General features: G+C 38.6%; 1 protein-coding gene across 1 annotated transcript; it reads right to left on the bottom strand.

Annotated features, from left to right (window-relative positions):
- Positions 1-206: 206 nt before the first annotated feature.
- On the bottom strand, positions 207-39,016 carry OTUB2 (OTU deubiquitinase, ubiquitin aldehyde binding 2). The gene is made up of 6 exons (XM_074235476.1): positions 38,825-39,016; positions 19,328-19,423; positions 14,092-14,210; positions 9,406-9,490; positions 5,442-5,636; positions 207-4,297 (listed from the first exon to the last, which is right to left on the bottom strand). The coding sequence occupies exons 1-6, from the start codon at positions 38,825-38,827 to the stop codon at positions 4,088-4,090; spliced, it is 708 nt and encodes a 235-aa protein (XP_074091577.1). The 5' UTR covers positions 38,828-39,016; the 3' UTR covers positions 207-4,087.
- Between the last annotated feature and the right edge of the window lie 21,932 nt (positions 39,017-60,948).

The raw sequence follows: 60,948 nt of genomic DNA, 5'->3' as shown, positions 1-60,948 counted from the left end.
TGAACTCAGGTCCTCTTGACTCCAGGGCTGGTGCTCTATCCAATGCATTACCTAACAGCCTAAAAAATATTTTATGTTGCTTATTATGTTCACCTTGGGAGGTGGGTGTTCACTCAGTTGTGTCTGACTCTGTGACCCCATTGGGGATTTTCTTGACAAAGATACTGGAGTGGTTTTGCCATTTCCTTCTTTGGCTCATTTTATAGATGAGAAACTGAAGCAAATAGGGTTAGTCGACTGAGGCCAGAATCACATAATTAGGTGGTACTTGAAGCTGGATTTGAACTTGTAAAGATGAGTCTGATTGCCCTGGGAGGTAGATGTAGTTTAATTCCCCTTTTATAGATGAAGAAACTGAAGTATGGGTTATGTGACTAGGTCAGGGTTGAACTCAGGTCTTCCTGACTCTAGGACCAGTGCTCTATAGTTGCCTAAATATTCTTTAAGGCCGTTAGTTTTTGCTTGCTCTCTCACTTAGAAACAGCCTTTTGACTTAGAAAAGAATTCTTAATTAGCAAGAGAAAAACATTGACAGACTAAAAATTTATTGGTTGTCTCCTCTGTGTCCTATTTTATTTTATTTTTATCCATTCATCACTATATTGAGATTGATATAGTATCTGGAATACAGTAAGTGATTAATTTACAGGTAGTTGGTTTGTTTCCTGTATTTTGGAGGAATGGAAAAAGAATCACATAGGTGAAATTACTCCTGTGGGCAAGTATCATTTAGCTATGATCCTGTCTGGGATAAAGTACATAAAAACAACTTTCCTTTTCTCTGTCTTGTGTCTGTATGTGTGACATATAGATTATTCCCCTAAATTTACAGCATAACTTCTAACAGAGAACTCATATCAAACAGTATTCTAACAGAATTCTAAAGAAATGGAAATGACACTGCTTTGAGATCTGATGAAGAGGACCAAGTGGAGAACCATAGACTATAATGTTCAGAGTTTCCAAGTACTTAAGCAAATGACATATTTGTCTAGATGAACCAGAATGTTTGGCTCTATCTGGCTGAGGTGGCTGTGAAATGCTCGTTTGTGGAATGAGCAGTGAAAAATAATGTTGGAAAATCTCATGAATATTTATTAGTGATAGTCAAAATCCCATCAATATTAGTGGATAACCCAAATTCCATCAATATTAGTGGATAGCCTAAATTCCCTCAATATTAGTGGATAGTCAATAAATATTTATTAAGCACCCTAATATGTGCTAGGCACTATGCATCCATCAAAGGATGTTGTCTCTGACTACAACAGTTTAACATACAGATCAGAACTGGTGTCCAGAAAACAGGGTACAGCAGTTAATAGATAATTCATGAATCAGAGTCCTGTCCATTGTGAAGAACAAATCATTCAAGTTCTTGTGCCATGACTTCACAAGCGTCAGCTGAATGTGGTGAGCTTCCCATGTAAAATTCAAACATATTTTCATTTTCTTAAGAAGCCTGATGTCTTTAATGAAAGTAAGACATTTTCAAACAAGTGTTCAAACATTGGCACTACACTTGTAAACAGTAAACCTTGTTTTTTAAGCAATAACAAACAGTAGCACCAAAAGATCCCCAAAATCCCTTTAGAATTGGAACCTGAGAGAGGAAGGCTTGTCAATTTAAGAATTAGTGTAGAATTATCTTTTGATATTGTGATCTGAAGTCTTCCTCTTTTGCTTCAGAAGAATGCAGAATTGTTAGCAGTGCCTAACAGAAGAGCTGGTGTTTTCTCTTAGTTGTTCCTTCCTACCTTGCTCCCCAATTTTCCCCTTCCTATACCCTCCCCCCTCCCCCAGCCTGGTTTTCTTCTTGGTTGTATAAAAAATGGGACAAGAAGAAAACTTGATAATTACCTATGAGTTCAAACAAACAAAACCTGTAAAAAGAAACAAAATCAAAAACAACTCTGGGATTCACAAATGAGGAAATGAGCCAAGAAGCAAAGGGATTTGCCTAAAGATATAAAAGAAGCCTTAGAATTTGAACTCGGTGCCTCTGACTTCATATTTTGTGTTCTTCCTACTATTGGATTTGGTTGTAAAACCAAATTAATGTTTTCCTAAAAGCTACCTGCAATTTATAGGAAACACAAGACCCATTGATTCATTGCGCTCTCTTCTGAGGGAACTTTAATGTGGAAATTTGGTTTATCCTATGTGGTTCCCTCCCCCCACTTTTTTTTAAACTAGCATATTTACCAGGCAGTCTGCTCAAGAACTTTATAGATACGTTCTCATTTGTACAATCTTGGGAGTTATTATGATAACCATTTTATAGATGAGGAAACTTAGGCAGGCAAAGAGGTTAAGTGACTTGCCTAAGGTCACACAGCTGGTAAGTGTCTGAGGCTAGATTTGAACTCAGGTTTTCTTGAGTTCAGGCTCAGAACTACAATCACTTATACCACCTGGCTGCCTCCTCACCATTTTTCATTGGTTTGCTTCAGTTTCCTAAGCCAGAAATGGTAAGGGGGTTAAGGGGGCTGGTCAGGAAGGCATATAGAACAAGTTAAAGAATGTCTAATTTTTCATCTTTTCTTAGAAGCCAAGTAGAGTTGGTCCTGGTTAGTATTTAAGAGAGAAGACTGCTTGGGAATAACAGCTGCTGAATTTTATTTTAGAGGTACCATAGTAAAGTATTGGACTGATTCACACATTAGCTGTGTGACTTTGGGCAAAGATCACTTAGCTTCTTTTTAGTTTCCTCATATGTAAAATGACAGCAATGGATGTAATGGTCTAAAGAACACTATAGGATCTATAATCCTATCTAATGTGTAAGATTTAGAAACAAAACAAATTATTTTTTGATGAGGCTATAAAAGTGGGGGCTCTTGACTCAACCGCCCCTGGAAATCTGGGTATCTTTGGGTCCACTGAGAGCATAGCTCTTCATTGTATTCCCAAGCTGATTTTTCAAATCAAAACATGTTCGTTGTTGAAGAGGTAAGGGAGTCTGGGTTGGCCGACTGCACCACAAGCCCAATTTCTTCTGTTTGTACAGTCAATGGTGTATGCTCTGTGGCTCCTCCTGATGGAACTGGCCATCCAGCTTAAATAAAAGGTAATGGCAGACCACTAATCATTCAGTAGGAAGAGCTCTGGCTTTGGTATTAGGAGACCTGGCTAGGTTTACATTCTGGCTCTGCCCTTTTTACCCTGGGCAAGTCATTTCACTTTTATGGCCCTCAGTTTTCTCATCTGTAAAATGAGACTTGGTCTAGTGCTGGAATTCTAAATCATTTTTTTGTCTAATGAGCAGTCTGTGGAACACACAGACCTATTCTCAGAATAAGTAATGAAGGATAGATTGAAGGAAATATGTTAAATTTCAGTGAGAAGTTAGTGAAAATAAAAGGGCAATATTTTTTCTCATTCAAATTTGTAACTCTTCCTGAAATCTATCCATGGTCCCCAAGCTAAGAACTCTTAGATCCTAGAGTATATGATTTCAGGTAGATGGCCCTTTTCAATATTAAATCTGATGATCCTTATCTGGTTTGGCTTTGATGGGGGCCCTAGTAATCAAGACATTGTATATAGGAACACTTTTCCCTTTCTCTTGGGCAGGATTACCTTTGGTGAACAGCTGTAGTCCACATAATACTAAGAAGTGGAACAATGACATCATCAGCATCTGCTTCCTCACTCCCCCTGCCCCATATTACAGATGCAGATACTGAGCTCCGGAAAGCCAATGATTTGTTAGATTGGGCATCCAGGGAGGGGTAGAGCCAGGATTCTCACCCAGGTCTCCTGATAGTTGGTCAAGTCCTCTTTTCTCATAATATTTACCCAATCAGAGTTGGAGAACATTTTGGTCCATAGCCAAAACACACTAGAAAGTTATCAGAAGTCAGTCAATGACAGGTGATCTAGATGAGGTAAAAAGCAGCCTTTCTGCTTGGTTAATTGGAATCACCCAACATAGAACCTGGGGACCACCTTGTAAGTGATGTGCCCCCAAAGGCTGTATTTTCTTCTAGCTAATGAAACATCTAAATCATTAAAAAAAAAAAACCAGAATGCTCTATTAGAATGTAGTCCTGTCGTTTGACATTCTGCACTGCAAGGCCTAAAATTAACCCACTTTATCGGCTGCATAAAGTATGTTGTAGTGTGATGTTTTATAAAGTAGATAAACTGAAGGGCAGGCAGCTTCAGAAAATACATGGTGGTTCAGTGCGGTGTCCATTTCATCCACATATTCAACTTGAAGGGGGATGCTCAGCGCCTGGGACAAAGCAGTGATCTGAACGTGGTCACATTCCATGGCCATGGGTTCCACTTCCTGTGGGGACCAATAAGAGAGCAATTTTCAGAAAGACAGGGCAAGAGACTTAAGGGATAGGGAAGTAAACTAATGAATACATGAATAATAAATAATATAAAAAAGTAACTCTTTGCTTTCTTCCATAGTCAGTACACTGTGGCTGATAATATATGGCTACCCACTCACAGGAAAGAATTAGTGCCATATGAGATATAAGAATGGATTGGCAATGTAAGAAAACCGGGGCACTGATGCATTGGTGGAATTGTGAACTGATTCAACCTTTCTGGAGAGCAATTTGGAATTACGCTCAAAGTGCAATAAAACTGTGCAGACCCTTTGAGTCACTACTAGGTCTGTATCCCAAAGAGATCATAAAAAAGGGGGAAAATGCACATGAACAAAAATATTCATAACAGCTTTTTTTGTGGTGGCAAAGAGTTGGAAATTGAGGGGGGTGCCCATCAAATGGGGAATGATTAAACAAATTGTGCCTAAATCATGAAGGGGAGTGGGACTTCAGAGAAGCCTGGAAAGACCTGCATGAGCTGCTGCAGAGGGAAGTGAGTAGAACCAGAACAGCAACATTAGGTGATGGTCAACTATGATGAACTTGCACATTAGTTCCAAAAGACTTGTGATGGAAAATAACATCCATATCCAGGGAAGGACCTATGCAGTTAAATGTAGACCAAAACTTGCTATCCTATTTTTAAAAGTTGTCTTATATATTATGTCTTTTTTTCCTCTCTAATGTTTTTTTCTCCATTTGGGTTAAATTCTTTCACAATATGATTAATATGGATCTATATCTAGCACATTATACACGTATAACTTATATTAGATTGCTTTCTAGAGGTGGGGCCAGGATAAAGGGAAAAAAATGTAAAACTCAAAACCTTGCAAAAAATGATTGTTGAAAACTATCATGGTATGGAGTTGGAAAAATAGATTAAAAATACAAAAAAAGAATGAATTGCCAAGACCCATTCAAGATAGGGAGAAATAATAACCCATGGGTTTTACTAGCCCCCAAAATAAAAATGAGGCAAAGGGGCAGACCTCAATATTCTCCCAGATCTACCTTTGGATACAAATAGTGAACATGGCTGTACCCCTCTACTAATAGCTTGAGTGCTATTAGAGGGTTAGATAAACCTACTTGAGCACAGAAGTCTTTAACATCCATCTCCTCATCAATGAAATGCCTGAAGAAATCTGCCCGATTCTTGATGAATGCAGAGGTGAGAAGCCTAAGGAACTGGACGATTCGATCTGAAAAACTCTGATCATTGAAAACCTTCAGCAAGTTGGAAACAGAGCCATCTTTCTCCACCATTTCAACCAAGCTGTAAAACTAAAGGAGGACAGTTAAGTAAAGAACACATAAGAACTCATTATCTCTGAGCCTAGGCCTCTCTTTTGCATAATCTTGAATTGATAAATTATAATAAATAACCTCCAAGTTGATATTACTATATATCATCACACATAAAACAGTACATTATTTTATTATATATTATTTAATAATAATAATTTAATATTATTTGTTATATATAATCAAATTATATAATGCTTTAATTATATATGGTATTATAGATGAAAATTATATTAATCATCATAACTTCTAAGCTGCTATTTTCCCTAAACAAAATAACTGATGAATTAGCAATACTTTTTTAGTATTTCAAGTCAGTTCAAGGTCACATAGTCCAAAACAACTCCATCCCCAAACTGTAAGTCAGTCCTGGGTTCTGGAGAAATTTGAACCAAGTCACATGCTTGTTCACTCATTATGAACTCATCAGCTTCCCAGAATGGGAAGGAAACTTTGAATATAGAAATGCTGGAACTGGAAGAGGCCTTAGAAACTGCAGCAACTATCACATGTTGCATTTAAGGAAACTGAGGCCCTGAGAGGTCTAGGAAGGTTTGGTGTTTGAAAATAATATTGTTAAGTCTTGGAATCAAGAGACCGGGTTCAAATCCTACTTTTGACACTGTGTGATCATGGGCAAGTCACTCAAATTCTCTGAGTCTGTTTTCTCTTCTATAAAATGAGAATGATAGTGCCTATCTTTACAAAGTTATTGTAAGAATTAAATGAGATTCTATGTGAAAAAAAAACCCAAATAAAACAACCAAAGACTTGTACATCTTTTTTTTAGGGTTTTTTTTTTTGCAAGGCAAATGGGGTTAAGTGGCTTGCTCGAGGTCACGCAGCTAGGTAATTATTAAGTGTCTGAGACTGGATTTGAACCCAGGTAGTCCTGACTCCAAGGCTGGTGCTTTATCCACTGCACCACCTAGCTGCCCCAGACGTGTACATCTTAAAGTTGTATATTAAAGCTATTATGTTCCTCAGAGCTTTTTGCTATTTAGTCATTTTCAATTGTGTCTTGAGAGTCTCTTGTGTTTTGAGAGTCTATTTGGGGTTTTCTTGGCAAAGATAGTGGAGTAGTTTGCCATTTCCTTCTGCAGTTCACTTTACAGATGAGGAAACTGAGGTAAACAGGACAAAATGACTTGCCAAGCTAGTAAATGTCTGAGGCCAGATTTGAATTCAGGAAGATGAACCTTTTTGACTCCAGGCCTAACACTTAATCCACTGCACCACCTAGCTGACCTTCCCAGATTCCAGCCTAGTATTCTTTCTACTATAAAATGATGACTCATTTCCCTTCCTCTCCTTCATCCCCCAAGAAGTAACAATCAGTTTAGAAAACTAGGTTATTGTGTATTTCTAAACTCATTTCCTTGTGCTTAAAAATGTTAAAACTTCAACAAACAGTTATTGTTTACTGCATGAAGCACGCTCTGATAGACTGCTTTGGAATACAATTTGAGGAAAAGCTCTCCTGTTGCATCCAGAGTCATCTCCAGTTGTCCTGATCTATATCTTGCTACTGGACCTGGATGGTTTTGGAGGAGAGAGTGAGGCTGGTGACTTTGCACAACTCTCCCTCACTTAAATCCAATTCACTTGCAAGTCACAGCCTCACCTTCCTGATGTCTTTGAGAATGAAGGACAAAACAGCATATACAAAACAATCCTGGGGTGCATAAAATGTCCACATTCTTTACTGGGTACTGTTCCACCCCCCATAACTGGTGAGGGGGTAATTCTGAAATTGGGGCCATGGCTTTGGGGGGGGGGCGGCTCAGAAATGAGTGTGGAGCAGGATACAGAGGAAAGGGTGATAATAGAGTAACTTTCATAGTGAATACTTTACAGATTTGTTCATTGCTGCCCTCTCATAGAAGGCATCGATCTATATACCATGTCTATCTTTGATCAGTTCTGGCCAACAAACAGACATACACATTTCAATTTCCTTTTGTTTAAAATAGAGAGAGAGGATTGCTTTCAGTTCTTCCTTTCTCACAATTCCCCTTGCACCTACAGTGAACCCAAGTCACAAGTAATGATTTTATTTATCCTAAGGTATGTTGTAGTGGTGATAGCCTGCTGTCATGGAATGAGCCCTGAACTTTTAACTGTATGACCTAGGCTGAGGCTTGGTTCTGTTGTTTGTCTATGAAGCCAGGAGAGTTATTTCAATTCTATGATCCTAAGTTTCCTTATATACAAAATGGGGCTAATATTACTGATATCTCATGCTAGCAAAATGCACTACCCTTTAAAAATGTGAGCTGTCTTTTTGTGGCGTCTAAGAACTGGAAATCAAAGGGATGCCTATCGGTTGGGGAATGACTAAGCAAGCTGTGGTATATGATTGTAATTGTTATTCCATTACATAGTAAAGTGAACAGATCCAAGAGAACTTTGTACACAGTAATAGCAATATTGTTCAAGGAAGAACTGTGAATGACTTAGCTATTCTCAGCAATACAATGATCCAAGACAATTCCAAAGGAGTAATGATGAAGTATTCTATCTACCTCCAGAGAAAAATATGGTAATTTTTGAATATAGAGTGAAATATGCTATTTTTCATTCTCTCTCATTTTTTTGAGTCTTCTTCTACAGAATGACTAATATAGGAAACACTTTACATAATTGCACATGTTAAACCTGTATCTGATTGCTTACCATAAAAATGTTAAAAATAAAATAAAAATGTGAGCTGTTATTGTCCACTTTAATACCATAGAATACATTATTCACTATTTTAAAAATAGATATGTGGGAGGGGAAAGAATGGGAGCCCCTCTGGCTTCCATAATCACTGAATTGAGGAGTTCAGGATTCTATGATATATGGAGATCTTCTCTCATGCCCACAAATTTGGCATAGGAACATAATAAATGCTCCCCTATTCCCTGGGTTCCTCCTTATAGCAGGAACAGTTTGGACGGGGGGGGGGAGGAGAATCAGGAAGAAATGGTAGGTAGGCAGGGCAGGCTAGCTTTTCTTCCCCTGTCATCGTCTACTCATAAATTAATTGTGCTAATTATTCCCCTGTCCTAACCAGCAAAATGATAGTACCTAGAGGTCAGGGTTTCTAATGGAATGTTTCAAGTAGAAGTATCCAGTTTCAGAATCCTACATCAGACATATGCCTGTCTAAGGAATAGGGGTCTTAGATGATACTATCAAAGTCATACTTGTAGCTAACCTGGTGATATAAAAATCTTCCAGTTTTTAGGTAGCTAAGACTTCAGGTAGCTCACAACATGATTTGATGATATAAAGACTTCCCTGGGGCACAAATACAGGGAAACAAAAAACCAAAAAACCCCCCAAAAATACATATATATGTGTGTGTGTGTGTGTGTGTGTGTGTGTGTGTGTGTGTATGTGTTTGCAGGGAAAGCCACACACACAGAGTGCCCCAATCTAATCTATTTGGACAGGAAGTGGTGTCATCTAGCTCCCTTGCTCCACTTTTCAACACAAAGGGGTTTTTAAGAGAAAGTTTAGAAAACAGCTCAGATACTCATGGTTATCAGCTTCATGTGGCCTCATAGTGAGAGAAAGGCTAATGCCCTTGTTAGGAATATTTCTAAGCCTTATCTCCATTTTGCAGGACACCAAGGCTCTGAAAATTTGACTTGACTGTGATCACACAGTCATTGCCTTCATGCTTTCTTACTACTACTGCCCTGCTTTCCTATTTGTATTTTGATCCAGATATTTGGGCTGTCAGTTCATGGCTACTTACAGCATTAAAGAAGTTTCTGAATTTGTGTTCTTCAAAGCCAGCAGCTAAAAGATCTTTTGGGGTCTGTAGAACACGTTCCTTAAACCTGAAAGGGATTTGAATCTTAAGATTAGAGGTCAGTGAACAATGTATCAGGCACACCATCTTCATGTAAGTTCTCCAGAATCTTGAGGTCCATTATCCACGGGATGTGTTGGAACTGGCTTTTACCAGCTATTGTTAAAGTTTTAGTGTGAATAATTTACCCGTCAGAAACCAAAAGATACAAATCAAGATTAAATTTATTGTTTTGTTGATTATTTAGACTTTAGAAAATGTTAATAATGTAAATGAAACTTGAGTTTTTTTTCTTCTGGAGAATTTGTTATTAACTCTTTATCAGCACATTCCTATATTGCTCTACAAATACTGTTTGATTTCAGCAGAAGTGAAGTAGAAGGTTCTGGGAATGAAATTATTGGAGATCAGGTGATTGTAGGCTGATGATGATAAATAATAAATAATAATAATGGCATTTATATACAGCTTTAAAGTTTACAATATGCTTTACCTCCATTATCATATTTGGGGTTCACAATGTCCCCATTGCTATTCCATCTCATATCTCAGTAAAGGGAAGACAGGTCTTTCACCAAAGGCAGCCCATGTTCCCAATTACAGAGACAGTCCCAACAGTAATTCATATTCATCTAAACTGTTTAAACTTTCTGATATACTTTCCTTACATATTTTAGAAGTAGGTAGCACAAAAATATTATTCCCATTTTTCAGATGATGGTACTGAAATGCAGAGAACTGCTGATGGTCCCTTAACCAGTTGTATGTCAGAAACATGTTTTCCCAATCTTTTCTCAATCCCAGTCTTTCCTCCTTCACAAAGAAATAAAAGGTATGTTGGAGGCAAGTTTATGGAGCATATGGAATATAACAGGTTATCCCTTCACCTCTAAGAACATCCAAAATACTTCCTAGGTTCTCTAATATAAAATCACTTCTAGTTAGGATTTTCTATCAGCTCTTTCCTTGGAAAAACTGAAACTTCATTGTACTCTCTTGAGATTTAAATAGGCTAATACTCAAAGGAGGCTCTTCAGTTGGTTTATAATCATTTTGAACAAGTTGTTTTGGATGTTTCATATTTTTCTTTTCTGAAGTCACAGGCTAGATAAATACCTCATTTTTTTCCCCAGGGTTGTCAAATATAGGGGAGGATCATGCCACCTAGTGGTCTCACTCTATTAGCTCTTCTTTCCATTCCTGGAGAAATTTGTCTTTAGCCCTGTTCTGGTTAAAGATTTTTATTAGACTTGGATTAAGGTGGTGAATACCAAATCTGCAGAAAAAACATAAATTCAGGAATGGAAACTAGTACAATGAACCACAAGCATGTTAATATGGTTGTTCAGTTGTGTCCAATTCTTCCATAACCCTATGGACTACAGCACTCCAAGCCCCTTCTTTTGAAGTCTATCCAAGTTCATGTTCATTGTTTTCATCAGCCACATGACTACAAGATGGGAGAACTTGAGGACATTTTATATGGACCGGATGACCTCTAAGGTCTTTTCCTTATGTAGCAATCTATGGTACTAACTCTAGTGACCTGTGGCCTTTTCTCCCCATGATTTAGCCATAGGTCTTTTACAAATGGCAATCCAAACAATCAAATGGGATTTTAGGTTGCATTAGTAAAGGCATAGTGTCTAGGATTTGGGAGATTACAGTATTATCATCCAAACTCCACCTGGAATCTTAGGTTCAGTTATTAGTGGCATGCTTTAGAAAGGACATTGAAACATTTAGAAAGGACATTGAAACACTATAGAGTATTCAGAGAGAGGTGAACAGGACATGAACAAGACTCTATTGAAGTATTTGGGAATATATATATATATATATATACATATATATATGTATATATATGTATGAGTATGGCGGAGAATAAGATTCAGTCTAACAAAATAGTGAAACAGGAAAAGTTCTTTCTTCTAGTGGTTGCCATTATTATTATTATTATTATTATTATTATTATTATTATTATTATTATTATTATTAGCTTTATTTAGGTTCCTCAGCCTCTCCTGGCACTGTCCTTCCTCAAAAAAATGTCCAGAAGCCTCTTAGTTTTTCCAGCCTTTCTCCCCTAGGAAAACTACTTTGGGGATGGAGAGGAACTAAAAAACTCACCTGTACAGTAGATGACAATTTTGAAGGCAGAATTAGAGCACTTTGGTACTAGTAAAGGTAATGCCATTAAACTACAGATGTGACCCTGGGCAAGTGATTTAACTTTCCTGGTCTGTTTCATTACATGTTAAAAAATAAGAGTGTTGGATTGGATGACCTTGAATGTCCCATCTATGATTCTATGAATATTTGGGGGGGAAGAAATAGATCTTCATTTAAACAAAGATAGAACTTCATTGAACAGAAACCTAATGGTAATACTTCAGTCATCTATGATAGCCCCACCCAGGTGGGTGAGGAAAGTGTGGCATAGTCAAAAGTCTTCTAGCTCTGGGATTCAATGGACTTGGGTTAAAATCCCACCTCTGATGTTTGTACCTTGTATAATCTTGCTCAACCTTCCTAGACTTCAGTTTCTTCATCTGTACAATGAGAGAGCTAGTTTCTAGATAGTTTCTTAGATCCCTTTCAGCTCTGCATCTATGATTATCATGCAGTGTTTTAGTGTAAAGGGATGTCCAAGTAGTCTTCAGGTCACATTGTTAGGTGGGCATCTATACCCATTATGTTTAATGCCAGGTCTGGTCAGATCCAGAAAACATAGATTAAATAAAGCTAATAATAATAATAATAATAATAATAATAATAATAGAAACTAGTAGAATTTCTATTATAGTTTTAGGTTTGAAAAGCTTACAAATTTTATTTTTAATAACACATTTTAATACTTTTAATAATAAAAATTTTAATAATCTTACAAATATTCATTTCAGTCTCACAACAAAGCTAGAAGGTAGATATTATTATTATTATTATGATTATTTTTTTTTTACAAATGAGGCAGAAAGAGGTTATATGATGTGGGTCTCATAGCTAGCAAATATTTGAGGTTGGATGTCAATGTGGGTCTTCCTGATCGCAGGCCTGGTACTCTTTTCCACTATATCAATAAAGAGAGATAGAATCTCTATAATCACCCAATAAATGCCAAACCTACTTTTGCTTCAATATTTCATATCATAGAAGTTTTTCTGGATCTTTTTTTGGCTTGAATTCTCTGGTTAACTGTCCTAAAACAGTCTATTTTTGCTAATTCGGATTTGGCCAGTGAATCAGTTGGGACACCTGGGAAAGATATTTATTCAGTCTTCCAGTCTCCGAGCAGCACCATACATCATAGTTTCGTGGCAGGGAGCAGATAATTACCTATTTCAAGGCCGCTAGGAAAGGTGACTCCATAGATTTATAAATCATAGTTTGTAAAAACAAAAAGAAAACTTAGAACACAGAATGTAAGAACTGGAAGTAGACAATACAATATGAAAAAGAATAAAGAATGTTCAAGATAGAATTTTCTTTAGTTTATCTTATAGATAAGGAAACTAAGGCCCAGCAAGGTGATGACTTGCCGAAAGAAACACAGGTAAATCAGTGACTGAGTATGGATGAGAACCCAGATTCTTTGGTCCCTGTTCCATTGTTCAGCATTCCTTGCTATTGGAAGACACCTTCAAAGATTTTAATCAGGAGTGTGTGCTAGTAAATGTTTAACAATCAATTCTCTGGGGGGAAAATGGATATTGGATACACTCAAATTTACTTACTCTTTATCATTAATATTTTCTCCATCATTTTTTAAGATCTAGTTGTTATTGTTGTTTAGTCATTTCAGTTTGTTTCTGACTTTTTGTGACCCCATTTGGGGGTTTTCTTGGCAATGATATTATAATGATTTACCATTTCTTTCTCCAGCTCATTTTACATATGAGGAAACTGAGGCAAACAAGGAGTGAGGCCAGATTTGAACTCCGGCAATCACCCTGACTTCAGGTCTAGCACTCCATCTACAACTGCCACCAAGTGGCCTTTAAAGTCTAGACGTAACAACATATCAACAAAATAATAAATCAAGCCTTGATCTGTAGCTTTTGATGGTTTCTGAGGCCTAAGTGTTCACAATGGAAATTTAACAATCAGCCGTCACAAATATTTAGCTATTTCCAACAAACCCCAAACATTGACCACTACTTTCTAAATAATGGGCTGAACCAAAGGGAAAACCACTGAAGCCACTGAAACAGCTGAGTTTAGAGTCAATCAAGTTTTGTATTTACCATTCCAACCCAATCCAATCTAATCCAATGTAATATTAATGCAACAACTTTGCACACAAAGTACCTAATGTTAGAAAGGATTGTATTAGGAGGAGACACAGACAAAACAAAAAGTAATCCTGCCCTCCACTCAAAAGAGCTTACTCTCTACACTAGGGACAGGAAACATCCAGGCCATGTAAGGTCCATGACATCATTTTTGTCTGGTGCTGCCAAGGTAACTGCTAGTGAGACTCGAGTTTTTTAGGGGTGAATTAATTAAATATTTGATAAAATATTGAAGGCTTATTTTTAGGTTGATGACTTTGGCAGAAAAAAAGATTCAACAGCTGTGCTCTATACAGAGGTTAAATGCAAACAGGGAAGAATCCACATCATAATTTACCTGAGAATTTCTCTGCTGTTTCCAATAAGTGATTCTAAGTAGGAGTAACCCAAGGCTCGGTAAAAGCAATTCCCATCCCCTTTTGTTTTCCGTAGAGCAGAAAATCTTTTGCTGAGTTCCTGGGGAAAGACAAAGTTTGAGATAAGAAAGTAATAATAATGATAATAATGATGATAATAATAACAACAATAATAATAACTTATTTTACATAGCATTTGGATATTGGTAGATTGTTTTATATACATTATCTTGTTTGATGCTTGGAAGAATCCTATGAGGCTATTATTGTCCCCAATTTATAGATGAAGCAACAGTCTTAGAAAGGTTAAGTAATGATTGAGAGGTTAAGTAATGATTGCCTAGGTCTCTTCAGAAACCAATTTTTGGACTCTTTCCACTAGACCAAAATTATATTAAATTATTGTCTTCCTATCAGTTCCCTCATCTGAAAATTCTGTCTCAGTCAAGAAGGTACCACATTTATTTCTTGGTTACACCATGATCTCTTGCCTCTTTACATATGCTTATCCTTCCAAGAATTTATTTATTCTTTCATTTGTTCAACAAATAGTAATTATTGAATGCTTCAGTGTTCAAGATTTTATGTTTACAAGTACTGACAAATGAGACAATCTGATCAGAAATAAGACATGGCAGCATATGATGAGCTCATGTAGGAGATATGAATAGTTAGATTGCTTTCTGCTTTAAGGGGGAAAAAGGAAGACAATTAAAGAAGGCTTTGAGAAAGAAGTAGCATTTGATGTGGATAGCTTTGATTTCTTCTTCTGAAAATTGCCTGTTCAAATCCTTTTACAATTTATCAATAGGGGAATAGCTTTAAGTTTTATAAGCTTGACTCAGTTCTTTCAGTAATTGAGAAATGAGGCCTTCAAAGAAATTTGCATGAAGATTTTTTCTGTTTTTCCTTCTAATTGTGGCTGCATTAGTTTTCTTTGTGCAAAAGCTTTTTAGTTTCATGTAATCATAATTATCCATTTTACATCCTATGAAAGAGGTGACATTTGAGCTGGTCCCTGAATGTAAATGTTCTACTAGCAAGTTGAGATGAGGGTAGAGTAGGTATTTCCAGGATAGGGGACAGAATGAAAAAACATTAGGTAGGAAGAGAGTGGGATGAAATCAAGGGATAGGAAGCATTCCCAGTTTGGCTAGAATGTTCATGCAGAAGAGGAATATAGGCAGGCTAAAGTATACTAATATAACTTTAAACTCTTCAGCCAAGATGTAGTAAACTGGAGATATGAAATAAAACATACATGAGTTCAATGTGTTGATTTTTTTTGAGGGAGGGTTTTCTTTGTGGGCTGTCAGCTGGAAGTGATAGTGATTTTTATAAAGGAATATCAACATCTAATATCAGTAAGACATAAAAAAAAAAGGAAAGAAAGTCTCCTAGAGTTTTGTAGTAGATGACCTTGAATGCTAGGAGAATGTTAGACTTTTATTCTGGTTGGAGGAGAAAGATAATAAAGACTGTGCCATTAGGAAGATTCATTGGATTATCTAACAATTTAACAAAAATCAAATGCAGCTAAGTGGTGCAGATACAGCACTGGTTCTAGAGTCAGGAAGACTCAACTTACTGGTTCAAATCTACCTCAGACAATTACTAGCTGTGTGACCCTGGGCAAGTCACTTGACTTGTCTATCTCAGTTTCTTCATCTACTAAAATGAGCTGGAAGAAATGACCAAGAAAATCCCAAATGGGGTCATGACTGAAACTGAACAACAAAAACAATAACATACTAAGTTATTGGCAGTTGCAATATAGAAAAGGCAATCAAAATTAAGTAAAAAAACATTTTGGATGGATTTGTAGGAGTTGGAAATGTGGTGGGTGAAAGATGAAATGACTAGGGAAAAAAGGTTCCATCTCCTGAGCATATCAATTTATTAATCAAAGCATAGCAATTGCTTAACAAACCAGGACCAGACTTTCTCAGTTTAGGCCTGGACTTCAAATACAGGGGGAGACAGACTTTTGTACATTAAAAGCAATTAGTCAAATAAGACCAATTAATTAAAAGAAAAATACAATATTAGGAAATCTCATTTCTAATTGGATAAAAGATTAGTACGTTTCAAGTTGAGAGAGGAAAAAATGAACCCTTACACCAAATGTTTGTAAACAGCTAAAGGAACATGAAGACAATAATTGATTGATCAGTATAAAGGAAATTTTCAAATAACATATATGGGTTATTTGTGATGTACAACTGTGAGAAAATTCCTTGCATCAGTTTTGTCTGTGACTGGGTTTCTGACCAACAAAACCTAAGTCCTTAGTTTAGGGTCTTAAACAGCAGGTAGAGATGGTCCAGTCACACAGGGCTAGGTTCAAGCAATTCAATAAAATTTTCTCTCAATTTTTACAATTCAGTAAGGACAAAAACTGGACTAGAACAATAATTGAATAGAAATGGAAGTGAGCTACCTCCAGAACTGAGTCACAAGATGGAGTCAGAGTGGTTCACTGAATTCTCAAAATTGAATCCTGATGTCCTATTCCCCTCAGTTCCCTCAGGTAATTGAAGTATGGCAGCTATATAGGGCCCATGGATGCAGCACTGAAAACATCAGAGTTCAAAATTCAGTCTCAGAAACTGGCTTTGAGACCTGGGCAAATTCCTCTGTTTGCCTCAGTTTCCTCATCTGTAAAATGGGGGTAACAATAGCATTTATGTTCCAGGATTCTTGTGAAGATCAAATGATATAATATTTGTAAGGAGCTCTATAAATGCTAGCTAGGGAAGTCAAAAGAGAGCGTACCAAAGCTTCATTCAAATGTGGCAGGGGCAAGGTTAATATAGTAATATCAATAGGGAAATAAGGAAGTCAGATGAAGGAGGTTAAAAGGGAAAGATAAAAAAAATTCTAGATAGTTCTAGAAAGACTGAGTTTGAAGTCCTTGTGAGAGACATTCAGTTGAGAAGAAAGGTCTAAAGTTCAGGAAAGATATTAAAAATAAAATCAGTTATTTAGAGTTTTCTGAAAAGAAGGTGACAGTCAAAGCCATAGTAATAGATTGAGAATGCCAAGGGAGAGAAAGGAGAGAGAGAAGAGGAAAAGAGTAAGGTAGAATCTTGGGAAACACTGAACTTGAGAGAAGGGACTAGTAATCACTGAAGAAGGCAGAGGAAGAGTAGTTAGAGAGGAAGAAGGAGAACCAGGATAGGATGGAGGTTCAGGGGTCACTTGAAACTTTAAGAACTGTGGCTATCAAACAGAGGTAGAGACTAAGTAAATATCTAAAAGAAAACCTTATTCTTTCTACAATAGACCAGAGTCACTGGCCTGGCAGTAGAGACTAGTCTTAAATGAGGTAATGATTTGCTGTTTTCACTTAAGAGATTACAGTGGTTCTGTGGCAATTTGAAATCTGAAGGCCTGGGCTTGAGTCCTGGCCTCTGCCACCCATTAACTATGTAAACTTGAATGAGATGTTATTAGCTTGCCTGAACCTGTTTCTTTACCTTTAAATTGGATGTCCTCCTGGTGAGGATCGAAAGAGATAGTTTTCTTAGAATCTATCTTTGGGAGTGGCTAGGTGGCCCAGTGGATAGAGTATTGGCCCTGGAGTCAGGAGTACCTGAGTTCAAATCTGACCTCAGACACTTAATAATTACCTGACTGTGTGGCCTTGGGCAAGCCACTTAACCCCATTGCCTTGCAAAAATCCTAAAAAAAAAAGAATCTATCTTTGTTTAGTACCAACAGTTTTTAAAGTTTCAGGTAACCTCTGAACACTGGTTCTCCTTGTCTGACTACCCTTCCTCTGCTTCCTTTAGGGTTGGTGTTCCTCAAGATTCTATTACTCATTTCTTTTTTTCTCTTTCTCTACTTTCTCCTTTGGGCATTTCATCCCTTATATGACTTGAATAACACCAAAAAATTTTGACTCTTTTTTGACCTCTCTTCTGAGTTCCAGATCTGCCTCCCCAACTGGATGTGTCTCACGGGAACTTGTCTAGAACTGTCTAGAATGCCTGTCTAGAACTAAGCTAAAGAAATACGATGTTTAAAATCCACCATTATGCATTTGGCAGAAATGTTACTGACAATTTTTCACTGGGCAGGCACAAAAAGAAAATCTGTCCAGTTTTGTATTAGGAACTTATTCTTACCTTTGGTTATTGTCTGTAACTTATCCTGGGAACTTTCCCCCTCATCCTACCCTAAACCACAAGCACTTGACAAAAGTGTGAGTGAGAGTAGGTCCTGCATTTGATGGGCAAGTTACTTAGTTTCCTACCTCAAGAGACTGACTTGCTACATGAATGAAATTACAGATCTAGTTAAAAAATACACATATATATCTTATATATGTATATGTATATAATATTTGTATCATTTGTATAAACATACTTGTAAATATTCAAATGAACCTAAATGTATGGTTGCATGTAAACATGTATACATAATACAAATATACAGAGATAAAGAATAAGAGAGTATGTGTATGTGTATGTGTGTGAGAGATTAAGTGGGTGTGTGTGTGTGTGTGTATTAGGGAGAGTGTGTGTGTGTGTGTGAGAGAGAGAGAGAGAGAGAGAGAGAGAGAGAGATAATGTGTTTTAGAGAGAAAGAATGAGTGTGTGTATGAAAGAAACAGAAGAGGAGAGACGGGAAGAGATAAAAGTGTGTAAGAGGAAGAGAGAGGGAGAGGAAGATAAAGAGAGAAGGAGGAGAGGAGACAGATAGAGACAGAGACAGACAGAGATAGAGACATAGACACACAGAGACATAGAAAGGGGCAGAGAAAGACAGAGAGACACAGAGGATAGTGATTTGAATGATGGCTTTGGAATCGAGAAGACCTAGTTGAAATTCTCTCTCTGATATATGATAAGTTTGATTCTATAGGCAAATCAATTAACTTCTCAACAACCCTAGCAACCCACTAAGAATGTAAGTGGTCAATCTGCATTTACAGAGGGAGTTTTCCACACTAGGAGTTCCTCATATGATGAAATCACAAGTCCTGACCAAAAAAGAAATGCACATAAACATTACTGTCTTTGTTTATTTTAGATTTTTTTTTTGCAGGGTAATGGTGTTAAGTGGCTTGCCCAAGGCCACACAGCTAGGTAATTATGAAATGTCTGAGGCTGGATTTGAACTCAGGTACCCCTGACTCCAGGGCCAGTGCTCTATCCACTGTGCCACCTAGCTACCCCCATTCTTGTTTGTTTTAAACACCCTTGACCTTACCTGAATTTTCCTCTGGTAAATCCTATTTTCTGGATGGTCACAAAGAATCGATAAGATGTCACATTTCTCAGATATTAAGTTAAAGGATGTTTCACTCTGAAAGATGAAGACAGAGAGGTAAATGGAACAATTCCAAAAAGAACTAATTATATGTTTTCATCATCTCTCACTGGGAAGTTAAATGCATTTCATTATTCCTTAGTCATAACTGTCAATAGAGAATATCCTTCATTTTATAGAAAAACAATTTTGAAAGTCCTCAGCTTGAAAAAACTAACAAAACATTGTCTCAATTCATTTTTCAGAACTGAAGACTCCAACTTCCTACTAAGAGACAGTGTGATATGGTGGGACAAAAGAGCTAGATTTGGAATCAGAGGACCTAGGTTTGAATTTGTGCTCTGTCACCTATTTACCTATGTGTCTGAGCAAGCTACTCCATTTTCCTAGGCATTATCTTACTTGAACTAGATGGTTTCTTCCAGTTCAAAATCTATAAACCTACACAGTGGATCAGAAAGCAGCCCCTACTTGTAACATGTGGCTTTGTGACCTAGCCCTACTAGACCTGAGATGTCAGACTCACAGTGCTATGAGTTCAGCAAAACTCCCAAGTGTATCCCATACCAGATTAAACCATATTGAAAAATATTTAACAAAATATATAAAAATATAATACAACATAGATAATACTAATTTGTGGTTTCTGCTCCTTTCTAGTCCTTCTAACTGCTGAATGAACATAAAGTTTACATTAACTTTCCTTATTCTAGTGCTCACTGGGATATATTTCTATTTGAATTTGACCCTGTTGTACAGATCCTGTCAAAACCAATACAAATAGAAAAATGAAATTTTAGGAATTATGCAATTTGAGTTGGAAGGGATCTTAGAAGTCATCTAATCCAACTCATATCAAAAAGGAATGCTCATTATAACATTACTTATCTAATAAATTTAGAACTAGAATGGATATCACAGGGGTATAATCAATCCCTCTCATGTTACAAAGGAGGAACCTGAAGCCAAGAAATTTTAAGTGACTCACTTAAAGTCTCACAGGTAGTAAATAGAGAAATCAGAATTTGAATCCATGTAGGGGGGTAGGCATTATTTTTTAGTTTTTTTTCAAGACAATGGGGTTAAGTGGCTTGCCCAAGGCCACACAGCTAGGTAATTATTAAGTATCTAAGGCTGAATTTGAACTCAGGTCCTCCCTACTCCGGGGTTGGTGCTCTACTCACTGTGGCACCTAGCCACCCCAGGAGGTAGGCATTCTATAGCCACCAAGGGTAGATTCAGTTAATGAGGCAGAGATGAAAGCTCCACTGTCCTGAAGAGATTAGCCCAGTGGATATTAGAGGAAGTATACAGAAGTATACATGGAGAATAAAGATGGTGCCAAAGGTGATAATCCCTTGTTATTTCAAACAGCCTTAGAAAAGCTAGGTCATTAACATAAGTAAAGTTAATATAAACTGATAGCATTTGTTAAGAGTTGAAGTGAAAAGATAAATGGGGGGCAGAAAGGTCAGGGCAAGCAGGGAAAGGATAAAATTCCTAAAAGAGATGGGTTTGGGATGCCCCATTCCCTAACCACACACAGACACCCTAGACCATTCATGCTCTATGACCAGCCTGCTTAGGGGAGGGAAAAGTAATTAGATCCTGCCTTATGGGTGGTGCTCAACCCTAATATGACAAGTTTTTAGTGAGACAGGCATAACCACAGTGGCTACCTGGGCAAATATAACTGCTGATGCAAACAGGAATTCTGAGTATAATTGAAGGTGGCAACATCTTCCATAACACACTTTGGGTATGTTTCCAGAAATATAGGGTTGATAATCACTCTACAGGTATGCTTGTAAAAGAGTCCAGTACTGGTATAGAAAAAGTCTCTCAGATCCATCTAAGCCTAAAGTTTCTTCAAAGCCCCATTCTGCCTCTACATGGAGTTGCTGGACACTGGCAGCCAGGTTACTATTAGGAAACCTTTTTTACATAGGGGCACCTTAGATCCCATTGGAAAGATTGGAGTTCAAACCACTGAGGGAAACCAGTAGAATACATTTTGGGGAATCAATATCTATATGGGTGCTTATAACAGCCTCTATGCCATTTATTAAAGGGTTAAGGCCAAGAAGAGGCACACTTAGATTTACTTGAGCCATTCTGTGTTAATACCAAATAATTCTGGGTCCTTGTGGGAGTGTGGAAACCATTTCTTCCCTTGTGATGGAGATGAAGGAGGCCAGAGTACCTTGATATACCACCTCTCTGTTATGATAGCCCTGAGTGTTTGAAGAAGGCAAATGGCACCTGTAGAGTGGACTACAAGGAGAGAGTTGGAAAAAACATTTTTAACATCAATTACTGACCTCATTAATATGGTAGGATCATGTAACCAAGACCCTACAGCAGGTTGTCAAAACTTGCTAACTAAAGCCTTTTTTCCTTAGTCAGGAGCAGTCCTCCTATACCTAGGAAGGATACCTTCAGTATCTTTAGGATTACCTGAAACTTTTCCTTTTACTGCTATGATATGACTGACAGAAAGAGATCCCACTTACCAAGGACTCTGATGCCCACTACTACATTTATGAAATAATGTTGACCAGGCCATATAAGGACATGGTGGCAGAAACTTTAGAGCTGATGGTGGCCCATATAAAAGACAATAGATGGTAGATAAACTGTAAGGATATTTAAGTTCTAGTGTGCTCAATCAAGTTATGAGGAATGTTATGGGTGGGAAGATTCCAGATGAATTTTTTTTTTTTTTGCTTTTTGAAAGGCATTGGGGTTAAGTAACTTGCCCAAGACCACACAGCTAGATAATTATTAAGTGTCTGAGGTCAGATTTGAACTCAGGTTCTCCTGACTCCAGGGCAGGTGCACTATCTACAGTACCACCTAACTGCCTCTATGTCCAGATGATTCTTGACACAATTCAGAACAAACTACTGATGCTCACTTTTTTACTGTCTAAAAAAAAGGAAGCTCAGAAGCTCAATGAACTCTTTGAATTTCACAGAATCCACATTTCCTATCTGAATATATTGATAGCTCCCATTTACTAAGTTACCTACAAGGCTGTCTACTTTGATTGATGATACCAAATTGGTTCCAGCACTGAAATACCTAAAACAGGGTTCCTCTTTTAAGATAAGTAGGGCACAGGAAGTCTCTATTATTAAATGGAAATGGAAAGTTCAAGATAATGCTCATATGACCCCTTGGGAATGAACACCCTTCATGAACAAGTTGCATTTCTTCCAGAGGCTGAGACCTCCAGTCCCATCCTTGATACCTTGTTTCTTCCACCGTGATCTATCTCCAGTATTATCCACTGTATCAAGATTGAATCTCAGGGGGCAGCTAGGTAGTCCAATGGATAGAAGAGCACCAGCCCTGGAGTCAGGAGTACCTGAGTTCAAAATCTGGCCTCAGACACTATCTCAATGGGCACCTAAGATGATTTGGCTTCTGAGGAATACCATTTTGCTTGGTTTGACAATCCTACAAGAAATATGTGAAAGTAGACATTTGTAGCCATTAATCCAGTAATGGAGGTTCTGCAAATTTCTCCCTATGGATTGAGTTAAGAACTGGATGGCTGATTGGTGGAAAGTGGCCAGGCATCTAATCAAGGGGTCTGTGATTTGGAAAGGAAAAGACTGAGCAATCAAAGATTTTTTCTAATAGGGTAAGGGTCAGTGGAGCAATTTTACAGTACCTTTACAATTAGGCAATACAATTTTACAAGGTTTATTGGGCACATTAATACCAGTTAGAGACATATATTCTCTGCTGAACAAAATAATCAGATTGGTGCTTTTATGAGAAAGGCAGAGGAGCAGGAGTGAGTCCATGGTCAGGATACACACAGGGACCATGATGTTATGCTCTAGAAGACTTAGGACAATATGATCCATCTAATTTTACGGATGAGGTGGGTACCTAGGTCTTTCCAAAGGGGCTTTTCATGCTAGTCTATTCTGAATGGTCATCAGCTTTTTTGGAAATTCATTTTCTTTCCTCATATCAAGGTAAGGATTGACCCTGAGAAATATTATCTTTGTGCCATATTCCTGACTGGGTTTCAAGTGTCCCACCGCTCAGAAATCATACCCTTGCCAAATCAGCATTACCCTAGGAAAGGAGTGGTCTTAGTTTTGACACCTAGTAGATAGACACTAGACAAAAGGTAATGCTACCTTAATACAGATGGTCCTAACCTGTGAAGATTAGTTACTATGCTGGAAGTATAATCATTTACTTTATTATCCTGATATTCCTGGCACTGCTTCTAATCATCACTGTTGCTTTTCATCGGGAGATCCACTGTGAACTATCTCCAGTATTATCCACTGTATCAAGACTGAACCTTGGGGGGCAGATAGGTGGCACAGTGGTTAGAAGAGCTCCAGCCCTGGAGTCAGGAGTACCTGAGTTCAAAATCCGGTCTCAGACACTTAGTAATTATCCAGCTGTGTGGCTTTGGGCAAGCCACTTAACCCCATTGCCTTGCAAAAAAACTTAAAAAAAAAGATTGAAACTTGGTCCTTCTAAAGCAGGGTAGTAAAGGTTGGAATTTCAGGCCTTTACTCTCAATATCCAGTTACCCTGGGACTACTATTCTCCTTTAGGACTTGGGTTGAGTAAGTTCTTTTTCTGGTACTGCCTAAAGTTATTTAGGAAGCCACAGGTTCTATGAAAAATCTTTAGGTCATCACCAGAAAAGGGTAGTAAGAACAATACCTATTAGGTTCCCTGCCATGTAAGCAGTTAGTTTTTTCCCTCTAAATGTTAGTTTTGGGGGGTTTTTCCCCTCTAAAAGACTGAGTGACTATTCATGAGACTTGGTTTAGTTTCTAGTAGGCTAGTACATAAAAAAAAATCAACCTATAAAGTTTTGTTGCCCTTCAGCTTGGCAGATAGATGCCCTATCACCCATCAGAAATCCACCTGATCTAATACAACTTACTGAATAGACACATTCCTATAGGGAGTCAAGTCGGGCTACATCAACCTAAACTGGTTCTGTAGCTTTATCATACATATTTTCTATCTAATGGCTAAGTAAACTTCCTTTTGTTAGCTATTTGCTGGTTCAAGAGTGTTCATTTCATTTCAATCCAGATAATTAACCATCAGACCAAACTGATCCAGGTCTGACCTTGAAAACAGTTAATTCAGATCACAAGCAAACGCTTTAAATCTGCAGAACTTTTAGCATAGGAAAACATGAATAATTTGTAGCATTTCTGCTCCCCCCCATTCAGATTTAGTGATAAACTACTTGGAACAGGTTTAAGTTTACCTTGTTATCTCTAAAGAAAAGATTTACTATACAAGGGAAGAGTATCAAAAAGATTAAAAGGGAGAATTTTAAACTAATTTTGAGAAGTTTTAAAGGAAATTTAGCATGTATTTGTTGCTATTCAATTCAATTCCACAATGCAAAGATTTCTGAGCACTTATAGGCCAGGTTGAGTAATGTAATTACTGGGATAAGTTTGGGGGGGATACAAAGACATGATCTAAACCTTGATTTCAAGGACTATACATTGTTGGGGCAGGGAACAACATGGGAGTATGTACATAGGGAATAAATACATAATGAGTATAAAGTTAATTGGTAAGGAGGGGAGCATCAATGGAAAGGTCAAACTTGATGAGATTACAGGGCATGGGGCATGGACTTTTTCATTTGGTGACATCTAAGAGGTATCCCGCCCAAAGTATGAGCATGCACTAGCATTTTGCTGATAGGATACAGGAGACTCAAGATGGCAGGCTGATAGAATTAGGGATAGCCTCTTAGCCCCTTGGACTTGAGATATAAACGAGCATATAATAGAGGAGACCTTTAATAGGGGGAAAGAGGAAAAAGGTCTGTTTCCTTGCATTGTTTCCTGTTACTAAGAGCAGCTGATGGTCTCATGGCAAAAGCACATGGCAGAAGTAGACATGCATTTAATACAGCAGAAGAGGAGGAATCCTGAAAGTCAAAGATTTTCCCAGTTTAATGGACCATAGCAATCAGGTATGGTCTGATTTTCTAAGGGAAATCCTCAGGGACAAATGATTCTCAAACTTTTTAGTCTCAGGACCCCTTTACATTTTTAGAAATTATTGAGCCTCTTCCAAAGAACTTTTGTTTATGTGGATTATGTCTATTGATATTTATCCTATTAGAAATCGAAATGACTAGTATTATTTTTGAAATAGTTTTGATTCCCCCAGCCCTTTCTTAGGATCCCTCTTGAGGTCCCTTGACTACTCTGAAAATCACTGCTCTAAAAACACATGACAGAAGTAAAAATGTGCATGCTCTCCTTGGTCCAAATTCAATAGTTCCTAAATTAGAAAGTTCAGGGATTAAACATTCTAGAGAAAGATTTCCAGATTCAGCATTCTCCTTGGAGAAAGATGATCAACTGCATGGCAAAGCAATGAGTTACTTGGATGGTACAAGCTATGGGAAGGGGATGGCTTGTACAGAAGCTTCAAAGTATTTCTGCCTTCCAGAGTAATCTAAATCACAGATTAGGATTATAACTCTATAGAACTATAATTTGGAGGAACTGAATTTGGAATTAGAAGGTCTGTGTTTAAAACCCAGCTTGTCCTTTTACTAGCTATGTTACCTTGAGCAAGTTTCTTCCCTTCAGTGGGGTGTCTTCTCAAATATAAAATGAGAGACTTTGACTTACTTGAGAGAGCAGAAAGGGCTCCAGGATAAACTGGCATGAAAGGTCCATTTAGGTAGAAGAAGCCTTCTGTTGCTTGGGTTTATAGTCTAATAGTTCTTAGTTCTTAATCCTATAATCCCATGAATTTCTTCAATAAACTCTGGACCCTAGAGTCTGGGGGAGCTAAGCAGCACAGAACTTGAAGTTAGGAAGACCCAAGTACAAATTCTGCCTCAGGTACTTAATACTTGATCTTGGGGGGAAGGGAAGGATTCATTTAATGCCTCTATGTCTCAGTTTCTGTTTGTAAAAATGGAGATACTAATAGCTACCTATCTTCTAAAGTTGTTGTGAAGCTCAAATGAGTTAATGTATGTAAAGCATTTTTTCAGAATTTAAAGTTCAATATAATAATTATAAATATAATTATGTAAGAGTAGAGACTAGTAACTGCTAATTACACTTCATGCTATTTATCAGGAAATACCACTTAACAGAAGAAGAGGCAAGGAGGAAAAAAAGCAAACAGGGCTTGCCTGCAAAGTACATGGAGATAAATAAATAGTAATAAATATTGTTTTATAATAGTTTTTAGAGTTTTTCAAAATGCTTTAAGCCACCCTTTGAGGTAGTTAGTGAAAATATTTTTATCTCCATTTAACAGATTAGACAACAGTGATGAAAAAGAGGTGAAGTGATTCCAGGGTTACTGTGCTAGTAAGTAAAAGGCCTGGGTTGAGTTTACACAGAACAACTATGAGGGAGTTTAGCTTTCTCTAGTACTAAAGTCCTTTGTTTTAACAGATGCCAGGAACAACCTGAGGAAGGTACCCAAACTTAGCTCAAATCCCACACTAAAAATATGCCTGCTTCACCTTGTTGAAGTCTGATCTCAGAGTCCAGTCAACAACATCTTTCCATGAGTATGATGCTTTGAGGGCAAACTTCTAGGAGGGGCTTCTCATCTCCAAATACCACACTGGCAGTCACATGGAGGGTAAGTTTTATTAAGAAATGAATCAAATTAAAATGAGACTGGAAATAGTTCTGTTCATAGATATTTTATCTATTCCTCTTACTAACTCTCCTACATACTTGGAAATCTGCTTTAGCATTGTGCTTGGACATAGTACAAAATAAATACAAACTGATTGATTGCCTAGTCACATGATGGTTCTATTAGCCTTGGAGATTATCTAGCTTAGCCTCCCAATTTTTATAGATTTGAAATCTGGTGAGTTGCTGCCCAAGGTCATGTGGAAAGAGAGTGGAGCCAGGATCAAATTCCAGGTTCTTTGATTTTAGGCCCATTATTCCTACCATGTTGTCACAGGTAAGGTCTGGTTTAAATGCTGCTGCTTCCATGAGGTCTAGCCAAGATTCCCTCAGAAAGGGTGTTGAGGGGAGTTTCAGGCAGGTGGTAATAAAAGTAAGGAAGGGGAAAGATTAGTAGGCAATGTCAATCTAGAAGGAGAAATGGAAGAGTTCCCTTAAAGCATTATGCTAAGTGGAAGGAAGGTTGATGTCTGTGGTGAAACCCCCTGGATTCTCAAACTTTATAATGGGTTTCAACCTGGGGTGAGTGGTCACAATAGGAGATGATCTCCAAGCAAAGACTATTAATTCCTGGGACTACATTCATCTATGAGAAGGTATAATGTGCTCATTGAAGACCATCAGCACTCTTAGACAGATCCAGAGATTGGTTTTAGGATAGTGAGAACATGGATAGACAGAATTGGGTCTTATAGGATATGCAAAGGCAATTTACAGATGAGGAGATCAAAGCGATCCATAGTCATATGAAAAATTGCTCTAAATCATGACTTATTAGAGAAAGCAAATTAATGCATCTCTGAGCTAATACCTCACACCTCTTAGACTGGTCAATATGACTAGAAAGGACAGTGATCATTGTTGGAAAGGTTGTGGGAAATCTGGGACACTAATACATTGTTGGTGGAGTTGTGAACTCATCCAACCTTTCTGGAGAACAGTCTGGAACTATGCCCAAAGGGCAACAAAAATGTGCATACCTTTGATCCAGCAATAGCAAGCACTATAGGGCCTATACCCTGAAGAGATGATGAAAAAGGGTAAAAACATCACCTGTACAAAAATATTCATAGCAGCCCTGTTTGTGGTGGCAAAGAATCGGAAATCAAGTAAATGTCCTTCAATTGGGGAATGGCTTAGTAAACTGTGGTATATATATGTTTCTATTAGAAACCAGGAGGGATGGGAATTCAGGGAAGCCTGGAGGGATTTGCATGAACTGATGCTGAGTGAGATGAGCAGAATCAGAAAAACACTGTACACCCTAACAGCAACATGGGGGTGATGATCAACCTTGAAGGACTCACTCATTCCATCAGTGTAACAATCAGGGACAATTTTGGGGTATCTGCGATGGAGAATACCATCTGTATCCGGAGAAAGAACTGTGGAGTTTGAACAAAGACCAAGGACTATTACCTTTAATTTAGGGGAAAAAACCTGATATCTTATTGTCTGATCTTATCTCTTTTTTCTTCCTTTTTTTTTTTAAAGGTTTTTGCAAGGCAATGGGATTAAGTGGCTTGCCCAAGGCCACAAAGCTAGGTAATTATTAAGTATCAGAGGTCATATTTGAACTCAGGTACTCCTGACTCCAGGGCCAGTGCTCTGGGATCTATCCACTGCCCCACTTAGCCACCACTTCTTGTTATCTCTTTTACTTTATGTTTCTTCCTTAAGGATATGATTTCTGTTTCATCACATTCAATTTGAATGAATGTATACATGGAAACAATGTAAAGACCGGCAAATTGCCTTCTGTGGGGGGGGGGGGGGTAGGGGGAGGGAAGTAAGATTAGGTGAAAAGTTGTAAAACTCAAAATAAAAAAAAATCTTAAAAAAAAAAGAATTGGGTCTTATGACCTGGGATACAAAACTACCTCTATCATTTGACATGGCTTTCTTCATAAATCAATATTTTAGGAATAAGGCATGGCAGAAGAAGTTCCCAACCAAACCAAAAAAAGTAAAAAATATACGAGGAAGGAAGTTGAGGCAGAAATGGGGCAGAGAAAGGAACTCTAATTTGATACTCACTAAGGGATAGAAAATCATCAGGTTAAAATTATATCCCTTGATATAGGAGTTTAGAATAGACTAGTTAAGGGATGAATGCTAGGAGGAGGGCCCAGTAAATGAAAACTGATTTGCCCAAAGTCACAAGATAGTAAAACAATAAATCCTTGCAAAATTATTAGTATTTTTGTGTAGTAATAATAAAATCCAAGAATAAAGGATAGAGACATTCCGTTAAAAACCCACAACTACAAAATGTATGAGGACAGAATATTAGAAGGGTAATAAACACAGATACTAAATGCTCTAATGATAATGGGAGTAGAAGGTTTGGTGAGCCAGATCTCAATATTAGGGACAGGGGAGGACATAACCCAAAGGTGTTGTGGTTAGGGAGGCGGTCAGCAGGGTTGGAGACAGAAAGTTTAAGCACCCAATTTGGATGACTGCCAATGAATATGATTGTTATGAACTTTCTCAACACAAAGTGCAATTTAGGTAATCTTTTTATAGTCTGATGACAATTTTTGAACAATCTACATAAACAGAGAGCCATTATCCACTTGTTTCTAACACCTCCCTGACCCCTTTTAATTCAAGTATTAACTGGAACAATTTCAGCAAAGTATCTGTTCCCCCTGGAAGCTATTGGAGATCTTGATCCTTCTTCCTTAGCCCCAGAGGCCAAGTCCAATCTTCCCTTAGCTTAGCTACTTCAGATATCCCATCAGATGTTCACAGTGGACTCTGAGAGAGCCAGGCCAATGAGGTCAAAAGGGACAAAGACACAGACAGAAGGAGACTTCTTTAATGGCTGATTTTTCCTGATAACATTCTTAGTACAGTGGGGTAACTTTCCTTCCCCACTGGGTTGCCTTAGGAGGCTCAGTTTTAGTACATACCACTTCTTGGAACCTCTCCTATAATAACCAGAGATCATGCTCTGGAGGACTGGGAATTCCATCTGGGAATTTATGGCCATGGAGCCCTCTGATGCTTGCTTCAAGTCTCCTATTATATCTGGGCCTATCTCTAGCCATGCTTCACTCTGCTCTTTCTACTTTCTTAATAGCTACCATACCTCCAGGAGTAACTACCTCTCCCCCCACTCCCTTTCCCAGAGGAAAGGGGTTCAAATCAACTTCAACATGGCTCCTGGAAAGGGTCAGCCTACTCTCTCGTGACTCTACTCAACATCTCTGTAACTTTCCAAAACAAAATATCCCTCCATGGCTACCATGATTTTTAAAATATTTTATCTTTTTCTAATGGGTGATTGTAAGTACCTTGAGGGCAGGTTCTGTCTTTATATCCTTAGAGTTTGACAAATTGCTTGGCACATAATACACATTTAACATTCATTCATTCATTCACTTAGTCTGGGTAAAATAGATTGTTGTGGGTTAACTTAGAAAACTAACTACTATATGTCACATTCATTTTTATGGGGTAATATTTCCTATATTACCAAATAATGAATGTATAGCTGTTTCTAATTCAACCAATGTATACTTTCTAATTATAGAATCATGAAGGGTCCTTAGAAATCTGTAGTACAACCTATAGCTAGAAGAGGAAAACTTTTTAGAATTGATTACGTACCCTCCCCTTGAAGTCCTCTAATGAGGGGATGCCTACTACTTCCTGAGATGCTCCATTCTACTTTTGTCAAATTCTAGTAGAAAGGTTATTTTTCCTCCAACAGAAACAAAAATATGTTTCTACCTTCTCCCATTGTTCTTAGTTTTGTCTTCTGGTACCAATCAGAATTCTTCTTTTATGTGATTTTTCTTTCATATACTTAAACACAGATCTCACATCTTAACTGAGTCTTCTCTTCTGGAGGCTAAATGGCACCACTCCTTTCATTCAATCCTCCTATGGCACAATCATTAGTTCACTTGTCATCTTGGGTACCTTTCTCTACGTCCATATCCGGATGTCATCATTGACAACTATTCAATGTCTTTCCCACTGTGACATTCAAACCTGAACACAGATGAGGTCTCACTAGGATAGATACCATCAAGACACTATGTCTCCCTTAATGTGATCCAAGGTCAAGTATGGTTTTTTTTAATGCTTTGTTACACAGATAACTTAAATAATATGTGACAACATTGTATATCTTGTAAGATTTTAAGCATTATGTTACTAGTATCCTCTTTTGTTGTTTGCATCTGGTATATTCCAGACAAGCTACATATCAAATTTTTTTTTGGTAGGTTGAATTATATTTTTCCATTGACACACAAAGTGTCCCAAAATTCTAAGTGCAGTTGAAGGCTTTAAAGCTTATGATAGCTTATGATAACTAAAAGCTGAAAAGTTCAATAGTTAAAAGCTTTAATAGCTTCAACATGCAGTAAGATTTTGGGGACAGTCTGTACAATACTCTCTAAGATGTTTTTCATTTTCCAATTAAGAGATCTCCAAATGGTAGCAATCATTAGCACTATCCATTTAAATTCTATAGGTTTTGAACCTTTGTTTACTTCATATTAAAGTCTCCTTGGATGAATCATGAGGCAGCAAAATGATTCCATGGATAGAGTGTTCTGAGTTCAAATTTTGCTTCAAACATTTGTTAACTGTGTAAACCTGGGCAAGACACAACCTCAAAAAATGTTTCCTACTCTGTAAAATGGGAATAATAACAGCATTTATGTCACAGAGCTTTTAGGAAGAGCAAATAAGATAAGATTATGTAAAGCATTTGTAAACTTTAAAGCTCTATATCAATGCTAGCTTTTATTAACTATTAAACTGAAGACTCTATTAATCATTTAAATAGCTCCTTCACTTCTTATCTCCTACATCTAATACTGTATATCTGTATTTTTTTTTTTTTGACCCACAGAACCACTTGCATTCTCTTTGGTCCAGCAGCAGGACCAGCAAGTCATCAAGTTTTTGAATCAGTCTTGTAAACTCAGTTCTAAAAGCTTTGTATTATCTACTCATCAGGAGTCATAACAAAGGCTGATTTCTGGTCCTGAATCTTTGCTGAACCTGAGTGATCTCATAGGTTTTCTCTATTAAGATATGGGTCTTTTCATCTATTCTTTCTGACTAGGTATCTAGCATGAAAGTGCAGAGCTTGGATTTGAGACAATTACCGTATATCTTTAAGTTTCAAAGGGACAAAGCCATTTCCTAAGATAGTTACTAAAAAACCTCTAAACTTGCTAGTCTATTTCCTAAGACAGGACAAGGGTGTGCTAGAAGGTGGAATCCTAGGTTTCCTTACCAGATGCCTAGCTAATGAGCTTTGTGACTCATGGAGAGAGCAGCTTCAGTTTCTGGGAATGTCAGGTTCTCTGTTAATTAAGGGGAACCCCAACTGGTTAGCCCAGTTGAGGGTTAACCAGTTGAGGTTAGCCCTCAGTCCTGAGGACATAGCCTGGAATAATAATAATGTCACACTCATTTAGTGTTTGAGGTTTACAAAATATTTTCCTAACAATCCTGTGAGGGAGGGAGTGTCAGTACTATTACCCAGGATTTTACAGATGAGTTAATTTGGAAGTTCAGAAAGGTCAAGTGATTTGCTTGAGGTCACAGAGCAAATTAAAATCAAAAGGTGGAAAGCCAACTCAGGTTCTTGTGACCCCAAATGCAGCATTTTTTTCCATGATACCATGCTACTAGACTAAGCCTATTATAACATAATGGGTGATTAAAAGGGGATTGAAGTATATCATAGCCATAGCTATCTCCCAGATGCAATTCTTAGTAATAATGTAATGAATAATAACAAGCCTAATATATGACAGCCTTTAAGTTTTAAATCTCATATTCTCCCTCTGCTACATCATCAGGGTGGAAATCCTCTCTACTAATGTCAATAACTTAGTCTTAAAATGTTGACCAGAGGCTTTGTTGTCCCACTGCCGAAATGTACCAAGGGAAGAATTTAAACCCAGGGGGTCTTTTTCTTATTCTAAAACTGGCTCATCTATCTAGCCCTTCTATCCATTGTACTGTTACTACTTCAGCCTTATTACTGAATTCTTTCAGTTTTCCAAAAGTATCAGATTTAATAAATTTATTTTGTTGCTGTTCAGCCATTTCAGTTGTATCTGACTCTTCATGATCCCCTTTGGGGGTTTCTTGACAAAGATACTGGAATAGTTTACGATTTCCTTCTCTAGCTAATTTTACAACTGAGGCTACTGAGGCCAATGGGGTTAAGTGACTTGCCTGGGGTCACAGAGCTAATGTCTGAAGCCATATTTAAATTTAGGAAGAGAAATCTTCTAGATTCTGGACATGGGACTCTATGCATTTTGCCACCAAGATGTACTTTAATAGGTTAAATTCCTCACCATTTCCCCTTGACATACACTAATACCTATTTTATTTATTTATTTATTTTTATTTTTATTTTTTCAAGGCAAATGGGGTTAAGTGGCTTGCCCAAACTAATACCTAATTTAGTAGGAAAGTGGTCACCCCCTGGGTTTATTCTCAGGTATTTTTTCCCCTATTTTACAACTGCACCCCTAACATGGGAGGAATGAGAGTATGAACAGATTGATGGAAACCAGAAATCAAATAAGAGAAAAAAATTCTATTACAATGATAGAATTTTAGAGTTAGAAAGGTTCTTAATCTCCTCATTTTCCTACGTGAAGAAAAAGTTTTTTGTTGAAGGTCATATAGTCAGTCAAGAAGCATTTATTAAAGTACTGTGCCAGACACTGGTCATCAAAAAGTCAAGTGACAAAATTGATGGCTTATTACACTTGGAGTCAGGAAAACCCGAGATTAAATTCTGTCTCATTTAACTAGCTGTGTGACCTCAGGTGAGTCAGTGAACTTCTTTCAGCTCTAGTTTCCTCATCTATAAAATGAGTATGGTGATAATAAGAGCATTTACCTCTCAGGATTGATATGTTAAGATAATTCATGTAAGGTGTTTATTTATACACTAAATATCATCAACATCATCATTATCATTATTATGTTATCTGACTCTAAGTACAGTGGTTTTCTCACCACAACACACTATCTCCAACTATATCATGCCAACTCTCTCCAAGGACATGTCCAACTGATAAGGAGTCAAAAGTCTTGTAATTTAGTCCTAGCAAGAGCCTTCTATGTGGGTGCTCTGTAAATGTATGTACAATTGAACAGATAGGCCAGCATCATCCTATCATTCTACTTTTCTCTCCACCTACAATCTCTGCCTTGGCAAGAAAATTCACTTTCAACTATCATGTCTAGGCGAATGACTCCTAAATCTTTGTTGTTGGTGTCCCTTCACAATTTTTTTTCACTTAATTTGATTACTTTTTCTCAATTGCAACGGCCATTACTTTTGTTGCTGTTCAGTTGTTTCTGTAGTGTCTAACTCTTTATGATCCCACTTGGGGTTTTCTTGGCAAATACTGGACTGATTTGCCATTTCCTTCTCCAGCTCATTTTGCAGATGAAGAAACTGAGACAAATAGTGTTGTGACTTTTCCAAGATCCCACAGTCGGTAAGTGTCTGAGCCAGATTTGAACTTAGATCTTTCTGATTCCAGAGCTAGTTGTCCCAAAGTCTAAACCTCCTCTATAATGCACTGACCTCTCCACAAGAGATTGGCCCTGTGTATTCAAGTATCGATACAGAATTTCCACCTTAGATGAATGAAATAGTGTTTATTAAGTTCTGACTATATATATGCCAAGCAGCATAAATTCTTCTATGTAAGAGCCCTTCAAATATTTGTTCTCCTTAAGTAATTTCTTTTCCATGTAATACATTGCCAAGTTCTTCAACCAATTTCTCTGACATAGTTTTGAGTTTTCTCATTCTGGTTGTTGTTTGCACAACACTTTGTCAAGGGATCTTCTACAACATAGCATTCAAAGCTTAATGAAATATTCCAGTTCCTCCTCTCATCTGACCAAAAATCTTCAGTAACTACCTCATGCTTAATGCATAAACTAGAAAATCCATTTCTGCCTCTGTTAAAGGTAAATGGTGGAGTAGTGGAGAGAGCACTGGCTCTCAAGCCATGAAGATTCAATTTCAAAACTGTTCTTAGACACTTAACTGTGTGATCCTGTACAGGCCACTCAACTTCTCTTTGTCTCAGTTTCCTCAACTGTAAAATAGGTATAATAATACTACCAAACTTGCAGGGCTGTTGTAAGGATCAAATGAAATAATATTCATAAAATACTTCGTACAGTGCCAGTGCATAGTAGATGTTGTAAAAATGTTTATTCCTTTCCTTCCCATTTCCCCTTCATTATCATAATTCAAGGACTTCCACAACCTGTTACCACCGGATTTCCAGCTTTTTCTCAAACTATATCAGTACCTAGCTATTGAGAGCTGCTTGAGAAGTCTAGAGAAGGTCAGCTATGACTAAATTCTGGGCTTACATGACCCTCAGCAAAAGGCTTTCCAGGAAACTCTGCTGTGATAACACAACTGTGTCAGCAAGCATGACTTCACTTGTGTGGTAGGCCTTATACCTGAACGTTCTGAACAATGTTACATCTTGCACAGGTCTGAGGAACGTCATTTACTTGTTTTTTCTTGTATGCTAATGTTGTTTTCTGCTATAAAAAACTGTCTGATACTGTGAATAAATGGCTTTGCTAGTTGTCCTGCTAGCAACACCACCCGTGTATATGCATCTCATTTCTCTCTTGGGCTGCATTAATCCCTACTGCTGGACAGGAGGCTTCAATACCTAGCAGAATGTCTTGAACTTAGTAAGAACTTAAGAGACAGAGTTCAGTCAAATTCGACTACTTCTCATCCTTGAGCAAATTCTGTGCTTTCCTGCTCCATGGCTTTGCCTTTCTTTGTTTCTCATGAAGGAAATATTCTCTCATTTCCTTTTTGCATCTTCAGTTCCTATTCATCTTTTAAAATTGAACTCAAATACAACCAAGGGCCATCACCAGACATCTTGACCTATGTCTTGACTCCATTGAGGCTGATGACTTGGCACAAACTCTGCCTCTCTTAAATTTAATTTACTTGTCAAGATATCACCCTCCTAATATCATTGATCTTGAGAAACAATGGATGAATTACCTCTTCCAGAAACTCCCCTGGATTCCCTCCTCTGAGAGACAGAAAGATCTGATGCCATTGCCCGGGGGTTAGGTGGAATATTAGCTTGTCTCTGTTCTATTTATCCTCTTTATTTGTAGCTGTGGCTGGCTGCTTCTGACTTGACTAAAGTTCCATAAGGACAAGGATTCTCTCTTAACTAAACTTATTTCATCCATCCTCATATATAGCTGACAGTTAATTGTTCAACTGAAAACCTATATACCTGGTCCCCACTTAATGGTTTTCACCATTTACTCATAGCTATCTGTATGGCAGAATGATTGACTTTGGAGATCTAAAGAACCCAGTTTAAATTCTGCAACTTAAGGGCTGTTTGGCTTAGGATAAGTCACTTAATTTCTCTGGGTCTCATTTCTTTAATTATATAATGAAGTTGGAATGGATGGCAGAAACAACCTTCCCAGTTCTTAAATTCTATGATTGTCTGGAATCTTGCCGCCTCCTGATCTGGACTATAGCAGAGACAGCACGTTCAGATTCCCTTTTGAAGATGAGGTGGATCTATCATTTCTCATTCCCTGTAATGCAGTCTTTGTTTATGCTTAAGCAAGTCCTTCTCCTGTATTTCTTGCGAACTTCTATTCTCCTTTCTAGTTCTCTTTATAGAGTCTCTGCCAGAGGCTATAATGTGGGATGCTGAAAAGAGGCTGCTGGGTCTTTTTCTGATGCTAACATTAGAAGAAGCTTCCTGGACCTGGAAGTCAAGAACACCCTGGGTTAAATCCCCATTTTGACTTTTAGTGGCTGTGTGACCCTGGGCAAGTCTTTTGAACTCCAATTTGGATCAAGCTGAAGTTCCCTACACCAGTGAAATCCCGGGTCTAGATCCCGTCCTACAGTCCACGGTTCAGAGAAACACTAGATGGTGCTAGAAGATAACCTGATGCCTTAATACACTTCTACACTTCTCTCCCAATGTCCCCGTTTTCCATTCAGGTGAATGGGGACTTAAAGGTTATCTTTTTGGGTGCCCCCTGGCACCCCCTAAATGCTCAGTAGCTCTGTAAACAAAAGAATTAGTGTTGAACGTCTGCCCTCAGATCCAAGTTGATCAAGGCACACCCACCAAAGTTCCTGGACTAGATCCCCTTCTGTCGCCACCCCCTCCCCCCCTAACCCCCCGGGCAGTGGCATCAGATCTCTCTGTCTCTCAGGAAACAGCCCGGGTGACCGACTCTCGGGGCACGCGATTACTCAGATCCACACCAGGGCAGGGCTTGGAATGTGTGACATGGCTGGAGTCTGGGCTCAGGCTTCCCGCGTCCCCCAGGGCTAGAGTCTGACTGGGGGCTGACCCATTCGGAGACTCAGGTTTAGGCTGGGAGCCGTCCTTCAGAAAGCATTCGGGTCTCCCCGTTTTTGCAGGGATGAAGAAAATGATTCTCATAGGGGGTAAAGTGACGGGCCCAGAGTCCCACAAGTAGTAAAAGAAGCCAGTCAGGATTGGAACCTGGCTCTTCTGATGAGAAGCGCAGTTAGGGAGGGCTCTTCTTCCTTTAGAAGCAAGCAGCGTGATCCAAACCCTTCTAGTCTCCGTTCTCCCCGCTCACCCCCAACCCTGCTATGGACACTGGAGATGTGCACCCCTCGAGTCCAGCCGAAGCAGCAGCCTCTCTCAGAGGAGTGGGGAGAAAAGTGAGGCTCGCGTCTCCCAAGTACGGGCAAGCAAAGATAAAGAAAAGCAGCTCCGGCTGGCCCGGACTGATAGGTGCCTTCTGGCGGGGGCTGTTGGGGTTAGAGGCTAATCCCTTCCCCAGCCTCCCATTTCCACCAACTCTGGAACTCGCCTCCCGCTGGGGAGAAGGAAGGGGTTGGCTCTTATCCCCGAAGAGCTGCTGGGGAAGGTGCCTGAACCCGAAACAAAAAAGGCATCAAGGCCAGCCCAGTTGGGCGAGGTCTGGTTGGAGGGTATTTTGTGGGATGGCACACAGTAGGGGCTTGGTAGATGCTTATTGATCCGATATTCTGAGGATCGGGTTTAGAGCTGAAAGATACCTTAGAGTTCCACTGCTTTTTTTTTAAATAGATGAGGAAACAGGTTGAGACCAAATGACTTGCCCAAGGTCACCAGGGGGTAACTAGGAGGGTGGCCCCTGAGCCCAGTTGTTCCAGTTTTCTGGCTGCCCCCGGACTGAGGGTTCTTCCCTAAGGGGGCTCTCGTGGGGTCAGCCAAATTTTCTGGGAGAGGATGGGGGGGCGGGGCACCGCGGGAAGCTGGCGTGGTAAGAGATGTAGGATTTCTTGGCCTGGGTCTTCTTCCCTTTCTCCCCCCTCCCCGCCCCCTACACCCTGCCACTCACTGCCCAAACCCATCCTCAGCGCCTCCAGCCAGCCCCTAGCGCCCCATTCGGATCACGGCCCGGGGACAGTCTGGGATCCCTGGACTCCCCCTCTCAGAGATTCCTGGGTCCGGGGGACAGGGTTATGGGTGGGTGGCATCTGGGGGGTGGGAAGGAGGGCCTTGGGTGCAACAAGGGATCTCAGTTAGAAAGGGTTCGAGATGGAGGTGGACCAGGAGTTCTGCAGTCCCCTCTCCACCCCTTCTATTATGTCTCGCCCCCCTTTCCCGAGCGTGCACATGCGCCCCGGGCTTGGGAACCCCACGTCCCCTCCATTCCCACCCAATGCACTGACCATAGTGACCGGAGCCTCAGGAAATCGTCCCGCCCCAGGGAGAAGGAGATCCGGCGCGGGAGGGCGCCACAGAAAGCTCTCTCCAGCTCAGCCCGGTCGGGGGCCCCTGGGGGTGCGGAGTGGAGAGCAATACACCCGACCGCTCGGCAAACGAGAGGCGAGATCTTCACAGTGTCCCAGTGAGATACACACCCCGGGCTTGACGCCTGAAGGCTGCAATCAGAAGCCGCGGAGCCCCTACGTCACAGAAAGAGGGCGGGATTTCACTTGCCCTTGGCCTATGCTTAGGCCTCTAGTAACTGAATGCCACCCTCTTTTAAAAAGACAGAAACCTCAACTCCAAGAGTTAATCTCAGAGGACTGGTCCCATTTTGAAAGGCTGAATGAACTTGTGTGTTTAAAAAAAAAATGAAATGTAAAATATTTTCTGCAGTTTATTTTTGATACTATTCTCTCACCATAAGGATTGTTCAATAACCAACAGGTTTACAATAAAAACTGTTTACTCAAGGTCAGAAAACCAGGAACTTAGCTTGAATCTGCCACAGTATTTAGTTCATTGTCTGGCTAGTGCTTAGCTTCGTCTTATTATCAAATTACTGCTTTTCTTCCTGTCTCATGAATTGGCATTGATCTGCATTCATTTCATAATATCAGACATTGGAGAGGTCTAACAAGGCTTGAACAAGGTTTCACATTTTTATTCTTGTGAAATTGAATAGTGCTCAGGCTACCATTTCCCCCATTTTACAGATTGGGAAACTGAGACTCAGACTAGACTATGTTCATAAAGTAGTCTTAGAGACCGTATCCAAACCCAGGTCTCTCTTGACTCTTGAATCAGTACACCATAGACTGTGTCAACAGGCATTTATTGAACCCAGGCTGCTTTGGGCTAGATTCTATGTGCTCAGTATTGATAGTTTCTAAACTTCTGGTTCATTGTCCTGTCCACTGAGGCATGATTTCTTATTTTTTTTTTTGAAAAGTGGAAGACATGAATGTATGAACAGATCACTGCTTAAAAGCAATGACTACAAAAATGTAATTGGAAAGAGCTGCAACAAAAAACAAAATTGATTGTTATTTTCATCTTTTAAAAACTTTTTAATTGATTATATTTTTTTGTTTTTACATCACCTACACAAATATATCCTTCTTGTGTTCCCCAAACAGCCATGCTTTCTATTTTATTAGGGTTTTTTTTTTTTTTTTGCAAGGCAATGAGGTTAAGTAGCTTGCCCACAGCCACATGGCCACAGGTACTCCTAACTTCAAGGCTGGTACTCTATCCACCGTGCCACCTAGCTGCCCCCACAGCCATGCTTTCTAACAAAGATATATAACAAAAATAGAACAGAAACAACCTTGTTCACTGACCAGTGATAATAAACAACAGGTAAAACAAAACTGAAATCTATTATCACTGAAGGTATTAACAATTGTGATGAAAGAGATCAGAAAACAAACTGAAGGATTCTGTATGGATATTGAGGTCTTCTACGTTCTCCTGTTTGTATGGATGACATTGTCCAGATTGAATCAAACCTTTAAACTGTAGAAGAATTGAAAGAAAGCTGTAATAATTCAAATCCTATCCATATAAGCAGGAAACATAAAGTTTATGAAAAATGTCTAGTGCCCAAATTTCAACCTGCATTTGGATGGACTCTAAAGAGCTTGCCCAACAGGATGTGTATCTGGTACAGTACAGATGGACAATGAATTGTGCCCACAGCTAAATAGGAGGAAAAAACCAAAAATCTTGATTATTTATGGGAAATTGCAAATCACCTTTAATGAACCTAAGTTTTCCATGAAAGCAAAGATCTATCTCCTTAGTACCTCCATTATGTAGATGTTGATAAATATCAAGACATGGAATGCAACTCCAGCTAACCCTCTATGTCATTCATTATTAACTTCCATCTATTTCTCCAACATATTTTTGACTCACATCTTCAAACCCAAGCAAAACTGCAAATGAAATCACTCCCACAGCAACAAGGTATCCCATTTGGAAAAAATCTCATCTTGAGGGGCAGCTAGGTGGTGCAGCATCTGAGTCAGGAAGACCTGAGTTCAAATATGAACTCAGACACTTAATAAACAACAGGTAAAACAGTAAAACAGGTAAAATGGCCTAACTGGGTGATCTTGGGCAAGTCATTCTTAACCCCATTGCTTTAAATAAAAAAAAAAATCTCATCTTGAGCCTCCTAACTCACTCATTCCACCTTTTTGTGTTGTTTCTCCTCCAGTAAGAGAAGAAAAAAGCAATATTGCCCTTTTAATATTCAACTTTTCTTCAGTCCATAAGCCATGAAGTGACAAATGATTCCATTCCACCAGCACAACTTTATTCCTTAGTATACAATCCCTTGTGTCTGAGAGGTACTATGGGTTATAAATAAAAGTGATAAAGGCCTTGCTTTCAAGCATCTTATAATCTAAAGGGGGGAAGGATAAGAAAAAATACAGCCAAAATATGAGAACATGGGATTAGTGAAAAGGACTAGTAAGACTTTGAGAAATTAAAGGGGAAAGAGGTTATCATCACATATAGAGGAAAGGGACTCATTTTAAAAACTAGTTGAACCAATTGACAACTTAAACAAAGTTGTAGGATATAAAAATAAACCACATAGTCTGCATTTTTTCCTTATTACCACCAAAATACAGCCGGAAGAGATAGAAAGAGAAATCCCATTTAAAATATCTATAGATAATTTATAATACCTGGGAATCTACCTCCCAATACATCCACAGAAATTTTATGAACACAATCACAAAGCGCTTTTTAAACAAAGGCATAATAATAATAATAATAACAATAATAACAATAATAATAATAATAATAATAATAATAATAAATACCTGGAGAAATATTAATTGCTTATGGATAGACTGAGCTAGTAGAATAAAAATGATAATGCTACCTAAATTGATTTATTTACTCAATGCCATATCAATCAATCTATCCAAGGGCTACTTTATAGAGTTAGGAAAAAAAAGAACAAAATTCATCTGGAAGAACAAAGTTTAAGAATATCAAGGAAATCAATGAAAAAAATGTAAAGGAAGGAGACCTAGCAATATCTGAGCTCAAACTATGCTATAAAGCCAAAAATATCAAAATAATGTGATAGTGAATAAGAAATAAGAATGTTGGGGCAGCTAGGTGGTGCAGTGGATAAAGCACTGGCCCTGTAGTCAGTTCAAATCCGGTCTCAGACACTTAATAATTACCTAGCTGTGTGGCCTTGGGCAAGCCACTTAACCCCATTTGCCTTGCAAAAACCTAAAAAAAAAGAAATAAGAATGTTGATCAGTGGAATAAACTAGGTATACAATATATATGATGAAATGAATATAGTAACCTAGTGTTGATAAACCCAAAGATTCCACTTACTGAGGCAAGAATATACTAGTTGACAAAACCTATTGGGAAGCCTAAGCAACATTTGGCAGAAACTAGGTGTAGACTGACATCTCACACCACGTACTAAGATAAATTCCAAAAATGATTTTGACATCATGAACAAATGAGAAAAGCATGGAAGAAATCTGTCAGATATGTGGATAAGGGAAAAGTTCATGATTACATATGAGATAGAGAGGTTCACAGGTGGCAAAATGGGTGATGGTAATTACATAGAATTAATTTTTTTTGCACAAACAAAACCAATGCAGCTAAAATTAGAAAACAAGCAGGAAAATATTTGCAGTTTCTCTGAGAAAGATTTAATTTCTAGGATATATAGGAAACTGAATACAATTTATAAAAATAAGAACCATTCCTTAATTGATAAATAATCAGAAGAATACATCAAAGCATATAAAAAATTCCCTAAAATATTAAAAAATGAAAGAAAAATTTAAACATTTCTGAGGTACCACTTCACATCCATCAGTTTGATTAAGATGACCAAAATTCCTCCAAATGGCAAATGCTGGAAAGGACATGAGAAAACACTGTAAACTGGTCCAAGCATTCTTTTTTTTTTTTTTTTTGCAAGGCAATGGGGTTAAGTGGCTTGCCCAAGGCCACACAGCTAGGTAATTATTAAGTGTCTGATGCTGAATTTGAACTCAGGTACTGCTGACTCCAAGGCCAGTGCTCTATTCACTGCACCACCTAGCTACTCAGGTCCAACCATTCTTAAGAGCAATTTGGAATTGTGCCCAAAATTTTAATGAACTGCATATATCCTTTGAACCAGGATACCACTACTAAATCTTACCTCAAAGAAATCAAGGAAAAGGCTCAAATGTATCAAATCATTTATAGCAGCTCTTTTTGTGGCAGTGAAGGATTAGAAACCAAGGCTATATCCATCAATTAGAAAATCCCTAACCAAATTAAGGGTATATAAATGTGATGAAATAATAACTATTGGTTTTAAGAAAGGATGAAGATGGTTTAAAACAAACCAAGGAAGACTTGAGAACTGATCCAGAGTAAAGTGAGCGGAATTAAGAGAACAGTTTATATAATAAAAATATTTTAAAGATTATCAATTTTAAAAGACTTAGGAGCTCTGATCAACATCAAGACCAATCACAATTCCAAAGAATTTATGATGAAACATTCTCACATATTATCTACCTCAAGATAGAGAAGTAATGGCCTCAAAGTGCAGATCAAAACATTCTTTCTTTCTTTCTTTCTTTCTTTCTTTCTTTCTTTCTTTCTTTCTTTCTTTCTTTCTTTCTTTCGTTTCTTTTTTTTTTTTGCAAGACAGTGGGGTTTAGTAGCTTGTCCAAGGTCATACAGCTAAGCATTAAATTTGAACTCTGGTCCTCTTGACTCCAGGGCCAGTGATCTATTCACTGTGCCATCTAGCTGCCCCAAGGGTCTGAATTTCAAAGTGTCTCAGCCTTCTCCCCTTTTGGCCAGTTAATGGCTCAAGTGCTTAGGCCTTGGTCCCTAATTGATTTTTGAGTGGTCAGGACTGTCTCCAGCTACATCCTCTGCTCTTTATCTCAAGATTAATAGAGTGCTACATAGTCTTCCCTCCCCCATATACTGTCCTGTCCTAGCCACTCTATTTCTTAGTTCTTTGACCTTGCACTGGACGTTCAGAAAACTGTTGCATTGGTGTTAGGAGGTTGTCTGCTACAGCTCTTGCTAGAGCGAATCTTTCTGGTGCTGGAACAGAACCGGAACTATGTGATTGCAAATCCCAAAAGGTTTTTGCTTCAGAAGATCCGCAGGTTTTTTTTTTTTTTTTTTGTGGCTCAGGCAACCTTGGAGCTGGAAGTTCAATGGCCCTGGAAAGAGGAAGGAGCGAGTATAGGGGTAAGTTTTGTTGTAAGCCTTTGTCATGTCCTTGGGTCTGCTAGTACAGCCTCGATATTGGTAGTGGGGAGCGGGGAGGTAAGGGAAGGGTACTGAGTGAGTTTAGGGTCAGTAAGCCTCAGTTCATGTTTTAGCTTCTTTAAACCTTTTTTTTTTTTCGGTGTATTCTGTGAGAACATGAAGACAGCTGAAATTGTTTTATCTTTGGTGCATAATTTGTTTTAGTTATTTTGGAGTCATTTGAGAGGTCATGGGGATTAGAGAAAATGTATAGCCCTCTCTCTCTCTCTCTGCCTTATTACTCATATGGCACAAAAGATTCTTTTCTTGCTTTCTCAATGGGTGGAAAATGGGGGAGGAGGGATATGGAACTGAAATAAAACTGTATTAAAGAAGAAGAAAAAAGAAAGGAAGGGGCTTAAATAGATAGAGATGATAGCTATAGGGAATGGCTAAGAAAATTGTGGTATGGAATGTAATATAAATTACATTCTGTACTATCTGAAGCAATGAATATGAAGAATACAGAGAAACATGGAAAGACTTACATGAGCTAATGAAATTAAAAAAAAGAAAGACCATGAGAGACCTTAGACCTTCTCCCCTCTGAGGCCTACATGTGTACCCCTGAAACAGGCTTTGGTCCTTTGTTTCAGTGCTTGCTTTTGTTCTTTGTTTTAGGTAAAGGGATTAGATATTCTGATTTTGTGAAATTTTAAAGCTTCTAGGTGTTCTAGTATCTGGGTTTTGTAATTACCTCAGCTTCAATCCTCATAGGAGCTTGGAATGACCTTCAGGACCCACCCCAGTGGTACCTAAGACAAGGATACAGGCAACAATGCTGCATTTGTACATGAACTGAGTGGAACTGATACTATGTAGAAACTGAGATCAGTCTTTCCAGAGACTGTAGTGTACAGGGATAAGTATGCCCCTAAGGTATTAGAGGGAATTGTCTATATTTCTGCATTTCCTATATGCTCTAATTACATATCCTATATAAAAGACAACATAGTCAAAAAAAAAAACAAAAAATAAAACAAAAAATATACAGATCCTGACGATATTAAAATTGTTCATTAGTTTGATCAAATGAGATAATACATATAAAGTACTATAAAAACTTTAAATAAATGGATATTATTATTCAAGATAGTATTCTTATGTCATTATCCTCTTATTCCTAATAGAATTCAAACTTCTCAGATGTAAGGGTTATGTCACTTTTGTCTTTGTATCTCTAGCACCTATCATAACATCTGACACATTTTTATTAAATGAATGAATGATTTTTCTCAGCTACAATCTCCCTTTTCCAGACCTCTAGAGAGGTTTTATTTGCCTTCCTTTAAGAGGCAGTGGATAGTACAAAAACATAGGGCTTAGAATATGTAGGTTCTGTTGTTGGCAGCTAGATGGCACAATGCATACAGCACTGACTTGGGAATTAGGAAGACTCATGGTCCTGAGTTCTAATATGACCTAAGACATTTCCTGGCTGTGTGACCCTGGGCAAGTCACTTAACCCTGTTTCCCTCAGTTTCTCATCTGAGGAATGAGCTAGAGAAGGAAATGGCAAGTCACTTCAATTATCTTTGCCAAGAAAACCCCAAATGGGGACACAAAGAGTCAGACACAACTGAAGTGACTGAACAGCAACAGCAACAAGAGTCAGAGAATCTAGGTTTTAATTCTAGTTCTGCTCTATTACTGTGTCATCTGTGTAATCTTGAGTAAATAATTATTAAAAGTCTGACATAACTCAACAACAACAACAACAAATGCTGGGCTGTTACCAATTAGCTGTACCATCTTAGAAAAGTTCCATTTTCCTTGACCATAAAATAAAAAGGTTGGAATAGGTGATCTTGAAGATCCCTTCCAGTTTTAACATTATATAGTTTTAAGGTACCTTTCAATTAAAATACTATTTATTTTTAACTTTCTTTTCTTTTAAAATTTTTAATTTCAAATTTTCTTCTTCCCTCATTTTCACCTCTCCCCCACCCACTGTAAAGGCAAAAGTATGAAATCAATATTGCATGTGAAATCACATTTTAATACATTTTAATATCAGTATTTTCTTTTAAGAAAATGAGAAAATTATACTTCAATTTGCATTCAGGGTTTGTCAATTCTCTAGGGGTGAAAAGTACTTTTCATCATAAGTCCTTTGAATGGGCGGCTAGGTGGTGCAGTAGATAGAGCACTGACCCTGGAGTCAAGAGTACTTGAGTTCAAATGTGACCTCAGGCACTTAATAATTGCCTGTGTGTCCTCGGGCAAGTCACTTAACCCTATTGCCTAAAAATACAAATAAGTGCTTTGAAATTGTCTCAGATCATTGTACTGATCAGAGTTACTAAATTTTTCAGGGTTGATCATCATTGCAACATTGCTGTTATTGTCCACAATGATCTCATGGTTCTTCTTATTTTACTTTGTATCACTTCATGTAGGTCTTGACATTTTTTAAAAAATCCTTCCTTGTCACTTTTTATAGCACAATGTACTCTATCACAATCATATGCCACAACTTGTTCATCCATTCCCCAATTCATGAATATCCCCTCAATTTCTAAATCTTTATCACCACAAAAAGAGCTTATATAAATATTTTTGAAATCTTTGATCTCTTTGGGATTCAAACCCAGAGGTGGCATTACTGAGTCAAAGGCACTTGGGATAGTTATATTCTCCAAAAATAGTTGGATCAGTTCACTAATCTACCAACAATTCATTAGAATATATATTTTCTACTCTTTCCTTTTAGCACTGATCATTTTTGATAGGTATGTGGTAGTACCTCAAAGTTGTTTTAATTTGCATTACTTTAATCAATAGTAATTTAGAGCATTTTATTTTTTAAATTTTTTTAAAATTAAAGATTTTATTTATTTTTAGTTTTACAATTTTTCCCCCAACCTTACATCCCCCCCACAGAAAGCAATTTGTTAGTCTTTACATTGTTTCCATGTTGTACATTGATCCAAATTGAGTGTGAGGAGAGAGAAATCATATCCTTAAAGAAGAAACACAAAGTATGAGATAACAAGATCAGACAATAAGATAGCAGTTTTTTTCCCCTAAATTAAAGGGACTAGTCCTTGAACTTTGTTCAAACTCCATGGTTCTTTATCTGGATACAGATGGTATTCTCCATTGCAGACAGCCCCAAATTGTCCCTGATAGTTGCACTGATGGAATGAGCAAGTCCATCAAGGTTGATCATTGCCCCCATGTTGCTGTTAGGGTGAACAGTGTTTTTCTGTTTTTCTGGTCCTGCTCATCTCTCTCAGCATCAGTTCATGCCAATCCCTCCAGGCTTCCCTGAATTCCCATCCATCCTGGTTTCTAATAGAACAATAGTGTTTCATAACATACATATGCCACAGTTTGCTAAACCATTACCCAATTGAAGGACTTTTACTTGATTTCCAGTTCTTCACCACCACAAACAGGGCTGCTATGAATATTTTTGTACAAGTGATGTTTTTAACCCTTTTTCATCATCTCTTCCGGGCATAGGCCCTGTAGTGGTATTTCTGGATCAAAGGATATGCACATTTTTGTTTCCCTTTGGGCATAGTTCCAAATTTCTCTCCAGAAAGGTTGGATGAGTTCACATCTCCACCAATGTAATAGTGTCCCAGATTTCCCACAACCCTTCCAACAATGATCATTATCCTTTATGTCATGTTGGCCAGAATGAGAGGTGCGAGGTGGTACCTCAGAGAAGCTTTAATTTGCATTTCTCTAATAAGTAATGATTTAGAGCAATTTTTCATATGACTATGGATCACTTGGATTTCCTCATCTGTAAATTGCCTTTGCATATCCTTTGACCATTTGTTAACTGATTTTTTTTTTATACAGTTCTCTGTATACTTTAGAAATGAGGGGCAGCTAGGTGGTGTGTGGCAGCGAGGTGGCACAGTGGATAGAGCACTGGCCCTAGAGTCAGGAGTACCTGAATTCAAATTTGGCCTCAAGGGGTGGCTAGGTGGTGTAGTGGATAAAGCACCGGCCTTGGAATCAGGAGTGTACCTGGGTTCAAATCCGGTCTCAGACACTTAATAATTACCTAGCTGTGTGGCCTTGGGCAAGCCACTTAACCCCACTGACTTGCAAAAAGTAAAAAAAGAAAAGAAAAAAATAAATGAGTCCTTTGTCAGAAACATTAGTTGTAAATATTGTTTCCCAGTTTACTACATTTCTTTTGATCTTGGCTTTATCTGTGCAAAAGTTTTTTAATTTAATGTAATCAAAATCATCTAGTGATGTTCTCCATCTCTTCCTTAGTCATAAACTGCTTCCCTTTCCATAGATCTGACAGGTAAACTAGTCCTTGATCTTCTAATTTGCTTATAGTATTGTTTTTTATGTCTAAATCCTATATCCATTTGGAATAGGGTGTGAGGTGTTGGTCTAATCTAAATTTCTTCCATACTAACGTCCAATTTTCCCAGCAGTTTTTATCAAAGAGAGAGTTTTTAATCCCAACAGCTGGACTCTTTGGGTTTATCAAACAGTAGATTACTATAATTGTTTCCTGCCATTGCACCTAGTCTATTCCACTGGTCCATCATTCTATTTCTTAGCCAATACTAGACAGTTTTGATGACTTATGCTTTATAATATAATTTTAGATTGGGTAGGGCTAAGCCCCCTTCTTTTGCACTTTTTTTTTCATTAAATCCCTGGAAATTCTTGACTTTTTATTTCTCCATATGAATGTACTTATATCTTTTTCTAACTCATTAAAGTAATTTTTTGGAATTTTGATTGGTAGGGCACTAAATAGGTAGTTTAGTTTTGGTAGAATTGTCATTTTTATTATATTAGCTCTACCTATCCATGAGCAGTTGATGTTTGCCCAGTTATTTAAATCTGATTTAATTTGTCTGAGAAGTGTTTTATAATTGTTTTCAAAAAGTTTCTGAGTCTACCTTGGCAAATAGACTCCCAGGTATTTTATATTGTCTGAGGTTACTTTGAGTGGGATTTCTCTTTCTAGTTCTTCCTGCTGTATCTTGCTAGTCATATATAGAAAAGTTGAGGATTTATGAGGGTTTATTTTATATCCTGCTAAAATTGCTAATTGTTTCCAGTAGTTTTTTGGATGATTTCTTGGGATTCTCTAGGTAGACTATCATGTCATCTGCAAAGAGTGAGAGTTTTGTCTCTTCCTTCCCAATTCTAATTCCTTCTATTTCTTTTTCAACTCTAATTGCTGAAGCTAACATTTCTAATACGATATTGAATAATAGTGGTGATAATGGGCATCCTTTGTTTCACTGCTGATCTTATTGAATGCCTCTAGCCTCTCCTCGTTGAATATAATGCTTGTTGATGGTTTCAGATAGATACTGCTAATTATACTGCTAATTATTCTAAGGAAAAGTCCATTTATTCCTATTCTCTCTAGTGTTTTTAGTAGGAATGGGTGCTGTATTTTATCAAAAGCTTTTTCAGAATCTATTGATATGATCATATAATTTCTGATAGGTTTGTTGTTGATATAATTGATTATACTAGCAGTTTTCCTAATATTGAACCAATCTGCATTCCTGTAGAGCATTTTAATTATGTCTATAGAAAGCTTTGATTTCTTCTTCTGAAAACTGTCTGTTTATATTCTTTGATCACTTAGAAATTGGGGAATGGCTTTTATTTTTTATAAATTGACAGCTCTATTCTCAGTATATTTTTGTTAAATGAAGTCTTTATCAGAGAAACTTCCATCAAATTTTTTTATGTTGCTTCTTTTAGAATTTTTTTTTGCAAGGCAATGGGGTTAAGTGGCTTGCCCAAGGCCACACAACTAGGTAATTATTAAGCATCTGAGGTCGGATTTGAACTCAGGTACTCCTGACTCCAGGCCCTAACCACCTAACCACTAACTAACTGCCCCCTATGTTGCTTCTTTATGATACATTTTAGCAAAATGTAGTTTTGCTTCTCTCTCTCTCTCTCTCTCTCTCTCTCTCTCTCTCTCTCTCTCTCTCTCTCTCTCTTTCTCTCCTCCCCTCTCTTTGGTAAGGCAATGGAGTTATCTCTAAGGGTCAATGGTTAGCTCAAGAATCAGGAGGATGTAGGTTAAAATCGAACCTCAGACACTTGAGGTCTTTGTGTGACCTTAGGCAAATCACTTAATTCCATTGCCTTACCAGAGAGCAAGAGCGAGAGTGAGCGTGAGAGCGATATATCTATCTGTGATGTGTTTCTATTTCAAGTGTTTCTTGTAAGCAACATATTGTTAGATTCTGGTTTCTAATCCATTCTGCTATCTATATTCATTTTATGGATGAACTTATCCCATTCACATTCGCAGTTATGATTATTAATTGTGTATTTTCCTCCATCTTTATTATCTTCTATACCTTCATACCTCTCTCCCTCTCAAGTTCCTCCTCAAAAAGTCTATTTTGCTCTAGTCACTGCATCCTTTAATCTGCACTTTCCTTAACCATTCCCCACCAAGCCTTTCCCTCCTATTTTCCTTTTGAGTAAGTCACATTTCTATACACAGGTTGAGTGTGTGAAAATATTTATGTATATACACATAAATACACACATACATATATATTTTCTTCCTTCTTTGAACTAATGATAGTTCAAGGATTGTCTGTTACTCCTTCCCTCATTCTCCCTTCCAATTGTAAAAGTTCCTGGCCTGCCTTTTTCATGGGAGAAAAATTTTCCTCATTCTATCTCTCCCTTTCCGCTTCTCCTAGTGCATCTCTCTTTCTCCCCCATTTATTTTTTTGGGAGATCATTCCAACATAATTGAAACCATCTGTTTGTATAAATGCTTTTAAACTGCCCCAATAATGATAGTTATATGTATCACCTTCCTATATTAAGTCTCTTATGATTACTCTTTCATGTTTACCTTTTTATGTTTTTCTGGATTCTTCTGTATGAATGTCATATTTTCTTTTTAACATTGGTCTTTTTCATCAGGAATATTTGAAAACCATTAAATATATATATATGTATATATATACATATATATATATATTCCCCTAAAGGATTATGTTTAATTTTGTCAGGTGACTTTTGGTTGAAAACCTAGCTCTTTTGCCTTTTGGAATATTATACCCCAAGCCCTTCACTCATTTAACATAGGAGCCATTAAATCTTGTGTGATCCTGACTATGATTCCATGTTATTTGAATTGTTTCCTTCTGGCTAGTTGAAGTATTTTCTTTTAGACCTGAGAATTCTGGGATTTGGCTATACGTTCCTGGGAGTTTTCATTTGGGGATCTTTTTTAGGAGGTGAACAATGGATTCTTTCAATTTCTATTTTACTCTCTGAATCTAAGATATCAACCCCAATTTTCCCTTAAATTCTTTTTTTTAGTGGTTTTTTTATTTTTTTAGTTTTTGCAAGGCAAATGGAGTTAAGTGGCTTGCCCAAGGTCACACAGCTAGGTAATTATTAAGTATCTGAGGCCGGATATGAACTCAGGTACTCCTGACTCCAGGGCCAGTGCTCTGTCCACTGTGCCACCTAGCCCCTGCCTTAAATTCTTGAAATATGACGTATTGGCTCCTTAATTATGGCTTTCATGATTTTCAATAATTCTTAAATTATCTCTCTTTGATCTTTTTTCCAGGTCAGTTGTTTTTATGATGAGATACTTCACATTTTCTTCTATTTTTTTTTCTTTCTCTTGACTTTTTGACATTAGCTTCCACTTTCCCAGTTCTAATTTTTAGGGAATTATTTCCTTCAGTATTTTCTATCTGGCCAATTGTTTTTTAAGGAGTTTTTTCTTCAGTGAATTTTTGTGTCCCTTTTATCATTATGCCTATTCTGTTTTTTTTAAGGTGTTATTTTCTTCAATATTTTTCTGTACCTCTTTTGCCAACTGGTTGGCTTTCTCCATAATTTTATTGCATCACTCTAATTTCTTTCCCCTTTTTCCTCTACCACTCATTTCTTTCTTAACACTTTTGGGAATTCTTATTGGACTTGGACCCAAGTAGCATTTTTCTTAGAGGCTTTTTAAATAGTCGTTTTCATCTTTCATATTTCTTATTGAGTTTATATCCTGACCTTCCCTGCTACTTTTTTTTGTTTTTTTTTTTTTTTGCAAGGCAATGGGGTTAAGTGGCTTGCCTAAGAACATATAACTAGGTAATTATTAAGTGTCTGAGGCCAGATTTGAACTCAGGTACTCCTGACTCCAGGGCGGGTGTTCTATCCATTGTTCCACCTAGCCACTCCCCTTCCCTGCTACTTTAGTAATTTCTTTGATCAAATTCTTTTTTTTGTTGCTTGCTCATTTTCCAGTCTAGTTCTTGATTTTGAATTTTGTGTTAGAGTTGGGCTCTGTTAACCTTGGGGTGGGGAGGTACTATACCACACTTTAGGCTTTTTTTGTGCTGCTGTTTTCAGAGCTTGTTCTGGAGGCCTGCAAGCTTTTGGTGTTTCTAATATGATATAATCCTCTAGAAGTATGGTTTCTGCTTTCCTAATCTTCACTTTGGTCTTTTCCAAGGAAAGACCCATGATCCCCTACAAATGTACACACTAGCACTTTTTACTGCTTTGTCAAGATGATGAGGATGTCTGCTCCCTTGTGACTGACCCCCAGCACTTCTCTCTAGAACTACAGTGTATGGATGATAGTTGCCAGTTAGCATTAGTTATACTCAATGCCAGGACAGGGTCCCCTATAATGTCTTTCTGAGTAGTTGTCTGACCCCTTATAGTCTCTTGACTGAGAGCTCCTGAAGCTACTGCTATTATGGCTGTCATTGCTGCCACCACTTTTGTGGGTTCTGGATATTAAGCTTGACCAGACCATACCCCAGTGTTACAGACTGCCTACCTTTTCAGCCTTCTTAAACTAGGAAAATATCTTACCCTACCTTTTTATTGGTTCTGCCTCTCCGAAAATTGATTTGAGGCATTATTTTAAATTAATTTGAGGGTTAATATTGGGAGAATTCTGTTGGGTAGCTGCCCCTAATCTTCCATCTGTACCTTTTAATTTTCACACTCATAAGTCTGCTAGTTCTTGTTTGATATCTATAATTCATTCCTTTTCCTAGGAATTTTGATAAAATGGATCTAATATAGTTGCAAGGTAGCTTTTTTTTTGTTCTACTAAATTTTTTTTCCTCAATCAACAAACATTATGCACAATGGGATCTTATATTTTTTATATGTTTCATATAATTGTGAAATGGCAAAAATATGGTCTATTGTTGAATAGTTATTGTGAAAGTCTACTTTTCCTTACTAATACCTTCACTGAAAATTCTCATGATTCATGAATAGATGATTTAATAATAATAACTAGCATTTTCTTAAACTCTTTAAAGTTTTTCAATGTATTGTAAATATATTAATTCACTGAACCCTTACAAAACCTTGAGAGGTAGGTCGGTTAGTATTTCAGCTTATTAATAAGGATATACAAAGAGTATAAAGTGATTTGACCAGGATCACCCAGATAGAGAATGTCTGAGTTAGGATTTAATTTCAGGTCTTCCTGACTTCAAGTCCCACTCTTTTTATATTGTACTGCCAAGCTGCCATGATTTGCATGAGGATTTTATATGAATTGGAGAACAGGTCTTTGTGTAGGTTGTTATTTATTGATTATCTCCCAGTTGCTTTTTATTACCTCAGCCTCACACAACTGATTTATTTCCAGGAAGGTCTTGGATCCTGGATAAGTGATAAGAAATTCTCTTGTCTGTGTTTAAAGTCTAGTGAAGTTGTCTTTTTAAAATCCCACCTCTTTTCTTATATTGGTTATTTATGATCCTGGTTATATTCAAGAAAATCTATTGTTTATTATTTATACCCAAAGGAAGCATTTCCTGGGAATATAAAAACTGTATTAGAGACTTCAGAGGCATGACAAGGATTGTGAGGACTAGAGAAAACACATAGGGTGCTTTGCACAGTATATTATATAAGGGGGAGATATGTTTCATGAAGGGTCCTTGACTTCTAGAAAGAATATTGGGCTAGGACTCAAGATATTTGGGATCAGACCCTATCCATAGGCAGTCATTTCAGTTTTGGGGGGCCTCACTTTCTTCCTCTACAAAATGGAGGACGTAAAACAAATCCCTGGGTTTACAGAATTGTGAAGATCAAAAGTTGTCAAGGATCAAATGAAATAACATACTGGAAGAACTTTGCAAATGTACTATATTAATTTTAGGAACTATTATATTTATCCATCAATATTCTGCTAGAAGAGATCTGTAATTATTCAAAAGCATTTGTCCTTTCCATTCATACAAGAAAGCCCATGTGGATAAATGATGTCTAGAGCCTAAATTGTAACTTGAATAGAGATCTAAGAGGTGGTCCAACAGTATTCGTATCTAGGACAGACAATACAGATGCACAAATGAGATACTATAGTTGATAAGGAGGGGAAGAGTTCTCTAGATTGTTTTTGGAAAATTGCAGATATCTGTAACTCATTCCAAGCTGCCTATGATGGCAAAGGCTCATCTTTTCAATGCTAACATTTTACTTACATTACTATATGTCAATGAGACATGGAACACCACTGCTAGAAAACTAACAATGAGAAACTTATACAGAATAATGGAGCCATTCATGGTGAACATGAGTATAACCAATGAAGAACCTCAAAGAAGAGCAGAAGTAAAAGACATCATTAAAAACTGTATCGCAGGAAGGGAAGATGGATTGGTTAAATGGTAAGAAAAAGGGAAGATTGGAGGGTAACTAAAATGCTTTGTTACCTTTGCTATTTCAGAAGAAAGTGAGAAAGGCCTTCATGATATTAAATGGGTCTTTTGTGGTAATTTTTGGGAGGACAAGGATGAGGACCACAATCACCCAGGATGGAGAGGCATAGATAGGTTGCAATTTGCATAATTGGAGCAATCTTCTAAATCAGTGTGATCACAGATCCATTTGAGTATTTGAGTGATAGAGTGGTAAGGGTTGTGGATTTGGGGTCAAAAGACCTGAGTGTGATTGTGACACTCTCTACTTATGTGAAAAGATAACAAGGATGGGAAAAGACATTACTGACCATACAATTCAAATAAAATATCTTACTGGAATAACTATTTTATAGATGAGAAATTGGGGCCCAGAGAAGTTGTAACTTATATAAGGTAACATAATCAATCAACAAACATTTATTAAGTGCCTACCATGTGCAAATCACTGCACTAGATTCTGGGACTATAAAGACAAGTCCTTTACCTCAAGGAATGTATGAACTTTGTCTTACTTTGTAAGACAACATGTAAGTAGCAAACAGTAAATAGCAGAACTGGAATTTGAATTCAGTGCCTCTGACTCCTAAATTTAGTTTTCATTTGATGGCATCCTGCTATCTTCCTCCTGTACAGAATACTAGGGTTCTAGAACACAGTGTTAAGAACCCTAATCTTTTGTTGTAATTATCTCTGATCTCACAGCCCAGTGGTTGACTATAAGAATAAGCTTCCATGTAATTCTGTTTGCTGAAAAAAATGAATTTTGGGAACAAATAGCCGAACTTACTCTTTCTTCAGTCATAGACTTGTTCCTTCCATCCCCTTAAAGAGATAACAGTAAACTCTTGAAGGTGAAGTGGTCTTGATACTTTGAAAGAGCTCTGATTTCATCAGTGTCAAGCCTTGAATTGTTCACAGAATCATGAGGCTGGAAAAACTCTCAGAGATCATTTCATTATCATTTCAGACCCTTGATATCTTTTGGATTTTTTTTTTGGTTTTTGCAGAAAAGTGGGGTTAAGTGACATGTCCAAGGTCACACAGCTAGGTCATTATTAAGTGTCTGAGTCTGGATTTAGACTCAAGTCCTCCCGACTCTAGGGCTGGTACCCTATCCACTGTGCCACCTAGCTGCCCTGATATCTTTTATTTTAAAGACATTTCTAGATATATTTTTTTTGCTTCCCCCTCTCCCATATGTTCCCCAAATAGGCCCCCATACTTCAAAAAAAGGAAAGTGGAACTTTTTCTCATCTCTGGATGATATTGGTCTTCATCATCACACAGTATTGACCTTAATTTTATTATCTTTTAAATTTCCATTATTGGGTTATACTATTTTCCCAATTTTGCTTACCTTTACTTGGCATTGGTTCTTGTAAATATTCCCTTGTTTCTCTGATTCTTCAAATCTCTCATTTATTCCAGTGCAGCAATTTTCTTAGTTTGCTTATTTATTTATTTATTTGCTTATTTATTTATTTATTTATTTATTTATTATGAGGTAATGGGTTTAAGTATAAAGTGTCCCAAGGCTGAATTTGAATTCAGGTTTTTTTGACTCCAGGACTGGTACTCTATCCAATGCACCATCCAGCTTCCCCAAGGTGTTTAGTTTTTGCCCAATCAATTGACAACCTTTCCCTTTTTTCTAGTTCTCTTCTACCATAAAAAGTACCCCTGTGAATATTTCAGCACATTCATGACTCCCTTTTGACAGAGAAGCAAACTAAGGCCCAAAGAAGGAAAGTGACTGATTTGAGGTCACACATGGAGCTATATTTCAAATCGCAACTCCTCAATTGAGAACTATTGTGCTTTTCCATATCTCAAGCTGCCTCCAAAATGTTTCGTCATGTAGCAGCCATGCTTGTGATGATGCATAATGTCTCTTTTCATAGGTAGACTGATCTTTGAAACAAGAACACAGTCAGTTGAGAGGCCCATTTTTAATGTTTTTCCAGAAACTACCAGAGCTTATACTTCAAAGACAGAGGGATATTTTTTTTTTTTTAGATTTTTCAAGGCAATAAGGTTAAGTGGCTTGCCCAAGGCCACACTGCTAGGTAATTATTAAGTGTCTGAGGTCAGATTTGAACCCAGGTACTCCTGACTCCAAGGCCAGTGCTCTATTCACTGTGCCACCTAGCCACTCCTGAGGGATACTTTCAAAGCATGGTGAAGTATGCCAATTCTTTAAGGAAAATGATTTTTTAAATCAACTCAAATTCTTTCCTCATCTCCCTTAATCTGGTAATTCTTTTAGAAGAAGAAAAGTTAATCTCTGTATAGAATAGATAATTGTTGGGGGCGGGGGGAAGAGGCTTGGTGGTCGCTTAGCGGGGGAAACATAATCCCCTTATAAAGGAATGTTACAGAACTCGGCCCCTCATTGTTTAAGAGTTCATGGGAGGGAGGACAGGAGGGATAAAAGTGTCTGCTGAGAGGTGGGGAGGGAGGGGAATGTGATCACAGAAGAATAAAGACTCATGACCCACCTCAGGCGCTCTGTCTGGTTCTTCCCCCATCAAAGAGTGGGGGCCGGAGGTACCCCGAAGACTCACCACGCGTTGGACTGGTGAGTAAGAGGACGGACTAGCATAAAGAAGCCGGCGTTGTAAATAAAAACCCGGCAAGTGGTGCCGAAACCCGGGACCTGATTTTGCTAGGGAACGTCTGAATCCGCTGGTCGGATTCTCCAGACAGCCTCGGTCGTTTCTGACCGGGAGGAAGGAGAGGGCGTTTACTCTCAGATATTGCCTGAAGGACATACCCCTATTGTGTTGACTATGCTTTCTTTCTCTCCCCTTTCTCCTTCTGCTCTAATCACGCTCCTTGCCGTGCTGGCCTGTCTGATTGTGCCCTGCTTCCTCCTTCTCTTTTGCCGAACGGGAACTTTGCAGTTCTGCCACCTGTTAGGATTGCAGCCTCGGCTAGTAGACAGCATGGGGGGCCGGAATAGTATTCCCGCCTTTGAGCCGGAGGAAAAAGAGGCCGTTGCAGTGCAGCTTTATAAACTCTGCGCTAAGCATGGTCGTAAATTACCTATCAAGACGTGCCGTGCTTTTGTTGAGAATATCTGGAACATCTGCCCTTGGGTGCAACATAGTGGGATCCAACCAGATAAATGGAAGGTGGTAGGGCAGCAGATGGCCTACTATAATGACACCTGCCCGGGAAAACTAACCCCCAAGGATTTTACAGTGTATAAGATAGTGGATGCAGCCCTGCATCCCCAGAAGGTGACTTTGGCACGAACAATCAGCACTCAGGTGGGTAGCTCGTTGGCGGGATCGGATTCAGAGGGCTCAGAGGAAGAGGGAAGGCCACTCCCTCCCCTGTATCCGTGGGAGGAACTTAGAAGAAACAATGGGGGAACAAGGGGCCCCCAGGGAGAAGATTCAGGGCCGGAAGTTTCCGAGCGCGGGAAGGGAGGGGTGCAAACAGCCCTCAGGAGTGGCAGGAAGAGGAGCGTGAGTAGGTGGGACCGGGAGGCTGCTGACGAGGAGGGAGAAGTCCGCGCTGATTGGACAGCTGCCGCGCCCCAGGCTTGGCGGCCCAGCCAGGAAACAGAGGCAAAAAATCCCCCGTGTTCCTTGTCCGCCCTTCAGAGATCCCCTCAAGGGCTCCGCCCATCCGGCCTACTTGCCACCAGTGCCTCCATAGCAATAGAGAAAGGGGAGGAGGTGGACTGGGATGACTGGGGCCTCTACCCGGTATTTACGGACCCCCTTACCGGAGCCCGAGACTACCGCCCTGTCCCTTTTAAGATGCTTAAGGAACTTAAGGAGGCCGTGACTAAATACGGCCCAAACTCCCCTTATGTAAAAAGACTGATGCAAAACCTCTTTGCTACGCACCCTTGGACCCCTGCTGACTTTGACGAGATTGCAGCCGCGTGCCTAGATGCCTCCTTATATTTAGCTTTTAAGGCTCAGGCCCGCAGAGAGGCCTCTAAGCTGGCAAAATCCCGGGGTTATACTCCCCTGGATTTAGCCATTGACCTCCTGTGTGGAACTGGAGCCTATACTGACCCTGCTGTTCAGGCCCGGTATGGCCAGTTTGAGCTAGAGACTCTTAAAGAAACACATGTTGCAGCTTGGGATAAGATTGGAGCCATGAAAGGGGGGAGAGCCACACAGAAGTTGGTTGGGCTGAAGCAGAGAGCAGATCAGACACCCCTCTCATTTGTGAACGAGGTTAAAGAGACCTTGATTAATGCCCAACCCTACGGGGTGAGAGGAATTTCTTTCTTTTTCAGGCCTTCTGATCATCGTAGGGATCCTTGGAGGTGCTCCATCTGAAGGAAATCCGACATGGGGAATACTCCGAGTTATTCCCTCTCCCCTTCCGGTAGCACAGAACTCCCCGATCTACCCTCGCCTGCTAGTGACCAATACATCGATGGGGCTCCCTTCTGCCTCGGTGGGGCCCCTCATGTGTGGCCACAGGGGAAGACATCGAGGATCCCATACCATGGAGGGATTGCCAGATGGCGGGAGGGTACCCCCTTGAGGGTGAACAAGGACGCTGATTCTGGGAATCACCCTACTTGTTGTCTGTTTCTGCCGCCTAGCTAACAGAGGGGCTATATGCTTCTTACTCAGAAAGCCTTCATGGCCATGGAGACGGGGGAGGATCCCCAAGTCTGGCTAGCCGCCATGCATGACATGTGACACCTAGGGGTAAGACGAGGTAAACCCCAAGACGGGCAACTTCTCCTCACCCAGCCACCTAAGACAGGCCCTGAGGGTGTCAGGCGCCTAGGACGGGCAAGGTCCTGGGTTGAAGGAGATGACCTAAGACAGGGTTCCTCGCCCCCGGCTATCAGAGGCCAGTAGAAATGACACCGCTTAAGGCTAACCTCAGCACCGCTTAAGGTCACACCAAGTGATAACCTTGTAAAACAGAAAGGGGGAGATGTTGGGGGCGGGGGGAAGAGGCTTGGTGGTCGCTTAGCGGGGGAAACATAATCCCCTTATAAAGGAATGTTACAGAACTCGGCCCCTCATTGTTTAAGAGTTCATGGGAGGGAGGACAGGAGGGATAAAAGTGTCTGCTGAGAGGTGGGGAGGGAGGGGAATGTGATCACAGAAGAATAAAGACTCATGACCCACCTCAGGCGCTCTGTCTGGTTCTTCCCCCATCAAAGAGTGGGGGCCGGAGGTACCCCGAAGACTCACCACGCGTTGGACTGGTGAGTAAGAGGACGGACTAGCATAAAGAAGCCGGCGTTGTAAATAAAAACCCGGCAGATAATATATAATCTTATATTCTAGTTACCATCTTCTAACTCAGGGTTTGAAGACCCTCTGACAAGGGATTATAGCTTGTGGAGTTGAGGAAGGGTGTGTGGCCTTCATTTTCTCCTTATAGATGAAGAAGGGGGAACAAACCTGAAACTATTCCTGTAAAGTCTTTTGCAATAGGCCATCATTGAGACTTCTATTTAATCTCATGAGAAGGGCATTCATCTGCTAACTCCCAGAAGAAGATTTTTCTGTGTTACTAAGGGGCTGGGCAGTCACTGGTTTCAAAGGCCTGGATTGTTGCCTCTGGAGTTCTGACTTGCTCTTTGCATTATATTCTTCCAGTTTCCAAACCAAAATCCCAGCAGTGGGTTCTGAGTTACTTGTTTGAATATTTCTGTGATTTATGAGCCTGCAGAGAGTAGGAGATCATTATCTCTCCAAAATAAACCTCATAGGGAGCTCATAAAAACCTCTTTCTGGGTTTGGAAAAATTGACCCTTGGGGCAACTGTAAAAGGCTCTAAATCCTACCTGAGAATCATTTCCTCTACATGTCCAGGATGAAGGTCAAACAGCCCAAAGTTAGGCAGTCAGAAAACAAGCATTTATTAAGAGTTTACTATGATTTAGCCACTTTAAATTTTTAAATTTTCAACTATAATGAAAGGCAAAACATAGTCCCTGCCATCCTGGACCATATATTCAAACTGGGGAGACAACATGTAAATAATTTGTCTATACAAGAATATACATATAATTTAAGCATTTTTAAACCTATGGTCCAAGGACTCTCTGAATAGATATTAGGGCACTCGTAAATTTGTATGGAAAG

This window comes from Macrotis lagotis, chromosome 4 (assembly GCF_037893015.1).
Source record: "Macrotis lagotis isolate mMagLag1 chromosome 4, bilby.v1.9.chrom.fasta, whole genome shotgun sequence".
Taxonomy (NCBI): Eukaryota; Metazoa; Chordata; class Mammalia; order Peramelemorphia; family Peramelidae; genus Macrotis; species Macrotis lagotis.
The sequence above is the reverse complement of the archived record's forward strand: the minus strand, read 5'-3'. Positions and strand labels throughout refer to the sequence as shown.

What these genes read in the sequence shown, in the direction of transcription:
- OTUB2 (XM_074235476.1), bottom strand. An exon ending in AACAGCAGAGAAATTCTCAG is followed by an intron (nt 9,491 to 14,091) that starts GTAAATTATGAT and finishes AATCCCTTTCAG; the next exon opens with GTTTAAGGAACGTGTTCTAC. An exon ending in TCAGAAACTTCTTTAATGCT is followed by an intron (nt 5,637 to 9,405) that starts GTAAGTAGCCAT and finishes GTCCTCCTTTAG; the next exon opens with TTTTACAGCTTGGTTGAAAT.